The 72,089-nt window shown below is 32.0% G+C and overlaps 2 protein-coding genes across 2 annotated transcripts; both read left to right on the forward strand.

Annotated features, from left to right (window-relative positions):
* The first annotated feature begins 9,555 nt into the window (after nucleotides 1-9,555).
* Nucleotides 9,556-30,164, forward strand: LOC139481917 (perlucin-like protein). Its single transcript, XM_071265465.1, has 4 exons — nucleotides 9,556-10,180; nucleotides 10,795-10,880; nucleotides 12,298-12,394; nucleotides 29,719-30,164. Exons 1-4 carry the CDS (start codon nucleotides 9,859-9,861, stop codon nucleotides 29,931-29,933), a joined length of 720 nt encoding a protein of 239 aa, XP_071121566.1. The 5' UTR covers nucleotides 9,556-9,858; the 3' UTR covers nucleotides 29,934-30,164.
* Nucleotides 30,165-44,302: 14,138 nt separating this feature from the next.
* Nucleotides 44,303-67,322, forward strand: LOC139483270 (macrophage mannose receptor 1-like). Its single transcript, XM_071267300.1, has 8 exons — nucleotides 44,303-44,327; nucleotides 45,583-45,668; nucleotides 47,408-47,504; nucleotides 48,420-48,599; nucleotides 57,724-57,855; nucleotides 64,750-64,835; nucleotides 65,802-65,898; nucleotides 67,099-67,322. Exons 1-8 carry the CDS (start codon nucleotides 44,303-44,305, stop codon nucleotides 67,320-67,322), a joined length of 927 nt encoding a protein of 308 aa, XP_071123401.1.
* Nucleotides 67,323-72,089: the final 4,767 nt, after the last annotated feature.

The raw sequence follows: 72,089 nt of genomic DNA on the forward strand, positions 1-72,089 counted from the left end.
TACGTGATATATCTGTCATTTTCGGGATTTTTTACCGAAAGTGAACCGTTTCAGTATTTTATTTTTGTGTGGCCGTCCGTCTGTTATTCAGTATTCGTACGAGAACACATATGAAACTTTGCTTTCGACAATTTTGAATAAAACTTAACTATTCACATTTATTTAGGGGCTCCATTAAGCAGAGAAGTTCCCTTTGTATTGTGAATGTTTTATGATATTGGAAATTCGTTACCGGCTGAATCAGCTGTTGTGTCATTTTTTAACGTCTCCCGGCCGATCGTACGAGAACGTTATGGTCAATGCCATAGTAGTTAAACACTCCCATTCGTTGAAGCAGAGACTTTCTAAACTAAGTGTATACTAGTTTAGAAAGTTTTGGTTGTAGTTATATACATTTCTGTTCAGCTTTCAACAATATTAAAATTCAAGGTCCTCGACAAAAAAAATATCTTGCTTTCTATGATCTTGCTTTATATGTTTTTTTAACTTACCAGTTTGATTTCTAACAAAAATATCTTTAAATACAGATAATAATAGTTTGTATAAAAAATTGCTTCAAGGATCCAGCAATTACTGACTGAGGAAATCAAAGGAAAACGGGTGATTTTTAGCCATATTGAGAAAAAAATCCGCGGTCACAATGTATTTAATGTTAATAATTATAGGTCAAAGTACGGCCTTCAAAACGGAGCCTTGGCTTACCCCGGACAGCAATCTCAGTTTTTTTGCATAAAAATTGTTTCCAGGTTCAAGCAATACTGATGTTTTTTAGAGTAAGGAAATCGAAGGAAAACGGGTCATTTTTAGCCATTTTACTTGGAGAAAATAAAATCGGCGGGGGCTGCGCCCCCCAACCCCCTCTCTATCTTGGGGCCTCAATTGCCGGCCCCAAACCCCTGCCTCCCCTGAATTCGAACCCTTGTTACGGCCCTGAAAGCAATATCCATAATTTGTTTTGAAATATTCTGTGGCTGTTACAAAGTTCTTGCTCAGAACTGAAGGATCACCTGAATGTCACTACATAAGATAAACAACAACTGCAATTAACAAATTATATGCTTTATGATATGCAAATTTTGTATACATGTATGCTGCGTTTTAAAATGAAATTGAATACAAAAGAGGGACGAAAGATACCAAAGGGACAGTCAAACTCATAAATCTAAAACAAACTGACAACGCCATGGCTGAAAATGAAAAAGACAAACAAACAACAGCACACGCGACACAACATAGAAAACAAAAGAATAAACAACACGAACCCCACCAAAAAACTAGGGGTGATCTCAGGTGCTCCGGACCGGTAAGCAGATCCTGCTCCACATGCGGCACCCGTCGTGTTGCTTATGTGATAATACATCCGGTAAATAGTCTAATTCGGTAGGTCACATTCAGGAAAGGGAAGGGGATTGTAGTTACGACGTAAGGAACATATCCGATATCATTTGTGATACGGTTATTCCATAACGGTCAACCAACTCGTGATGGCGTCCGTAAAATTTACGAAGGGATGATTTCAACTTCACCATTTGGAACTCTTGGTTTAATACCTTCCTTGTGAGCAGCAACCCTCTATCAAGAAAATCATGATAGGAAATGCAAGCACGGGAATATCGTATCAATTGGGAGATATATACCCCGTATGCAGGTGCTGCTGGAATGTTGCTACTTAGAAATGGAAAGTTCACAATTGGAAAGCTGAAATCATCTCTTTTATTGTAAAGTTTTGTTTTCAACCGACCCTCATTGTCAATTTCTAGATGTAAGTCAAGACATGAGGCCGACTTAACTGTATCTGTAGTATCCTTGATCTCTATTTAGTGAAAGAACATCATCTATATAGCGAAAAGTAGAGTTAAAGGATAGTGCTAACTTCTTATCTTTCTTCCTAAGAAGTTCGTGCATGAAGTCAGCCTCATAATAATAAAGAAACAAGTCGGCAAGTAGAGGGGCACAGTATGTTCCCATTGGAATGCCGACAGTCTGTTGAAAAACACGTCCTCCGAACGTAACAAATATGTTGTCAATCAAGAAATCAAGCATCTTGATAATATCAGTTTCAGAGAATTTTTTGTTCGAATCAGAGTGATCCTAGAGTAGGATTTATCCCTCCCTAAGACAAGATACTTGTATCTACGTTGGCCATTCTTTCTTACGAAGCGAAGCAATACCAACTCTTTCAATTTGTCTTTTAGTTTGGAATGTGGAATACTAGTGTACAGAGTAGAAAAGTCAAATGTTTTAATACTGTTACAAGATGAAAGAGAGTTATATTGTATGTACTCTAAAAGATCTTTGGAATTTTTATGTATCCACATCTGATTCACGCCCCCTCTAGAATAGGCAGTTTCACAATAACTTTGAAGCCCGTCTTTGATTGCTGATAAAATAGATGTTAATAATTTAGAAAGAGGTTTCGTGGAGCACTTGGAAGACCCAGCTATATACCGTTGTTTGTAAGGACACTTATGTAGTTTAGGTATCCAATACAGTGATGGCAGATCCAGTTCTTCGTCTTTGGTTGAAATTCCAAAGGAACACAGAACAGACCTATGATTATCCAGGATTTCGTCTTTGGTAAGTGTCGTGAGGGTATATGTTGAGTGTCCAAGTGAATTGTCAATACCTAATTCGTTTATCAAGCAGTTAATGTAATGAGTTTTACATACAAAAACGATGTTGTTTGGGGCTTTTTCTGCGGGAACAACAACATATTTGTCATGGAGGTAGGATAGGTGTTTTGCAACATTTGGGTCTTTAAAGATTGACGTAGCATGGGCATTGATAGACCCATTCAGTTTCTTAATTCTGATTTGTATCAACGACCTCACTGCCTTAATCCATTCGGAAAGAGTGTCTACTTCTTGCTTCTCGCGCTTAGCCCATTGCCTGGCAAAACCTCAACTGAATCCATCAAAATTTTAAAGTTGAATTTCCAATTTATGGATTTAGGCTCACGATATTTCGGACCTTTCGATAACACATTTCGTAGAGAAGTGTTATTAACAATGTTGAGGTCACCGGTAATAACGTGGCCAGCGGGATTATATGAATTGTGTACTAGCACAAGTGCAATCGGGAGGTTTAGACTTGAAGTCGTCAATATCGAGATCCTGCAAAACGTGTTGGTAATTGAAAATGTTTGTTGCAATAGGTTTGGTATATGTATAAGAAATGATTGGTACAGACTGGTCTTTGAAATAAGGAGGTTTTTTCGATTGAACTAATTTATGATGAAGGATATTGCCTAAGTTGACGCCATCGATACCTTTGTTAAGGAAAGATCTTTTCTCTTTTTCATCTTTGCCAATGCGGACTGGCTTGAAAAGTCTGTGACTTGCAATATCCGAAATTATAGCTGTAATTTTGTATAGGTTGGAATGAGGGTTTGTAACAGTGGATTCCAAACATAAATTGAACAGAAAATGAAGTTTTGAAAGAGGTAATGAATAAAATTTCGTGCGAATGTGATGAATACCTAACGGCTTTTGTATAAATGGCAGCAAGTCATTAATAGATACATCATGCAGAGAAGGTGATGTATAATGACGATGACCATGACTGCGTCTACGTCGAGGAGTCGAGTTGAAAATATTCATCACATTCACCGAGTTACACGAAGGACTAGATAGAATACCTATACCATCAATTTTGTCATTGCAACCATAAGGTGTCGCAGTTCCCAATTGTCTAATCCAGTAGTCCTCTTTTTGTCTACGGAGAGTTGTTGAAAGATTAGGACTGTTAGAGCTATGGTATATCTTTTCGATAATGCGAACTGTCATGGAAACGATGGAATGATCGGGCTGATTGAAATGCTGGTATAGAATATCGTTAGCAAGTCTCTATACATATGACTATTTGTTGGCCGATAGAGTTGTCTTGTCTCATTGGCAATTATGACACTTCTTTTTAGTTTTATAATTACATGTACATTGCAACCTACCTAATCCAATTTCTTAGTATACCAACATCTTGCTTAAACCGACACTTTTTTTATGTTCCCAAATTATGCCTACCCTTGCAGAAAAAAAAATCCTGAGAATTCCGACAGCCTGTTTAATCCGATATTTTGTTCTGGTCCCCCAGTATGTCGGATAAGACTGGTTTAACTGTGCATCCATTAGTTGTGCATCAGTAAGTTGTATGCCTACTACATCACATCGATATCTATACGTCCGACATATATGAGTCACGTTTTAGAGTCAAAAGCTCGGACATAAACAAGTCGATTTTTATTGTTTCTGACTTTCAGAAGTCAAAAAATGAATTGATCTTTAAAAAAAAATGTTTTCATTTAAGACTTATTAAAGTCAGAAAATGACAGACTTGTTTAGGTAAATTTAGGTTTATGAATATATTTGATTTTAATTGGTGCCAAAGTACACCACCTATGATATTATAAATCGTTCCGATAGTTTCACAAGGACCTAAGCTATCTATATTTAATTATCTAATTGATCATTTTTTACTTAATATACATGTAAGACTAATGTCCTTATTTTGTTTGAGTAAATAAAGATTATTTAAATTCTTTAGGCTTGTATGCATATTTTCTTTAGATGACAAATACTTGTCTTCCAATGTTTCATGTAGATGCTTTACCATTTTATTGATATGCTTGGGTCTTGAAGTTAACCAATTTTGGTAACGTATTGACTTGTAGGAGTCAATATTTGCGTTTTAAAATGAAATTGAATACGAGTCTCTATACATATGACTATTTGTTGGCTGATAGAGTTGTCTCATTGGCAATTATAACACTTCGCGAAATAAATAGTCATATGTATAGAGACTTGTATTCAATTTCATTTTAAAACGCAAATATTGACTCCTATGCATATATAATATATCAGATTAAATCTTCAACATGCGAAAAGTAATAAATAAATAGAGCACGCATACTTCTGATCGAAGTTACTGTTAAAATTCTAACAAAATATTTCCCTTGTCCTTTTTTAATAATGTCTTCATTCAAGACAATAATTTGAATTCCTCATACACATGTTAATAAGGTGCACTACTTTTGAAATACAGATGTGCCTACTAGATGTGAAATGTACTACATTTAAAGTGCATGTATTATGTATAACTGTACTGTTTAGTAAATACTTTTCAAAATGTAAACTATGACTTGAATACTGCAATATCAATATCAGTAATGCAATAAAACCACAGCTAAGAAGTTTTATTTGGCAAGTTTAGAATACTATTGTAAAATATGTGTGTAAATCAATTGTATTGGTGGTACAGATACTTCAATCAATTCAAAAATTGTTGTGTGTATTTATTATTGCAGTTTTTGAAGGTACGGAATGTTAATTCTTAGAATACATGTAGTTTACAAATGTTAATTAGCACAAAAATAGCACACGATTTTTTACAATATGTTTTAATGTTGTTATTTTTTCATATATCGAAGGTTTTGAAAAAAGGACTTTTCAACAAAAGAGAAATTGCGATGAATATTGCATATCATAGTTAGACAAATGAACAGATACCTCATACAAACGAAACGCTTCAACATGAACAATTTACAAATATACAAAAAGTAGACTTCAAGAAATATGGGTTTTAGTTAAATGTAAAGACATATATCATCATATAAATTCGATCAGAATCCTACACATTCCTAGAGGAACAAAATCTTCTTAAAATAACTTTGCCCCACACAGCCGATGTCAAACTAACAACCTGTTCCTTATGCATTCTGAGTCAAAACTCACATATGTATGCTGCTATCGTATGACAATTACCATCGACTCATTCGAAATTAGAATTTGTAAATGCCATTAAACATCTTTCACTGTTTGGTTGATTCGGTTCATTGGGAAAAAAAATAAAATCCTTTAATTTGGTTTGCTGATCCATTCCAAATCACTGTCCTTGTTAAAGTTGTAACCTCCCAACCAGTATCCGAATACTTAAAATAATAAGAAAATAAAATGTATATTGAAATTGAAATTTCAAAGGTTCCGTATAATTGATTCAAAAGTTATTTTATTGAGGTACAAACTATAGATTAAACATATTCGTATGGAATATAAGTATGTTTGTGTCATTGAAATGTCGATTCATTTCCGTATACATTAACTGATACCGAGGAGGTTATATTAGAAGGAGAGTGAACACTCTGCTTGATATAAAATTAGCATCCCCAGGTTAGCAGTTCGATCAGAGAAAAATGATAAAATTATAAAGAAACCGACATGTTTATCACCCACTTACGGCGAGTAGTTCGGGCTATTAGATATATCGCATATGTCACGTGGTTGTAATCAGTGACTGGGTCATTAAAGTTCAGGTGTATTTTAAGTTACAGTGCAGTGCATAGGTGTTTATGATTTGGAAAAAGATGTGACGCGCATTTTCAAAATCAACCGTCTGTCTACGATGAAAAAAGATAACGAAATGACAAAGTTATGAGGGTTTAAAGGAAAGTTAGTGGGCGATTTTTATTCAACACTACATTGCTTTAAACAAAGCTTTTCGCTTTACCTGTCAATTTCTGCTTATGAAAGTTGGCAGGTAATAATCATAGAAAATATACGAATATGCAAAGTACTTTAGTTACGGTGACCGGTAACGACCAGAAGGAATATTTGCAATTGAAACATAAAGAAATTTATCGGGAACAACGTAAAAGTGACTTTCTGTTATGACTGTTGATATTAACATGACGGCAATGAGACGGATATTCGTTTTATTTCTACTGGTAATAAGTTTACTTTTAACATAAAAGTTTAATTTGTAATTACTTAATAAAAAATGTCACACAAAATCTAACCAAAAATCTGATTAACATGTCAATAATTGTATATTCGGTCAGTTTATGACACCTCGGGTGTTTCCGTTCTTACTCGGTTATGTAATAGGACAAAATCTCCCTCTGTGACAGAGTCGATCTCAACTAATTAACACCCACATACAGAAAAGTCGGTAACATGTTATGTGTAATTATCGTCTTTCGTCCTCTCTCCTTCTAATATAACCTCTTTGCTGATAATTAACATTCACAGATGGAGATAGTGACCATAGTTATCGCTGCGTTTGAATATTCTAATATTTTCACTGTACATACAACACTTTATTTGTATACAAATCATTATATGCAATCTGATTCAATATTTTTCGCCTTTCAATTATTGTTTCACAATATATATTCACGTTAGTCGTGTGAACTAGAGTACATATATTATAATTATAATATTCAATGTGACAATTTAAGTTAAATGTTGAAGTAAATACATTCTAAATATTGATTATCCAAGGTTTTCTCATAAGCATAACAAGTGACATATATGTGTATTTATTAAATTCAACAAGAAAACCTTATGTACAAAATGCCCACAAAAACTTTTAAATAAAATGTAGCTGCCCTAATGTGCTAAACGATATGTTAACATTTACTAGACATCAACATTTTAAACCAAATGTTTGATTGTGTGTGCATTTTATATTCCAACATCGTGTGACATTATCTACGAAATGACATAACCCAAACAAGAATCAAATAAACATGTATATACAATTACATAAAATTGAGAATGGAAATGGGGAATGTGTCATAGAGACAACAACCCGACCATAGAAAAAACAACAGCAGAAGGTCACCAACAGGTCTTCAATGTAGCGAGAAATTCCCGCACCCGGAGGCGTCCTTTAACTGGCCCCTAAACAAATATATACTAGTTCAGTGATAATGAACGCCATACTAATTTCCAAATTGTACACAAGAAACTAAAATTAAAATAATACAAGACTAACAAAGGCCAGAGGCTCCTGACTTGGGACAGGCGCAAAAATGCGGCGGGGTTAAACATGTTTGTGAGATCTCAACCCTCCCCCTATACCTCTAGCCAATGTAGAAAAGTAAACGCATAACAATACGCACATTAAAATTCAGTTCAAGAGAAGTCCGAGTCTGTTGTCAGAAGATGTAACCAAAGAAAATAAACAAAATGACAATAATACATAAATAACAACAGACTACTAGCAGTTAACTGACATGCCAGCTCCAGACTTCAATTAAACTGACTGAAAGATTATGATTTCATCATATGAACATCAGGCACAATCCTTCCCGTTAGGGGTTGTACAGTTCAAGGATAAACATTCCCCAAGTGTTTCTTGCAAATAGTTCATTAGTGATAAACTCGCCCTCAGCTTCAGTTTCTATTTCAGCCAAATTTCCTCTGAAGCATGTACAATTATTCTGAAATATAAGATCAAATAAACCCCATGTAAATTGTTATGAGTAAAATCTGTGTTAATGTATTTGAAAAAAAAACAAAACATTTGGCTATTATTTTCATTTCTTCATGTATCTTTTGGCTATTGTATGTAGTTTCAAACTTGTCGGTTTCAATTTATTCAGATGTAACCCGTCCAAACGTCAAAAAGGTTGAATGCATGACGTTTAGCTTTGATTGTTCAGTGGGACAGACATTTCGTAACATGACAATCATAAAGGGATTGATCGTCTGTTTACATTTAGAATGTCCTTCTATAATCATTATATATTTATAAATTGTGCAAACATTGTGTTTGCCAACGATAAACATTGTGTTTGCCAACGATATCATATAATTGATTAAAATTTAAAGAGAACATATACCAACAAAATACACATATAATTCAATAACTATGCATTCATCAGTTAAAAGAATCCAATACAATAACAAACAACATCTGCAAGTTTCCATCAAAATTGTACCATATAGCGTCATTACATGAATTGAAATATTTTGAAAGCAATTACAAAACACACATTGACGTAAAAGTCTGCATTTTATTTGTATAGGCGTCATCATAAACAATTAAAGAACACAAACATATACATTTTACCAAAATGTCATTCTTTACTGCAATAAAAGAAAGTTAAAAATAACGTCGATCAAAAAATAAAATGAAATATTTTGAAATATAGTTATAATGTAGAGCAGATAAATATTTTAGAGAATTCACACGAACAGTATAAAACGTAGAAAATATTCAATATTTTGTTTGTTTACACATTGAATTACATGAAAAACAAAAGGTATACATGATAGTAACATATGTTATTTATTTAGAAATACATGTTTTGATAATTCTGTAACATTGTTTTCGAAGCTGTCGGTCCTAGTTCTGATTTCGTTAAACCTGATCTGAGAATGATGCTTAACATTGGTGATAACGTGAATGATGTCGCTGTGGTTTTTCTGTAAACTATAAAAAAAAAAACTGTAAACAAGTGTTATTTGGTGGTTTGGTTAGAAATAAAACAAAAAGAAATCCCGTGTTTGTTCTATCAACACATATACATGTATGGCAGTTGTTTTTCGTTCGATTCGATTCTTAATAAAGTATCAAGTCCTATTTTGTCAGCTTTAACATGTGTTATTGACTTCCCCCTTTTTTGAATTTACATTTGTGACCAATACTAGTGTTGATATTTTTTTTATCGAGGAAATCGATAAACATTTCGATGTTAACTAACTCTTTTTTTCAATACGATACATGATATATTTTTATTGGTCCTCTCCGCGGTAGTGCATATGTTAACCTGTTCTATTATATGATTTTTGTTAGAAATCAAATTGATTGATTTACACTGGACTTGTATTTTCAAACATCGTTTTAGATATGACTATTTGGAAAGCATATACTCTAAAGATCTTGGGTATCCATTTAATTTTAATAGAATCGAACAAGTCAATGATATACATTACAACATTCCAACAACATGTAATAAGGAATTATGAATTATTCAAACTTCCGATAAATATTAAAGCAATTTGATTGGATCTTTTGACCTTTGCTGCATATTTAAATGTTGTTAAGCATTCAATTGCAACACTTCGACTACGTTTTAAAATGAAGATGCAAGGTTTCTTGTTAATGATTTCTATGATTATTTTATCTACACCACCAACTTACTGTGCCATGAGTGCTGTAAACCAGAAAACAAGTACTTTCACAGTCAAAAATGGAGAAAACATAATGTCGTCGTGTAACACAACAGATGTCTTTTCAAAATCCGAATCAGCGTGCGGAGCGAGGTGTGTATTACATGATGCATGTTGTGTGGCCAGTTTTTCTAAAGAATCTTTAATATGTCGTCTCGACATAAGTGAAAACTGTTGTGTAGCCACCAACACTGCCATCGGTTGGAGCGTTATGACAAGAAACCAGCACAGTAAGTTCAATGAAGTTTTAATAACTATAACTGATAATTCATATAATAAACCTCATCAACCAGTTCCCTCTTGTCTCTGTCTGTTTCTTAAGATTGTATAACATGACAATTTATTAGTCAACATTGTATGTATATTTCATGATATGTTCCTTACGTCGTAACTACAATTCCCTTCAAATAAGACTATTTACCGGACGACCAGTGCCACATGTGGAACATATTCTGCTTACCTTTCTGGAGCACCTGAGATCACCCCTAGTTTTTAAATGAGGTTCGTGTGGCATATTCTTTAGTTTTCTATGTTGTGTGTACTATTGTTTGTATGTTTGTCTTTTTCATTTTTAGCCATGTCGTTGTCAGTTTTATTTTCAATTTATGAGTTTGACTATCCCTTTGGTATCTTTCGTCCCGCTTTCATATATTTCATATCTTTAATACATGTACTTAGTTTATCAGCAATACGTATTCTTAAGTGAATTAACGTCTGGTAGATTTACAATGTAATAAGTGACTGTCGAGCTGACTTATAATTGCAAAATATTCAATTGTCTAAATAACACAAATTTATAATACAAAAACATTAACCCTACAATCTGATGTTTCTTTGTTTAAAGTTCCAGCGACATGTGCAGGATGTATCAGCTTTGGCAATTCCATGTATTCTATAATTGGAGATTTGACAGAATGGGAGAAAGCGAAAGTAAGTAAAAATAGTGTAGGCTTAGAGCATTGACGAGATACCCTTAGGTCATAACACTCTTTGCATATGTTTTTGAAATGAAAAAAAGGAATTTATGTATATGTTCTGATCATTTATTGATTTTAATGAAGTTATTAATAAATAGACATATATAAAATCATCTTAACAATGCTAAAAAATAATGGGCAACTTTATCATAAAATATCTTATTAACAGGCGTATTTCTTCGCTTAATGAAGACCCTTCTTACTAGAATATACAATAAGCTTGTTCTTCTCCTTTATACAGAATTGGGATTCACATATGCATGATATATAAATAAGACGATGTGGTATGAGTGCAACTCTTCATCAAAGTCTCAATTTGTAAAAGTAAACCAATATAAGCCAAAGAACGACCTTTAACACGAAGCTATAAAGGGTCTCAAACATGACAAGTGTAAAATTATTTGAGGGGGCTCGCGGGTCTAAATCAACTTTTTTTTTCTAATATAGGATTTTCCTATGTTTTTCTATGATTAAACTTTATCTTATACCTAATGGAAATATAAAATAAAAATATGGGGTCACCGTTCATTTAATCTCACAATCTGCCTCCTAAAGAAGCATACATATTGTAAATGTCCTTTTTTTTCTGTTGAACTTATAGGAGAAATATCGGTCATTTGTTGTTGGTAATATCGAAATAAAAAAAAAACTAAATTACAGAAATCGCAAACATTTTACAATTATTTAGTTTATGTATAGCTTGCTTGAAAACGATCATAAAAAAATATAGGTCACCGATGAATTAAAAAAGATATTCAAATTTAAACGTCAAAATATGACATTTTTGCACCAACGGGAGATAATTTGGAGCTTTTTCTATGATATGAACATTTTAAAAATCATCTGTGGCCAAACCAAATCGATTTTCCTTGGTGATTTTTGTACCATATTATAAAGTAATAACTAATTGTGTAATAAATACAATTTAAAATGAAAAAAACAAATGTTTAATTTTTTGTTGCTTTTTTTTTTATACCCGCGAGCCTCCTTCAACAGGAAAACCAACGGTCTACCCTTTATAAAGATCGAGAAACGAGAAGCATGTATGAACGACATCATCAATCAACATCCAGTGAACTTCAAGCTTCTGTGCAGCATGTTTAAACGTTTAAACAATAAAAAAAAAACACTGAGCGATGTTTACATAAATGAACACAGCGTGAAAGTCCAGCACCCAAATTGTACTTCTTTAAACATAGCTTGATATAATATAAGGAATGTTTTATTTACTCCTAAATATTTAATGTTGTGTTGTTGAAATCTTTAATTGTAAATATGAATACATTTACATGTGAACTATTATAGTTTTTTTAAACATTTAAAAAAATACTATATTTTAAATAGCTTTTTCTCTAATAAACACGATAAAGGTAAACTGTAAATGTATGGGAGGTAAACTTGTGGAAATGGAAACATCAGAAGAGAATGAGTTTATTAAGAATGAAGTGAGGACACTGAATACTGGAGGTAATTTTTTTATATTTAAGTGCACATACAGAAACGTATACGGTTGACTTCAATAAAATAGCACACCGACCCAAAAAGAGCTTAAACGTCAAGACCCAATATTCATGTATAAACAATCTCTATACAAAAACAAGTTTAAAACTTCAAGATTAACATTGTACCTTTTGTCGTTTTCATCAACCTATTAACCATATTAGACGAAGAGGAAAATGTTTTCATACTGACTATTAAATTCCAGTCTCAGATTCACTGTTCGAAATAAAAGATAAGACGACATTGTTCTGTTCTAAAAGGAATAAAATGACATATTACCAGTGTTTTGCAGTACAATTACTTGTGATGCCGCGCCCAAGCAACGACTAAATAATACCAAACTAGAGATTAATCAAAAGAGATTTGCGGTTTACATCAGCTGGACAGCAACAGCAAACATAATCAAAGCACCAATCGGCATACACCCTTTCAAAATTTTTTCGCTTACCGATCCTAATATGCAAATTGAAGAAAGACTATAACCACTGATTTTCTGAAATTGAAAGGGCAGTAACAAATTATAAAACAAAACACTAATTCCATGATGGGAATTGGAGAGACAAGTGCACGACCACGATAATAACTTGTATAACGGAGTACCATTTCTTTCAAAATGATATTTACAAAAATTGTGGATATCTAAGCGTGGCAGCATATATACGATACAATGGACATCAGCACGGTCTATAATACTAATTAGGGTTGTTAACGGGTTAAGCATCGGAAGGACCGAATACCAAAAATGCTAACCGGTTAACCGGACGTTTTTTTTTCAATTTTAGTAGATTTGAAAAAAAATGTGGATTGAAATCATTAATAAATTTATTTTATTTAGAAATTATTTGACAGCTCAATTATCCAGTATATTGATTGCTATGGGTAATTCATAAAACATAAAATTAATTAGAACTTAGGCAACTTGTCTATCAGCTCGGGGCTAAAACTTAAGTAAACCTAATTAGTATACAAGTCTTTTTAAACTGTAATTTGAAATCAGTTATTCTATATAGAATGTAAAATAATAGATCATTTTATTTTAAGTCGGGTTACATGAAAATTACAAACATAAGATCTGTAGAGACTTTTGCCGACACATTCCAAGTTTTCACGATCTCCTTCACAATTTTATTTTTTTATTTGATATTGCGCATACACCTACATCTGAATGTGCAACCTCCATATCGTTCAAGCTAGGCTTTGTCATATTTTAAACGAAATGCCAACTAAATAAATTGAGAAATGCAAAACAACGTGAATGTCATTAATGTCCTATACTTGATGGTTCGAGTTTTCAGACATTTTCAATTCGACGAGATCAAGATGGTTTTTTTTTTTTTCAATCTGAAGCTATTACAAACGCCATAGTAGTTGGATTATACAAAAGTCAACCTTCTTAAGGAAACCTCACAGACAAGCCTTATAATGCCAAAGGACAAACTTTAATTCATCGTAATATAAAATATATTTGAAGGCTGCAACAAATAAGGCCGTCACACATCATCTTAAACTACCGGTTAACCGGTTTATCGGTCGAACGATTATTCCAGTAACCGGTTAGGCAAAACTGTATGATGTATAATATTGTTTATAAGCAAATACGTTATTAGATTTACCTAATATGTATATCCAATAGACACTATACAGCTTAGTATAACATTTATACATATATTATACAAATTATTAAAAGAATGAAGCGGATTATGACACAAAGACCTATTCAACAAACAAATCCACTAGGATAAATAGGTCTTTCCGCTTTTCCGTAGAAAGACCTATTTGCTTTTTTCTGATTACTATTAGGTCCTTTAACCTTTCTGTGGAAAGACCTATTGCTTTTGTTCTGATTATTAGGTCTTTCTTTCTTTCCGTGGTTTTAATCTGACAATTTTTTTCTTCACCAAATTCCTTCGCTGTTTTGTTGTTTCGCAATATGTCGCTCAGATATTTGGAATTTGATAATGAACAGTTTATTCGCTGTTGAAACTGACACCGCGTAAAAAACAATTTTCCGTGTAGGAGGCACTACTGGACGAAAAAACGTCTGTCCATACCAGTAACAGTCGTTCTAAGACTGATAACGTTTGTTAAAGTTGTAACAGTTGTTAAATTTCACTGCTGCAGTTTTTTTGTAACTGTCCCAACTTTAAAAGTGTTTGTCTACAACATAAATCGACTGTAACAACGCAAGAAATAACTGTCACCGTTATTAAAGGACTGATACAACTATTTCAAAGTTGTAACAGTTGATTTACAACTGTCCCAACTCGAAAAACGTTGCAACAGTCATAAATAAACTGATTAAACGCCTAAAGAGTTGTCACAGTCGTAATAAAACTGATGCAACCATTTGAAAGTTGTAACAGTCATTTAAATACTGTACCAACACGGAAAACGTTGAAACAGTCATAAATAAACTGTTTAAACGCAGAAAAAGTTGTAACAGTTAAAATATGATAGCTACAACCATTGTATAGGCATAGCTAATTTATAGGCGTAGCAACTTCCAAACATTGATCTTCATGTACACTTTAAAGTCACGGATACAAAATGTCTAACAGTCAGGGATATAGGTTCAATTATTTGTAAAAAAAAAATTTACTGTGTGAAATATAAGGTTGTGACAAAGAGAAACAACTATCACTCCAATGTAATACATTAATTTTAGATAGATATTGATTTAAAAAAAAAAGTATTTTGAAATATTTGCCGCTGAACACATTTTTGTATTCCTCGGTTATTTAGTGAATGTGCTGAATTTATATATTTTTTAACACTTCCTCGCCCTTATCTCTTCGAACCAATAAAATCGGAACCAGCACTAGATATCTGCAATTTCACTAGATAAAAGATATATCTACTAACAGAAAAATCGAAAAACGTTACCCAATATATTTGTTACCAAATGTATCTTTATAACTGAATTAAAAGTTGACAATTTTTATATCATCTAAATAACAATTTAATTATTTTTCTATTAAATTAGTTAGGTGTAAAATCATGCATGCATACACGGTTGTTTTCAATACCCGTAGTTTTACGAATCACATCACTTCATAATAACGCTGAATATACATGATATACTCTAAACCTAGCGCGGAACTCCTAATACACGCACTTGTCAAACTTATCCCCACATAAAACTGCTTTATATTTTCTTGAGGGCTTATTTCACACACTAATTTTGGGGGGCTACATTTCTTGTAAAATTATAAATATTGCCGTATAATCATTTTGACTTCTATACATGTAAAAAAAAATCAGACATTTAACACATCTTTTGCAGCTATGGAAAACAAATCTTAAATCTATCTGAATTTAATTTATTTTATTTTACCGTATTTTATTTTTGAATAGGTCAATATTAACTCGACTTTGTATTGTACATTGTACTGAATGGTCTATTTGAAGTTCAATCGTATAATTGATACACGTGATACAGGTAAATAGCACGTCAGCATTCATGATTGAGGTAAAAAAAATATTATCACTCGCGAGAAAAATTCATATTTTCACCGGATTTTTCATTGTTTTTCGCAAAGAATTTACCATACATAATTTATGTAAATACTAGTAGATGGACGTACTGTTCAAGACCCGACAAAATAACTAGCGCAAGTGAAAGTTCAAATGTTCAAAACATTAAAACTCGCATTGTTTAAGACAGGGAAATCAAATCTTAATTCTTTTATTTTTTTCACATCACTTTTTAGAACTTGATGTATTCTTTAGACTCCGGTCTTATTAAATTCTAAAGACTGACATCGGATTCTCTTGTGTGGTTTCAGTTGATCAGATGTACTAACGTTTATTCAAAATATTTTCCCATTTCAATTGTTCAAATTCAAATTATTTAATCCCATAAATGCTTGTACAATAATGACATATTATTCAATCAGTAAAGAAAACTAACAATGTTACTAGATAGATAGATAGATAATTATGTACAGACAAAATTTTGGGTCCCTTTATATTTTTTTGTTCGGTGTGAGCCGAGGCTCCATGTTGAAGGCCAAGGAGCTGATCCAGCCATTTTAAAAAGGAGTTGTTACTAACCCAGGACAAAGGGGGGTTCCAATTACATGTACCCATTCAAATGCCTTGATCGTCCAAAAAAGGGGGGTTCAAACCCCTGGAACCCCCCCGCCCCCCCCTGGATCCGCGCCTGAGGCTATACATTGACCTATAATGGTTTAGTGCGTCATACATGTATGACTTTGTAATGCTTATTGTGTTTATGGAAAACAATGGGAAAATGTTGCTTAACATCTTGGGATATATATTAAGAAGGCATTTATTCAAAAGCAGATAGAATTGATTTGTAGAAAAACATGAATATTAAAGGGCAGATGATCAACTATTAAAGTACAAGTCTTTGATTAACCACAACAGACAATATTATATTTGTCATCACTGACGTATCAATGTTGCTTTTGTATACAATGTTTGTCTCTAATATTTAATTAACTTTGCATTTGTATTCAGATATCGCAGATCAAATTTATTCGTTCATTGTTTAATCATACGTTTTTTTGATTGAGTTAAGTCTGCCAATTGATATTTTATCGTATGTTTTTCTTTGTTGTGATGTTATGCTATTGTTTCAGAAAAAGGGAGAAGGTTTGGATCCATTAAAACGTTTAATCCCGCTGCAAATGTTTGCACCTGTCCTAAGTCAGGAATAGTTGTCGTTTGTTTATGTAATATACATGTATATGTGTTTCTCGTTTCTCGTTTTGTTTATATAGATTAGACCGTTGGTTTTCCCGTTTGAATGGTTTTACCCTAGTAATTTTGGGGCCCTTTATAGCTTGTTGCTCGGTGTGAGCCAAGGCTCCGTGTTGAAGGCCGTACTTTAACCTATAATGGTTTACTTTTTAAATTGTTATTTGTATGGAGAGTTGTCTCATTGGCACTCACACCACATCTTCCTATATCTATGGTATAAAAATCCAACTAGGGTTTCTCATCTGAACTTGTTTACACGGTGTTACATTATCTAATATAGCTAGGCCTGTTATAGGTTTTTCATTATCACACTTATGGGGAACTGATTTTGCTCATTGTTGAAGGATGTACAGTTACTAACAATTACATCACTTCACTTGAAGTTCCTCCATCGTTCAATTTTCATCCATGGAGATCCCCGTCTTGGTTTACAGTTGATGGTTGTCTTATTGAAATTCATACCACATCTCCTTATTCTGGTTATCATACAGTATACATGTTATACCAATGTCCCAGGTTAGTGGGAGGGTTGGGAACTCGCTAACATGTTTAACCCCGCCACATTATTTATGTATGTGCCTTTCCCAAGTCAGTAGCCTGTAATTCAGTGGTTGTCGTTTGTTTATGTGTTACATATTTGTTGTTCGTTCATTTTTTAAAATAAATAAGGCCGTTAGTTTTCTCGTTTGAATTGTTTTACATTGTCTTATCAGGGCCTTTTATAGCTGACTATGTGGTATGGGCTTTCCTCATTGTTGAAGGCCGTACGGTTACCTTAAATTGTTAATGTTTGTGTCATTTTGGTCTTTTGTGGATAGTTGTCTCATTGGCAATCATACCACATCTTCTTTTTTATATGTTATACAAGACTAAAATACCTAGTATTATCAAATGAATTATAACAATTGTTAATAGTTGTCAGACTTTTGTTATCAAAAAGCAGCTACTGTACATGTGTATAATCAAGATGTAGACATGATCACTGGTGTCAGATGTAAACAAGAGTGACTGTGCAAATGCTGAAATGTCATCTCTGCTTTGCCTACATGTATGAAGGTTTTACTACATGTACAAGTATCACATAAACTTTCAATTTTCATTAACCTTTGAAAATGAAGTTGCAATCAAATTAACCATGCCAGACAGATGATGTACACCCTACAAACTGACATTCCATACCCATGATACCCAAAATTTAGTGATTTATACTGTCTGTGAAATAGACTTAACATTCGTAACATCCAAACCATGAAAACTAACTTATGAATATCCAATAATATGCCAAAAATAGTGATCCTATACATGTAGTTTATACTGTAGCATCTGAGAAACATTTGGAAATAGATCAATCCACAAAAACTAAGCATTGTTCAATGAACCATGTAACTGAAGTAACCTTAATCACTGATCCATGAAATGAAGTCAGGATCAGGCCAACCCTGCCTGACAGACACTGAGACATGTACACCTTTCAAGATACCATAACAATTAATCCAGTAACTCAATTAATATACATACGTTATACATTTAAGACTTCAAGTGTATTTCACTGTGACTGTTCAAACAGTAATATTTTTTTGTAAACAGTTACATGTACATGTAGTGTACCATGAAACTAGGGGAAGTGCAATGAACAAATCAATAACAGAAACTTCATAACATAAGGAAGTATCCAGGCATTTCAGCTTCTAAAATGTATCTGGTGAAGCTTAAATACAAAACGGTACGCTGTAGCCACTGCCAGATCTAGATTGTAATACATATTTCTTGGCTTGCATGCATGTACTTCAACTTTTGTTGCAGGAGGGATAATAAAATTATACTTTAATGTACGTGCATGGTTTATTTGTTTCAAAAACCATGAACACTTGGCCACTAACATGACTAATCATGCTAATTAAGATTTTTATTTAATTCTAATTCAGACTTTAATAATTTAAGTACAGCAAGCAGTCATTTGACTCTAAACAATTGACACGGACTGCACGAGACCCTCATAGTTGGTTAAGATCTTTTTACACACCCTGGACATGCTGGCAGGAGTTAACAATTGCAATGCCAACATAAACTTCAGATGTACTGTTTTGTTAATTTCACTGAAACTAGAAATTCACATTATCCATATTGTTATTATATTAAAATGACTGATTATTCACTAATTAAAAGTATTCATGAATTCAGATATGATGCACTATTATTAGTAGTATTCACTGAAACTATGCATTTTCATTATTCCAAATTGCTATTTCAAATGAATAGTTATCCTGGGTATTCATGGAATTCAGAAATAATGTACATGTATGATTGCACTATTAATATTCACTGCAACTACGAAATTTTGTTATTCCAAATTCACAATTGATTATGATAATCCAAGGTAATTAGTCCTCCAGTAATGTGGTCCTCCTTTAATACAATTTGTAATTTTCCTATTTGCACAAGGCACAATTTTCTTCTTGTCCAATTTAATCAGAACATCACATTATCATCATGGAATAATGCTGCACGCCATATTCATAATTTCCAAACTTCCAAAGACAATAGATACCTAGCATTAAATAATGAATTAATCCATTGTTTCACAATTTGCAGCTATACAGCGACTCGGTGACATCTATATTTTCTATGCATCAAAGTGCACATGTACTAGCAGGTGTCATATTCTATTAAAGTGGGAATCATGGTCAAACCAATACATGTTCAGTATGATTCTACAAAATAAAATATACATTTAGACTCAAGTACAGTAAATGTTTAACTAATAATAAACATATAATACTACATGTATATACATTGTGCAATAATAAGAAAGTTAATTACAATAACTGTATTTACCTAGATAAAACTAGCACTTCTCATTTGATTGACCAAAAAATTCTAGCACTAATACAATTCTATAGTCAAGTCCCTATTAACAAGAAAAATAAATCTTTTAAGGGAGTCTAAATTCTATATAGTCAGGGATCTCCATGGCCTGTTTAACGATGGCGCCCCACCATCGTTCAAATGTCTTGCGCCATCGTCAAATGACCCGCGCCATCGTTAAATTGTCTTCCGCCATCGTTCAAAACTTCATCGTTTTTTGTAGCCCGTCGCCATTTTTTTTATCAATAATAATCAATTGCATATAATTGCATAACCCTTAGGCTTTTTATGTTATAATCCAATACAGTTCTAACGCCTGAGGGATATACGGATTAAGATCGCTAATCACTTGTACCTGAGCTTGTACAGGTAGATCAACAAACCAGACAGGAGAATACTATCTGAGGATAGACGATCCATTTGTCGAAATAATCAACTAAGTTTCAGCAAATGATTATGATAATTTAGATTAAATAAATAAATTAATAATCCAGTAACAAAGAAAACAGTTTAACAAGTCGAACACGTGCTTTATTTTGACTTACGCAATCAGTATCCCCCTTTTTTAAGAAGTACAAAATAAGACGCAAAACGGTAAATATTATTTCATCGCAAATAACTCGAGTACTGCTGTAACGATAATTTAGAATTACTTTAAAAGTTTAAAAGTAAAAACTTAAATATTTCCTGTAAAGAAGTATCGTATCGTAATTCCGAATTCCGAATTCATTTCGTATATTACAATCAAATTGATACATCCGCGTTTCCGGTTTCTATTCAGACTCGAAAGATGCATGTTGCACAGCATCGTCATTAATAACCTTTTTATTTGGCAATGTTTGCTTTACAAATTCCTTTATCCTTTTACATAACCCGTACGAATCGTTTTGTTGTTGCTGCAAATCAGCCATACCGGTAATGGGTTCTGAATATGACAGTGTCAATAAAAAATAAGCTCAACATCATATGATTTTCAACCCCCATAACAATTACCAAAAATACAAGAAATCTACATGGGGACCTTCATGACAGCTTTTGGTCATTCTCGACTAAGGGGGACCATGAAGACTTGGCATTTGAATGGTTAAAAACGGCAATAAATGAAAATATTGATACTTCTAATTCTATGACAATTCAAATAAATATAATTTAAATAAGCAATGAATTAGCATGTTCATCATTCCTTGTATGGAGGGATACAATACTTTCGATCGCGCCACACTGTACAGCGTAGACACGGTTTGTAATGGTGAAAGTTCCTCCACCGTTCAATTTTCATCCATGGAGATCCCTGATAGTAATGATAGTGTTGTCTTTTTTCCTGCATTAATGATTTGTTAAGTGTGATTGTGTACTTTCATTGAAGGGTTACTGTCTCATTGAGGCTCACACCATACTTTTTTTTATCAATTCTTTAAAGTCAGACATCATGGACATATTTATTTCTCTCTAAAACACAACAGGTTATTTCTTTTGTTTATTTTAATTATGTTTATGATTTAATATGAAATATATTGATACTACAAACATGACAAAGAAAAGTTTAAGGAACGAAAAAATAAAATAAATAAATGCCCTGGTACTATATACATGTAGATGATATTGACTTTACCTTTGTCCAGTGCATATAATGAATAAACCTTTGTGATGTAAAAATATTGTTCCAAGACTTAACCATCCCAGTTAATGTTTTAAATCCTTGAGTTTAATAATTTTTACATCTTTTGTGTTACCCTGAATTCTTTTTACTTATTCATTTGTTATAACAGCTTGCATTAAATAATGCTTTGCAGCTCACTTTTTTATTTAATTTAGTTATTTACCCAATTTTATTTTAATAAATCAATATTCAGATTACTTTTAAAATTTGCATTTTAATATCCAAAATAATATATATCCTGCTGTTTCATATTTTTCTTAAATTATAATTTGTTTTGAAAAAGTTTTCAAAATTTTGAAGAGGACAATTTTAATCATGATAATTTGTGAACATTAGGCCAATTAAAATTAATTGCTAGATTTTCATCCCCGCCCGCCCCTCTGAAATCGTCCCGCCCCGATTTTTTTTATTTAACAAAAATACGATTTCCGGATTTTATCATGTCCGTTACCGGGAACCATCGATAATTTCGTTTCATTCAACACTTCCTGTTTCAAATTTCGTTTTTGTATTTCTCCGAGTAATCTAATAACGATATGATTGAGTCGACATATTCTGCTTCTCTATTATGACAACATCCACCGAGAATAGAGATTGATAACGAGAAGGGCATGAAATATTCGAGTAACAAGTAAAACGCCTTGTCATTTAACGCAAATTGCGGTAGTCACAAGTGAATCAAAAACCGTGTTTTTTCTTTATTTATACGATGACTTTGTGTCAGGAAATTTGGACTGTAAATGATATCCAAAACGCAAGAATCGTAGAACAAATTGGTACAAAAAACATGACTGGATTAAAGAAATTGACACAAGCACGAATTTGTTTGATTTATGACCGTATATTGAGAAAAAAAAGTCGACAAACACGCATTTAAATTCGCTGTTGTTTTTGTTGACAAACAGCAAACACCCTCTGTAACTGTCCAAATACCCTCAATTTAGTCATTAAAAAACTACTTTTTGGTTAAGTTCATGTTTTACATCACATAATTACTTTCCACACTGAGTTTACATTTTATTTTGTACTCATAATACTTGTGTTGCATACAATTGTACCAATACATTTTATTGATTTTATGTGGACTACAAACCATTGCTTGGAAAGCAAAATAAATTTGGTGTAGGTCTAGTCCAACTGAAGAGAGCATTTCTCTTCCCAATGATGTATACTATAAATAGGTTTCTAAAGCGGCAATTACATGTATAACAGTGGTTGCCAATCAGGGATTTTTATTTAAGAGTTTAAAAAATAGTGTCAGATTCCTTATACAACATGTATATACATTATACAAGCTTGTTTTCCACTAGCATATACCCCGCGGTATGAAGAACTTGTGACAAGGGTTTCATATGAAATAAAATTTAAAAAATAAAATCCTCCCACCCGCCGCATGTTTTTCAAAAAATTGGATGAAAATCTACTAATTAATTTTAGTTGGCCTTATTATAAAATTGTATCATTATACCAATGACAGATTAAATATCATCCCCCAGGGCAATAAACTATTGTGTCTTAATTTGTATATTAGCTAGATCATGTATATAAGAATTTCTGATTATTACCTAGATCCCATATCCAGTGTTAACATCCTGATTATTACCTATTTTAATGTCACATTTGCATGGTCATATTCAGTAAATACAAATATTTCAATTGTTAATTTTGAATTTGAATTAAAAAAATTTGTTTTAGACTAAATTAGTAGATACAACACATACAATGCAGTTAACACAGTAAATTTTATGAGAACTTACTGGATAATACTATATCTATAAAAAATATTTTGAGCTTCATAAAATACTTTAAAAAAGTTTATACCATGTTAACATAAAAAAATATGCATACAGATAGATTTTTTTGTTATGTTTTCCTGACATATTGAATGTTTACATAAAATAATTATCATGATTATGTAAAAAATGCAAAAAATCTGCAGTCGTATGTGAATGCACATGATCAAAGGAGATGTGGGATATATCAATGATGCATCAACCCAACAGTTTAATAGGCAACAATAAAGTAACCAAAACACAATGGAATGCATATCGAAAAATATACATGACTTATGATTAGAAGGTCCTTAATCATTGCGGAATAAATATAATGACCATTGAATGTTGACTGCTGTACCCCTATTTTTGACATTTTTACCTATTATGTCTGTTTGTTTTGTTCACGCATCGGTGACTATATAATGGAATTTGATGCGACTGTCATACAAGTGAGAGGTTTAGCTAGCTATAAAACCAGGTTCAATCCACCATTTTCTACATTTGAAAATGCCTGTACCAAGTCAGGAATATGACAGTTCTTGTCCATTCGTTTTTGATGCGTTTTGTTATTTGATTTTGCCATGTGATTATGGACTTTCCGAATTGATTTTCCTCTGAGTTCAGTATTTTTGTGATTTTACTTTTTACTACTTGTAAGTTAGATACAGTACATGTATGGCACAAATGAATTTTGAAAAACAATGCTAACCATGCTAACAGGGCACAATTTATATAAAAATTTCACATGAAAATATATAGTTTGGGTTCAAAGTATTAACAAATTATAGTGATTTAATATAAATTCTATGTTAAATCTAAAAAGAATAAAATTATGATGCTAGCTTTGCTCTTTTAATATGTGTTTTTTAAACAATGTAGTACAATCATGATAAAACAATTACTAATTGAATTAGCACAATTTGTTTATGACTCTGTGCCTTGTTTCAGGAACATTAATTTAATAATATTGTTTTATTTTGATGATTAATGCTATTTTAAACCATTTTTAAAATGTTTATTCACTTTCAATGCCTGGCATATGCATGCTATTATCAAATATATTAATGTTTTGTTGTCCATGATTTGAAAATTATTTAAAATCTAAATGAAAATGGACACTTGCTAAATAAGTCACTATTTAATCTTAAAGTTAATAATTTTCTTAACATTTTATGATCAAATCATATGTGTTTGTACTATGCATGTTTTTTTTTATCGAAATCGTGACGTCACAATGCATTCTAAATAGAACAAAAACTATCAGCTGATAAAGCAAAACTAGGGAAATACTAGTAATCCAGCATAAGCATGATAAGAAACACATTTATATGGATACGTACATGTAAAGATCGGTTGGTTGTTGGTTATAAAATGTCCAGTGACAAGTATTTCATGCAAATTTATGACCCTAGTTAGCAATACATTAACATACAATATGTACACTACATGATGTATAGGTTAGCATGGTCAGTGGCAGATCCAGAACTTTTCATAAGGGACAGGGCCCCTGACTGCCCTTAGGGGCACGGATCCAGTCATGCTTGAGTGATTCCCTATATAATCGACAAAATTATTCCCACAAAAAAGGGGAAGATATAGAGTAACCTTTTATGTATTCCACTCAGGGTGATGTATGCAAAATAATTAAGGGAATAAATGACATACACATGATAATAGGGCGGGGGGGGGGGGGGACGGTGTGCTTCATGACTTTCAATGATTTATTATGAAGCACAACTTTAACATTGAAGCTTAAAGGTGGCTCAAAGCTTATATTTTCCCTGGAACATGCAACTATGCACGAGTGTGGTAATATAGAACGTCGATTCATAGCTATATATAGCCTATCGGAGTACGGTGCAGTCCGGTTTATCTCAATATAGATTCCGTAGTATCAGCTGATCAAGCCATTCTAAAAAGGGGGGGGGGGTCCAACCCAGAACGAAACAGGGGAGGGGGGGTCCAACTATATGTCCCCATTTAAATGCATTGGGCGGCCAAAACAAAGGAGGTTCGAACCCTTGGAACCCCAACCCCCCCTTTTGGATCCGCCAATGAGAACACATTGTAAGGTCTGTAAGCCGACAAATGTGCACATTTTCCCTTCAAAATTATGAATCCATGATTATTCGATAGACATGCTTTAAAATATTGATAATTTCTACTCACCGATTGTACTTTCCAGCTCAGATTATTGAACATGTGGTCTAACATCTGTAGTTACCTGTGTAAAAATATAGTTTGCCGACCTGAGGTCCCGGTTTTTTTGTTTTTTAGCCGACAAAAAATTAAAGTGGATAAATCGTTTACGGTGAAGAATTGTTTTCCGTTTTTAATGAAACTTGACAAATTTTACTAATTATTTTTTTAATCATCGGAAATGTCCCTCTTGGTGTAATTCGAATTAAAACGGGTTTATTATGCTGTACAATATTGGTAACTTAGTCATAATCTTTAAATTTATTTCAGGTACACCCTTGTACATTTTTCTATTGCGCAGAATTTATCAAATATGAATTTGAATGAATCCATTATCATCTTCTCATTCTTCTGCAATAATATTAAAACTCTATTTTAAACGAAAGCTTCTGGTTTTTAAAACCAGTTATGAACGAAAATGTTATAAAACAGATATTATAAAATAAAAAGTAAGGATATCAAAAGGATTATTTAAAGTCAAACGCACATGACTGTCAAAAATGAACGGACAATGCTACGGCAATAAATGGAAAGCGACAAAAGACAAACAACGATCGCAAAATAAGTGAATAAACAGCAAAACAAGTTTACAATCGCACGATAGACGATAATTGTATAAGTAATGGACTATTTCACAACAAAATCAAATCTTGAGAGCCGGGTGAGACGTGATTTTTTTTTACACTGATGGACTACCGTTACGCTAAAATATTTGTATTAAAACATTTACCGACTGTATCAACCTATGAAGTGTTTGTTTTAAACATTTAACGACTGTGTCAACCTTTTATAAGTTGTAATAAACATTTAATGACTGTGCCAACCTTTAGAAAGTTGTAACAAACATTTAACGACTGTCCCAACTCTAAAAACGTTGTGACAAACATTTTTTGACTGCATCAACGTCTGAAAAGTTGACACAAACAAATTTTACCTGTCCCAACTATTAAAAGGTTGGGACGGACATTATGCAACTGCCACAACTATTAGAAAGACTGTAATAAATAGATTTTGACTGTGACAACACCGTAAACCACTGCAACAGTTCTGAAATGACTGATGGTAGAATTTTTTGACTTTCACAACCCGTAGAAAAGTTGGGACAGACATAAATGAACTGTTGCAACGAAATATGACAGATTTGACAGTCATTACTTGTCTTTTACAGACTAAGACAGTCGTACAACGACTGTTACTGGTATGGACAGTTGTTTTTTCGTCCAGTAGTGAGGTATCTCCGAACACTGTTTTCCTTGTTATCGCTAAAACTTTCCAACCGTATAAAATTGCGACAAATCTTATTGACCAAATTGTTCGTAATATCCTCAGGATGTGCTAATTAATTTTGACGGAAGCTATCCGGAGACTCAATATGAGAGTTATTTTCCCTTATGCATTTGATACAAACGATATGCACATGAACTCATAAATCGTAAGGCGCATCAATCTATAGTTTGTTTATTTGAGGTCCTTGGGTACCGAACTTAAAAAATGAGATCAAGGTCAAAGGTCAAGGTCATGTTCTAAATTTTGACATTCACTTCAAACTGTTTTTACTCAGAAAAAATGTAGGGGTGAAATTTAAAAATAATGGGATCAAAATGTTTGTTGCGACACGATTAACTTGGAGATTTTGTGTCGTAATGTTATACGTCATTTTTTGGGGGTTCTGTGCCACAGAAATGGAAAAATGAACAAATTAGCTAATAATAGCTCCAAACTTTAAATCTATTATGATGCGTACTTGTAATTTATCCTTGTTAATCATTCAAGGCCCACACCTCTTGACCCCCTCCCTTTTTTTTTTGATTTTCCATTTCTGTTCTATTAAAAAAATACCAATCCTTCTTTTTTATGATCAAACATCTTTCTTGAAAACAAATCTATTCCTGCAAAAAAAAAATCTGCTTCAAATCATAATTTCTGAAAATTAATCGATAAACGTTTTGTTAAATTACTATTTAACCCGCATTATTTTTTGTGTGCATGCAATGAATGAGTAGACCAGTGGTCAGTGATTGGACAATAGTTTACCTGTACAATAAATCGCGAAAATATATTTTCTGTTAGCAGTATAAAGTACGTGCTGTCTGCTTGACGTTCCAATCTCAGGGAATCTGGATAGAGAAATTAAAATCAATGACGTAGAAATCCCTCCAAAGGTAGTAAAATCCTAGAATAAAATTTCTAGACATGCTTTTGAAAAGAAATATGTGTTCCCGTATATAAGTGTACTTAAAAAGCATACAGGATCCGACATCAATGACCTGTAAATGAAAGACAACTAAATCCGTTTGCACATTATTAATACATATAGGTGCGTTCAGGACGAAGTCTCTCTCTGCAAAGGAATTAATCTTTCTGTGTATATTGATCAGCTTCATGACGTCACAATCACACCAACCATTCGGTGCAGCGCCTGCTACCTCATTTAATATAGGGGTTTTCCACTTTTCGGAAAGAATCAAAATTTGAACAAAAGATCCATGCAGGTCAGGTCCGATTTCCTTTAAATACAAGTTTGAATACAATGCACACACAATTATATTAATAAGTAAATAAGTCACAAATTCCGGAAAGCACTATAAAAAAAGAACATTTATAAAGGAAGATGCAAGGCTATTTTTGGAGGCCTGTTTAAATCCTTGCAGGTTCCACTATGAATATAACTAAAATGCTGCACAGATCCGTTTTTTTGTGTGCTCCTAGAGGCTAGGTCTCAAGTGTTTGAACACGGGCACTAGGCTCTCAATGGCTTTTTAACGTGTTCTTGGAGCTAGGTCTCAAGTATTTAAACACGGGCACTATGCTTTCAATGCCCTTTTTACGTGGTCCTAGAGGCTAAGTCTGGAGTGTCAAAACACGGGCACTAGACTATCATTGCCTTTTTCACGAGCTCCATGAGGCTAGGTCCCATTGTTTAAACACGTGCACTAGGCAATGCCCTTTTCATGTGATCATAGAGGCTAAGTCTCGAGTGTTTAAACACGGCCAGTAGGCTCTCAATATTTTTTTCACGTGTTCCTAGGTGCTAGGTCTCAAGTGTTTAAACACGGGCACTAGGCTCTCAATATCTTTTTCACGTGTTCCTAGGGGCTAGATCGTAAGTGATTAAAGACTTTTTTACACAAGTTTTATTGGCCAATAACTTGTGTAGCCAAGACCAAAATTGTCTTATTACGTTTTATTCAACGTGTTTGAGCGTTTCAGTTTGTAATTTGAAAACACACTTTTAGTTTTGAATATTCCTCGGAGTTTGGTATTTTTTTTTTATATTAGTTGCTGTTTCATAAATATGAGTAAAGTTAAAGGAATATGCGTTGTACGTCAATATTTCTTAAGTACTACAATCTGCATGGTAATATTCTAGAGTTCACATAGCTAAGATCTCAATCTATAAACTGTATTAATACCAGTATTCTATTAATTGTATTCATTAATTTAAACTTCATATATCAATATAACCTGGATAATAATAGTCTTTTATTTCTGAAACTATTTGACATATTTCCCTTTTCTTTTTAAAGTTATTAATCAAATATATTTCAAACAATAAAAGAATTTGTTAAGAAAAATCAACGCTCATACATGTATACAAATTATATATTCTGTGTTCAACTCAGATAAAATTGCACACTGATTCATTCTATTTAATTTCTATTTTCAAAGCTGCAATGAAATGATTTGGAACCCAGTTTGTCTCATTCATGTCTGTTCTTGTTGTTGTCCAGATAACATAAGATGTTTCAAGGTCTATTTTTGGCCTAGGTAGGATTAACGTATGAAGGTCCTTTCGAACATTTGGAATGCCTAGCATAAGATACACAGAAAAAAATGGTCTGCACAAAATACTTGAAAGTGAAAACAATCAACCAGCTGATGCTAATCAAAAATTGCAAATGCATTCAACAGCGAACTGATACGATATGCACAAGACCTCACCCACAAAAATATTTTGTAATGATGAGCAGTACTGTAGCCTATTGTAGAAAAAATAGTTCCGTTTTTCCAAAACTCATTACGCATACATTATAAGGACCAAAATACAAATATTTCATTTTTTTCAGTCCAAGGATACTGGATCGGTGGTTATAATTTCAACAATGATAATGACTTGGAATGGATCAGTAAACCTTACCAAGTAATGGCATTTAGTGACATGAACGGAAGTCAACCCGACAAGCCACTGACCGAGCTATGCATGATGATTTGGAAAAGTTTTGATTTTCGCTGGGGTGATCATTCTTGTAACAGCCAGCTTTCATATATATGCGAATTTTAGAAGCAATAAAGTTAACAATTTTGAACATGTACTTGTAGATAGAAAATTACAATTGATGATATCAGTCATGTTTGTACGATGATAGACGAACACGTGATTCTATTTAAAGCAGTTAAACTTTTGATATTTGGTAAATTATTTCCTGGCATCTTATTCTGTATATCAAAGCATCTGCTATGCATGATTTGTTCGTTTATACAATTAATCATCTATTAGTTTAAATAGATGTGTTCGTACAAATGAATTCCTTCAATTTGTTTTCCTTTTGAAGTCACATTTGTTATGTATGGTAAGTGTTCAAGAGGTGGGATTTTAATATGACTTAAATATTTTCTTAGTTAAGCAGGTAGCACTTCTTGTAATACTTTGAATCGTTTAATGCTGACAAAATGTGTTTTAGCAATTTTGTTAAATAGAAGTTTCATATAACATCTAGACAACATGGATACATGTTTAATTGACGCTATATGATACATGTACAAATATCAATATATAATGTTTTATATTTTGTATTTTTGTCATGTTTGCATTTGTTTTTTGTTGATGTGCTTTGTCTATAATTCAATGATGAATGTTGTACCCCTATTTTGACATTTATACCTATCATGACTGTTTGTTTTGTCCACACATCGTTGTCAATATAATGGAATTGTATGCGACTGTCCTACAAGTGAGAGGTTAGATAGTTATTAAATCAAGGTTAATCCACTATTTTATGCATAAGAAAATGCCCGTACCAAGTCAGGAATATAACAGTAGTTATCTATTTGTTTGATGTATATGAGCTTTCGATTTTGCCTTTGATATGGGACTTCTGTTTCGAATTTTCTTCAGAAATTTTTAAAATTTTTTTTTTTTACTTGGTAACTGTTTGATAATCACATTTCGTAATTATTTTTCAGGTGATCGGTATATACATTTTGATTCTTAAAGTAAAATACACAACTGTTACAAAAATGGTCTAATGAGATGAGGTCTATACCATAATCCACGTGCAATTAATCATAGCTCATACGACTTAAATTTTCATGATTAAGATGCCGATTTCAAAGCAGATATATAGTTCGTTAAATATTGATAAAATTTTCTTATAATTCATAATTATTGTACAAATTGCCCATGACAACTAATCATGCATTAATTCTAAGTTGTCAAACGTAATTTGAGTGCATTCAAAATGCTTAAAGGCCGGTAGCTGATGCATTTGTTTGTTTGAAGATATCTGTTGATTAAAGATCGCAAGGATGTCATGTGAATACATTTATTGGGCTTCAAGAGCCACATTTGCAATAAAGCCTACAATGTCTCCGCTTTTCATAATAGAAAAAATAAGTTGCGTCATGAGGAGATAATGATGAAAAAAGTAAAATCTTGTCCGTATCATGCTCTTAAATCTGTTATTGCTATCAGACTTAATCATATTGCTTTATTTTGTTTTTCTGATACTTATTGCTAACCTTTTTTGATTAGTATTGGTATGCCTTGTAAGCCAGTTAAAAGTTGAAAAGACTTTAATGTACATTCTTGTTTTTGTAAACTATGCCGACGACTCTTAATAAAGATTATTTAGTGAATCATTTATTGTTCTGATATATTATATCAATGGATCACATACACGTCGTTAAAGTTTTGAACTGAGACTGTTTGCCCATTGTTGAGTTGATTGATTAGGAAGGCGTAGCTCATTGTCCTATATTACTATCATTAGATGCATCCAAACGAATTGAATGCAACTGAAGTAATTAAATTAATCGTATTCAGACAACATACGATTAGATTTGCATATATACTGGTAAACGCAGATTTGGTATGATTGCCAATGAGACAACTCTCCATCCAATCACAATTTGTAAAAATAAACCATTATATATCAAAGTACGGTCTTCAACACGGAACCCTGGCTAACACAGATCAGCAAGCTATCAACATGATAAAGGGCCCCACATATGATTATTGAAAAAACCGTTCAAACGGGAAAACCAACGGCCTGATGTATTGATGAACTACTGATCAATACGTATGCACTTTTCAAAGTTCTATTCATCAAATTAAACACTAAAAGAAAAGATATAAAGTAAAAATATGTATGTAACGGACATTCAATCAATGAAATAAACAAATTGAACGATTTTCTTAATAAGCCATGTTTATGTACAACACTTATTCCGTCATTTAATAAATGCATGTCGATCTGTCGTATCATTATAAGTTAATGTTGGAAATCTTGGTTCTATAGCTTCCTTGTCAGCAGCAACCCTCTATCAACCCTCTCCCCATACGGGGTATATATCTCCCAATTGATACGATATTCCCGTGCTTGTGTTTCCTTTTTTTATAATGAATTTTCTTTATTGTAACAAATAGACTAGCACAACATGTATGAACAAAGGTGTACAGAATGGGATTTTCACACAAATAAAGGCAACAGTAGTATACCGCTGTTCAAAACTCATAAATCAATGGACAAAAAACAAAATCGGGGTAACAAACCAAAACCGAGCTAAACGCATTAAATATAAGAGGAGAACAACGACACAACACCGAAACGCAACACACACAGAAACGGACCTAGCATCAGACAAAACACCACGAGAATAACAAATATAACATGAAAACCAAATACATGAATTTGGGATAGACAAGTACCGTGCCACGTCTTATCACAATATCTCAAAAATAAGAGGAAACACAAACGACTCAACGTTAAAATACAACACACAGAGAAACGAACAATAATATAACAATGACCATCTTCCTGACTTGGTACAGGACACTTTTAAAGGGGAACAAAAGTGGTGGGTTGAACCTGGTTTTATGGCATGCCAAACCTCGCACTTTAATGGCAAAGTTAAATATAACATTGAAATGACAACATAATATTACAGGACTACAATACAAATAAATAGGAGAACATATTAAACAAAGAAAAACATGATTAATAGATTAACAAAAAGCATAAGGTTTAAAATTCAATACGCCAAAAACGTGCCTTGTCCACACAAGACTCACCAGTGACGCTCAGATATAAAAGATCGAAAGTGAAAAAAGTACAAAGTTGTACAGCACTGAAGATCAAAAGTTGAAAAGGTTTCGCCAAATACGGCATTGTTTTATGCCCGGGATAAGAACATTCTTATTATATAGAACAATTCATGCTATTGCAAACAGTAAATTAGAAAAGAAGTATTAGATAATAAAACAACAATTGAATATATATGATGGTGCAATAGTAGCTTCAAAATAAATAAATATCTTATAACATTGAAGTCTTACTTGTTCTTGCGATATGCATAAGTGGTGTTTCAATCAAATTTTAACATTTATTATTTATTCTATGATAGGGGCCCAGGGACTCCAGTATTTGTTATATTCTCCTACAGAGAGGATTTTAAATGAAATGTATTTTTCTAAATTCAAGTGTTCCTTTAAATAGTTTTTTAAAGCATTTAAATTTGGCAAAACTTCTTGTAGTTTTGTTCGGTAAATGTAGTATTTTGAAAAAAGAATAATCCTATTTTTAACAAAATTCAATTTAACATTTTCTAAGATACCAAATAAAATAATCATAATATTCAAAGGCAGCTTAATATTTGTCATTTCAAAAATCGAAATGTTTAGTGCATGCCAGAGACTGGCGACCATCGGACAGCTCCAAAATAAATGTTCTATGGTCTCTGGTCCTTCTTTACAAAATGTACACATGTTGTTACTATTTATTTTCATCTTGTAACATGTGTAAAGTAGTAAATTAGTTCCCAAAATTCTATGGATAATTCTATATTGGAACCAGCTAAGCTTAGTGCTTTTACTATATTTTGTATACGAAGTGTGTATTTTTTCCAGTTAATACCAGTCATATTAAGATGGTTCTCCCATTTTTCCTTTGCAGCAAATGTAATATATTTTTCATTCAATATGTTGCACATGTCCTTTGAACCTTTTTTTGATTAAAAAAAGATACTTATGTTAAAAGGTAGTATTGCATGAATTTTTCTCTCGTTTACTTCAATATTTATCGTGTTTAACCACTCATTACGCGAGTGTGCTATTCCATAATAATGTAAAATATTTGGCCTAAATTGATATAATTGTTGGAAATTTTGAAATGACATAACTTTGCCCTGGTCATCTAACAAATCTTGCACTGTCCAAATTCCCGCATTTGCCCAGTATTTATAGTAGACTCTTGAACCACCAATTTTAAAGTTTTCTACCTCCCATAAAGAATAACATAGAATTTCATCAATACATCTTGGTTTTCTAATTTGATTAAGGGTTTTCCAAGCATCAAAAACTTCTTGCCAAAATTTATTTGATGACCTTTTAATAGGCCCAATATAACTTATTTCAATAAAATTTATTTGCACCACAATAGAGACTAATCTCACCCACTTTGAATTCGAATTATACAAACGTCTCACCCATGTAAGTTTTCGTCCCTGTATAAACGCTTTTAAATTTAGCATTTTTAAACCACCCTTATAATAATCTTGACATAAAAGATCTCGCTTGACCTTATCTGGTTTACTATCCCAGATAAAAGCATACATTTTATTTGTTAAATTAAGTAACATATTTTCATCTGGACTAGGGATAGATAGAAACAGATGATTTAATTTAGCTATGACCAAAGTTTTTAAAATGGTAATCTTTCCAAAGGAGGTGAGATACTGTTTTGACCATTTTTTTCAAAGTGTTGTCTATATTATCTAAAACTGGCCTATAATTTAAATTAATCATTCTATCTAGGTCGACTGAAAAAGTAATTCCAAGTAGTTTAAATGTACTGGAGCCCCATTTCAATTCCCACTTTACACAAATTGATCCTGACTATGTTTTTTGCTACCTATCCAAAAAACACTTGTTTTTTTCTATATTTATCTTAAGTCCCGAGATTTCAGCATACAATTGGAGAACACGAAGAGATGCATCTAGCGATTCTGGCGAGCCATCTAATATCAAGGATGTATCATCTGCATATTGAGAAAGTACAAACTCTGTATCATCTATAGTAATACCCTTTATCTCCTTACTATTTCTTACCAAAATGCCTAATATTTCTGCACATAGCAAGAAAATATAAGGCGATAAAGGATCTCCCTGTCTACAACCTCTCTCTATAGTGAAGAATTCTGACAGACAGCAATTTTGTGTCACCGCAGCTGTTATATTGTTAAAGAAGGTTTTAACCCAGGATATAACAGATTCACCAAAATTAAAATATCTTAATGTATCATAAAGAAATGACCAAGATATGGAATCGAATGCCTTCTCAAAATCAATCAGCAGGAGAATTCCTGGAATATTATTTTCTTCAGTAAAATGTAGAATATCATATATCAATCGACAATTTTCGCCTATATATCTACCTGGAACAAAACCAGTTTGATCCGAGCTTATTAATTTTGACAAAACAGATTTTATTCTCTCTGCTATACAGCTTTATGCCAATTTATATGTAGAATGTAGTAAAGTAATAGGTCTCCAATTTTTAAGAAATTGTTTTGATTTACCATCTTTTGGAATACATGTAATCACTCCCTGCCTCTGGGTGACAGACATTTGGCCCTTCCCATACCCAAAATTTACAGATCTAAGGACAAATTTACCAATATCGATCCAAAAAGATTAAAAAAATTCTGCAGTGTAACCATCAGATCCAGGACTTTTGTTATTTTCCATCCTCTTTAATGCTGCCGTTAATTCAGAAAAAATAATATTTCCCTCCAATAATTGCTTTTCATCCTCTCTAAGCTTTGGTATCTCGTCATAACAACATTCCCGTGTTAAATCAACCTTTTTTAAACAATATTGTTTCCTATAAAGATTTTCATAAAACACCTTTGTCTGATTTAAGATTTCTTTTTGTTCCTCCACTATAACACCATTTTCTAAAGTAAGTTTTTCAATAGTCTTATTAATATAATTTCTAGTCTCTAGATTGGTAGGTTTTTCCCCTTCTTCAATCCACTGACTTCTTGACCTAACATATTGTCCCTGAACCTTCTTTTGTCTATACATTTTAAGTTCTGCTTTTTTCTGATAAATCTCTTCAAGATTTTCTACTGTTAGAGCGTTTTCTTCTAATTGTTTTAATTTTGAAATAATTTCATTTTCAATTTTTATACCCGCCTTTTTTTTATAAGAGGCATATGAAATAGTTTTGCCACGTATTTCAGTGAATAGAGTTTCTAAAAATAACTGGTCATCAACAGTAAATTCAATTTCAGAGTTGTCAATATTTTGTAAATTTTCATCTCTATTAACTTGACGGCATTTTGTTCTTTTACTATACTTATGAGTTTTTTTTTATCTCTTTAACATAGTCAGTATCATGAAGAAGGGAATTATTAAACTTCCAAAGGCCTCTGCCTTTTATAAATTCATTAATCTTGAAAGAAAAGACCACAGGTGAATGATCAGACCTGTAACTATTATCAATTTTAACATCATTAACAAAGTGAAAAATATTATCAGAAATCAGAAAAAAAATTAAACGAGATTGTTTAAAGGTTTTTTTTTCCTCCAAGTAAATCTTTTCAGATTGGGATATAATTCTCTAAATGGATCAACTAGATTAAAGTCTTCCATTAGCTGTAATACTTTTTCTCTAGACTTTGGGTTGTTGATATTAACATAATTATGGGTATCAAGATTAAAACTTTGAATGAGGTTAAAATCTCCACAAAGAATACAAGATTGGTTATCAAATTCCTCAATAATGTCAGCCACCTTTTGATAAAAGCAAGGAATGTCTACATTTGGCCTATACATATTTACTAAAGTAATTCTTTGTTCTTCAATTGTAATGTCCAATCCAAGAAGATTTCCACCCTCATCTTTTTTAACCTTGTGAATTTAAAAATCAAAGTTTTCATTAAAAATGGCCACACCTCTCTGATTGGATGTAAATGAATTGAAAAGGCATTCTCCCTTCCACTGATTTTTAATATCTAATTCATCTTGTTCTGTAAAATGTGTGTCCTGAAGACAATATGCATTAAAATTCTTCGACTTTAAATAGTTCAAAATATCTCTCCGTTTCTCCTTTGTATACAGACCTTGACAATTATAAGAAATTATTTTAAGAATATCACCCTTCATGCATGCGTTTAGCTTTATCAATATTCATAACTCTAATGATGAGTGAATATACATAAATATACCATGAAATTTGTGAAATCAAGGGACTTTTAAAGTTCTTTTCCTTAAAAAATGTATAGTTTTTCCAGATCTGAAAAACCTTAAGACATATTTGTAATTTACAATAAATACATATATAAGAAAACATAAAATACAATAGCAGACAAAGTCCAACATTAAAATCAAATACTAAATTTGCACTCTGAGACATTCACTGTTGTTGTATAGGATAGTCACTCTAAATGGTCTATGGGAGATAACTCAGAAGAAATTTCAATAAATACATTGGATTCAGATGGAAATTTAATTTGAGCAAACCCAACAGTGAATATCTGTATAGTTCATGTTATGTACATATTTTGAAAGATTATGTCATTCCTATAATTTCATATTACATTTAATTTTCTTACTGTCATTCTTTCCAACACACAAAGATACTTTTCCATTATATGTGGTTATGGCAAAAAAGAAAAGATCACACAAGAAGCACAAGTATACAAATGTCCATTGTTCTGCCTCCAAATCTGATCCAGTCAGATTTGTCAATATTTTTATCATAAGATGTTGTCTTTATAACACGTTCATTCATTTTGAAAAAAACAGTTGTAGTTAAATGAACTATTAGATGCATTCTAAATAAGCCTATTATGTACAATATTTCAAGACTGTCAGAGTTGTTCAATTGACTACATGTAAATATTGGAATTTCTATGTTTGTCCTTTGTATTTATGTATTAAAACTCCCAAGTCAAATGCACAGATTTATATAATCCTATGTCTATTTAAGAAGGCAGAGATGTTTCATACTCAATATATCTCTGATACATTTGTACCATTAAAGATCAATATTCTTTATGATATTATGAGATGCAGTAGTAAATATATAAGATTTATCTAAATATTGATATTTCTTGCTTAAAAGAACAGTGCGTAGTTGAGAGATGATTTCAAAAAATAAAAAACTCTGACTGACTTAAAATGTAGTATCACTATATATATATATGTGCTTGTGTTTCCTATCATAATTTTCTTGATAGAGAGTTGCTACTCATAAGGAAGCTATTAAACCAAGAGTTAAAATCATTCCATCGTGAATTTACGGACGCCATCACGAGTTGGTTGATCGTTCACTAATGTGACCTACCGAATAAGACTTTTTACCGGACTCGTTATAACATCAGCAATATGACGCGTACCACATATGGAGCTGGATCTGCTCACTCTTCCTGAGCACCTGAGATAATCCCTAGTTTTTGGTGGGGTTCGTGTTGCTTATTCTTTAGTTTTATATGTTTTGTCATGTGTACTTTTGTTTGTCTGTTTGTCTTTTTTTTATTTTTATCCCTGGTGTTGTCAGTTTATTTTCAGTTAATGAAGTTGACTGTCCCTCTGGTATCTTTCGTCCCTTTATTAATGTCTTTGTTACTAATTTTCTAAAACAAGAGTCGGGTTTAACGTCATGATATACAGAAAATACTATAAAAACAGGGAAATACGATAATCCACATTACAAACACACCACCATTAACAGAAGCGTTAAACACAAATTTGTCTAGTATAATGATTACAGAAATATTCGTATATCATTGTAACAGAAAAGTTCTAAAATATCTAAACAATAAAAGTGTTTTAGTTTAATATTGTTAATACATATTTTACATCATACCGTATCTGTCGTATCGCTAGTTGCAGGGTAATTATAATTGAAATCTACAGTCTGATAGTACGCAATAATTACACTCATCAAACAGGACCCTTAAAATATGTACTACTTCTGGTATGTGCTTTCTGACCAGGCCCGAATAAGTTGTGTTACACAAACCTAAACATTAAACGAAAAATACTTTCTATTTTGCTGTACAATAATAAGTCCCATACACATACCCTGAACTCGTAGTGGAACGTTCTTTTAGGAGTAAGCAGTTGACTTATTGCTAGGCAAAACTTCTTTTTGGACTCGTGAAACACGAGAGGCATTTAAAGCCCGCGACCTCATGTAACATATTTAAACTAGGGATGTCAAAAGATCTGAAATTTAATACTCGGATACTCGGTCATGATATTCGAGTACTCGCGAGTACTCGGATAAATCTTAAACGTTTATTGAAAAGTTTAGATTTTAGGTAGGATGCAGTATTTTTGTTAATACCTATCATAAACATGTTAACGAAAGACAAACGTACTACAAACATAGCTTGATGCTCTGTTTTTTTGTGTATCTAAAAACAATGAATTACAGACCGCCGTTTCTATAAATAACCTATAATCGTTTGCCGGTGTACGTGTTCATGAACCTAATTTAAAAAAATCAAAAATATTGCAAATAAAGTCCAAAAAAGTAGACAATATACATGTATGTATCATCTGTTCCTTAGGAGTTCGTATTTTTTTTATAATACGACTTGTCCATTTATTGGCAACAACAATATTGGACTTCAGGTACTTGTGCTTATTCGTGTTGCTCAGTCTTACTTTTTCTGTGTTTTTTTTTTTTGCACTATCGTTTATCTGAACTTCTTTTTTTTAGCCATGCCGTTGTCAATTTATTTTCGACCTACTGGTTTGAATGTTGCTCTCGTCTATATCTTTAAATTGTAAATTAAACAATTATAGTTCAGTTTCAAATACAGAGTAATTAAATTAATTTAAATGTACATCTCATACCAATTACGTTTATGATTAACAAACAAAGATAAGTGTTTACGGCTTGTGATGAGTTTTAAAATTATTAATCCATGAAAGTGTTGATCCGTTTACAAACACTGTTACAAATATCTCTAATCAGTTCCGTGGGGTTCACCGCAGGTAACATTGATTTTGTTCTTGTTTAGAAACATGATAGGGTCAACAATTTCAGACGAAAGACTGTTTGACTTTCTATTTTTTGTTACAATTAATGCATATGAAAAAATTAGCTCGGAAGGAAAGGACGTTGCTGGTATTGCTATAACAAAACGTAGCCTCAAGATAAACATCTTATGTCGTCAATTGATTTTATTTAGTATTACGAATGGGGTGTTTCAAATGAACTAAAGTGAGTGGGAATGTTTAGAGAAATATCTCAAGATGTATAACAGTCAAACGAGTATCCGAGTACTAAAACTGTACTCGAGTACTCGGCCTTCCGATCGAGTACCCGAGTACTCGACTACTCGTTGCCATCCCTAATTTAAACAGTGTTGCAGTCCGGTAAAGTATTTTGGGCATTTAATATCAGTTTTCTAAAACAATGAAGAACATTATTTTGAGACAAACGATTGGAAGCAAAACATTATGTTGGTTCTAAAAGATAACAGAGGGATATTCAAACTCAACGATCGAAATGAACTGACAACGCAATGGGTAAAAAAGAATAAGACAAACAGACAAATAAATGTACATAAGTCACAATATAGAAAACAGCAGATTAAAGTTTAACTGTAACATAAATGTCCAAGTTTAGTGGAGAGCTGGGTGCAAATAAACCAGATTGACCCTGCCACATCATGTGCATGTATGTGACTGTCTGTAATTAAGTGGTAGTCGTTTGTTCCCATATTTTGACTATTTTATTAATTGTGACTGTTTATTTAACGCATCATGTAAATGTAGCGGAATTTGATGAGACTGTTATTAAAGTCAGAGGGTTAGCGCTATAGAACCAGATTTAATCCACCATTTTCTACATTTGAAAATGCCTGTACCAAGTCAGGAATATGACAGTTCTTGTCCATTCGTTTTTGATGCGTTTTGTTTTTTTGATTTTGCCATGTGATTATGGACTTTCCAAATTGATTTTCCTCTGAGTTCAGTATTTTTGTGATTTTACTTTTTTTTTGTTGTTGCTATAAGGAATATTTGTGTTTTGTTCAGTATTTTGTACATCAATTAGTTTTATTGTTTGAATTGATTTACATTTGTCATTTCATGGCTTTTTAACGATGATATGCGGTATAGGTTTGATTCATTGTTAAGCCGTATCGTGACCTATAGTTCATTGTTAATCTCTGTGTCTTTTGGTATCTTTTGCAGATGTGTTTCATTAGAATCATACAACCTCTTCTTAGTTTCATATAAAAGATTTATTGTGAATTACTAATGGTTCGTTTTGTGTTATCGTCTTTTTATGCAAAATTTAATTGTGGACGAATATCAGAAGAACAATATTACAGTTCTTTTTAAAAAGTTCAAGAAATGTCTATACTCATTAAGTGTTCATTTATTGAAATGTTGGAAATGATCAAGATATGTAGAGTTATAATAAAAAAGAAATTGACACGGTGGAAACACTGTGTTTATCAGAATAACTCCATCAGTAACATATTTAACTGACTAGCATTTTGATTATATTGAAATACGTTGAGTTGTTTAAGATTATTTGTAGTATATTAACTTGATTTATTAGACTCTCTTGTGTAAAAGTTCGAGTAAGATTTGAAATTTCGATCTTTTATTAAGGATTCGAATTAGAATCAGAACAGTCGTCAGTTTCTGACAAATTTCGGTATATAAGAACTCCGACATGTCCGTTCCCTTCGGAAAATTAACGGACATCACGAGTTGGTTGACCATTATGAAATAACCGTTTCACAGATGACATCGGATATGTTTCGTATATCGTAACTACAATAATACCCTTACCTTTTCACGTATGTGACCTACACAATTTAACTATTTAACTGATTTGTAATAACATAAGCAACACGACGGGTGCCACATGTTAGGCCGGATCTACTTACCCTTCCGAAGCACATGATATAACCTTAAGTTTATGATGGGGTCGTGTTGCTTAGTATCTCGTTTTTCTATGTTGTGTCTTCTGGACTGTTATTTGTCCGTTTGTCTGTATAGTTTTGGCTATGGCGTTGTCAGTTTTTTTTCCTATTAATGAGTTTGAATTTCCCTCTGGTATCTTTCGTTCCTCTTTCATATTTTTCGGTTGGCTTTTTTTGGGAACAATTAAAGGCATATTATTCCAAATGCTCCGGTTGTGCAAGAAAAGGCAGAATGTACTAAGAGAAGATTCATAATCAATATTTCGAAGCAAAACTGATTAAGCCGTGGCAAACCAAAAACACAACAAACACATTCAGCAACACAACACCCAATAAAATACAGCGGGATTTCAGGTATTTTGTAAGAGTAACCTGATAATGCTGTTCTAGTGTCACCGTTGTGTTGCTCATGTTAAGTTTAAATTCGGTAATATGTCTCATTCGGTTTAAATCGAGGAAAACAAAGACAAACTGTGGTAACGATAGTTAGAACATCACCGTAGCGATATGCGCCACCGATATCACATAACAGTAAACCTTTCCTGATGGTCTCCGTACAACTGTATATACATTATTGTTTCAGAAAAAGGGAGAAGGTTTGGATCCATTAAAACGTTTAATCCCGCTGCAAATGTTTGCACCTGTCCTAAGTCAGGAATCTGATGTACAGTAGTTGTCGTTTGTTTATGTAATGTATACGTGTTTCTCGTTTCTCGTTTTGTTTATATAGATTAGACCGTTGGTTTTCCCGTTTGAATGATTTTACACTAGTAATTTTGGGGCCCTTTATAGCTTGTTGTTCGGTGTGAGCCAAGGCTCCGTGTTGAAGGCCGTACTTTAACCTATAATGGTTTACTTTTTTCAAATTGTTATTTGGATGGAGAGTTGTCTCATTGGCACTCACACCACATCTTCCTATATCTATGTACGAGATTCTTGACTTTAACAAAATGAACCATCGTTAGATTCGCTGTAAACGTCAACCATCAAGGACATAATTATGGGACACAGATGCGGTGGAATGTCAACAAACGGAGGAAAAAACGTCATATTTAGGCGGTGCTGAAATGTTGCTACACAGAAAAAGAACGTGTAAATAGCATAATTATGCTAAAATCACATTGAAATTGAATAAAACTTTTATATTATTCTGACAACGTTCGTTTCTTTATTTCCTTTTATATTCTTTTTGTTTTAATCTTTATTAAAAAGGTAATATTTTCAATAATGTCATGATAATATCATTTGATATAACACAACACAAAGATATTGAGGACTGTTATGCATTGATATTTAATGTGACAATAAGGTTTCGATTGTCATTATCATACCATGTAAACAGCATTTCAAAAATTTAAAAGGAACCAAAGCGTTAGCTTCTTAATTTACCCCCAAATAAAGGAGATTACATCGACTTTAACACAATTGAATCAAATTATTTATCGTAAGTGGCTATCCAGTCATATAAATCATCATAGGAAACGCATGTGCTGGTATATCAACAAATGGAGAAATAAACCTCATATTAAGCTGGTGCCGAAATGTTGTTACACAGATACAGGAAAGTGTATAAATCGTATGCTGAAGTCACATTGAAATTTAATAGAAATATTTTTTTCACAACGTCAGTTTTTTCTGTTTCCTTTTCTTTATATCGGGTTTTGTTTTTTCTCGAACCGGTAAAACTTTCAATAATTTCATGGTAATCTCTGTTGATATAAAACAACACAGTCTTTCAAGACTATGATGCATTGCTATTTCAGGAATCACATTCATTTTAAGTGTTTCGATTGCAATACTTATGCCCTACTTTTTTGAAATGATAAAAGGAAACCGAATCAAAAACTTATTGACTTTCTCTAAAAAATGGAGAGTAGATCACTTTTGACTGAACTGCATTCTCAACATCCGTTTAATTGTTCCTAATATCGAAAACATTTTTTTCTTTCTTGATGATACAATTTACTGTTGTACTGTTTTGTTTATGCTTTAGTATCGTTTATATTCTATTGGATAAATGCAACAAATCAGACCAATGGATTCATTTCAGCCTTTATTTGTTTGTTTGTTACAAGGTTATACATGTTATATTAGGAAACCCTATTCAAGTTTTTTTGTCCATTAAAAAGACAGCATTTCAAACTGCAACACACAAGTTACATTGATGTTTATACTGAAATCAGTATGACAATTCCCTGTTTTCTGTTTTGTGCAGCTGTTTATGTCATTACAACATTCCTGTTATACGCCGTAAATGCTAAAGATGTCGAATCGTTTTATACAATGGGAAGCACGAGAGCTATAAGGAGCGTAAATACCTCAGATTTTGACTCTAAGTCAAAACTTGTATGTGCACAGAAATGTTTATCACATCGGCAATGCTGTGTTGCAATCTTTTCTAAGAATTCATCAACATGTCGTCTAGATATTTCCAAAAACTGTTGCATTGATATTGAAACCAAAGACGGATAGATGACTATTCGACGAAATAATTATCGTAAGTTGAAGTCCTTGCCTTGATAATGATCATGTCAATTTAACCTGTACAATGGTGGTCTGAACTACATTTTGGCTAAAGGTATTATAGACATAGTTGTACTTACCTTTGACATTAACCTTGTCAATTCAAATGCCATTGAACATTTTAACTGGTATCAATTTCAAGGTCTGGTGACCAAAAATAATTAAAAAAAAAATATTTCCACTTAACTAAAACTTAAAACTCATCAGAAACTCGAAACTAAATTGTATCTTTGATATCGTCAAATCTCTAAATTTCAAAGGAAGTAAACATTAGTTTTATTCTCTACTTGAAGAACACAACATTTCTTAACGAATGGTTGCATCATAAAGTTGTAAACAGACTGATTTAAAATATTTCGTTGATGTTCACTGATATGACGACTTGATTTAAACATGTTAAAGGTTGATATAAACCACTACAACACATGTAGACGATATTCATTCGCTCTAGACTTTTAGATGTGGAAATTAAAAAGGCCTCTCTCTACTGTCTGTAACTGTTTCAGTATGTACAAATCAGTCGTATATAATTTAAAACTGTATGTTTATTTGAAATTGACGATGTCTTGTTGGTCACCATGCATAACACTTTAAAAAGTGAAAAGTAAAATATGAAACATACCGAACATTCAAAACAGAAAGGTTGTCATAGAATGACGAAATTAAAAACCCAAAATTCACCACACGAATAGACAGTATATGTGATATCATTGAATTAGCACAGGTTTTTCTTGATGTGAACTATGGTGGGTTATGCCTAGTTTTATACCCAGCCAGCTTATATATAAACTATCACGTGTATGACTTTCGCATCAAATTCATTAGTATTGAAAACAAGCAATGGTGTGTATAATTAAAAAAAAGGGATATAGCAAAAAATGAGGCATATGTATGTCAAAGAGACAATAACCCAACCAAAGAAAATAAAGCAGTCAATTATATGTCATAGTTATAATTACTATAAAACCAAACAAGTATGTGAAAACAAGATATTGCTTGATAAAGCATGTTAGTTAAGATGAAAGACAAAAATACGAACATTTACAATAACACAATAATCAATGACTGGAAAATAATCACACAGTAAATTACGCTGTGATACAGGATTATTGTATTTAACAAGTGCTGTCATATACTTAATACATCTTGATAAAAAAAAAAAAAATTGATCGCACAAAGGTTTTATTTGTATTTCCTAAATTGTAAATCGACATATTTGTTGTTCACAGTTCCAATCACCTTTCCAGGAAGTATAACCTTTGGCAATTCCAAGTATTCTATCATCCCAGAGTATGAAGAATGGGAAAATGCAAAAGTAAGTTTACCATTTTATTTGTTTAGAATATGTCATTATCATTTTGTTTTAGAAAGATAACCTGACTGTTTGAAAGGGAATGATATTCAAAAATTCACTAACATTTGTAATGTTTAAATGTGCATGCAATTTGTTTTCATACACTCTACCAATTACATGTTTCCTTTCTGTTTTTTTCTGGATGAACAGAATAGTCTTTATGTCAGATTATAGAAAGAAAACTCTGCTACATAAGTTTCTTCAACTTACGGTATCATATTGAGATTAAAGTTACTCAGAGAGTAATATTTCATATATCATTAAATCCCCAAATCCCAAGGATTAAGGAAACACAAATCAAACCACAAATAAAAGTATTCAGAACTTCATCTATATAAAAATCATATAGAGTTTTACCTTGATGATTTTCTGGTATTCAATTATTCAATAGATTCTTTTTGTTGTCAAATTTATGTAACAAGTTAACAAAACAACACGTTTCTATTGACTAATTTGACTCATCTACTATACTAAAATTACGAGGTCCAATTTGTCAGCCGTCATCACGTAAAAACAACGAATCAAAGAATTCAACTTTATATATAACTAATATAGTACAAAGTTGTAGATTAAAAATTACACCACTCCAGGCCCTTTTGTTTTCCACGTAATTAATATTGCCAATAATTAAGAAGTTCCGGGTCAAGTCCGATACCGATACCAATAGTAAATTCACCTGTAAATTTGTCAGCCGTCATCACGTAAAAACAACGAATCGAAGAATTCAACTTTATATATAACTAATATAGTACAAAGGTGCAGATTAAAAATTACACCAATCCAGGCCCTTTAGTTTTCCACGTTATTAATATTGCCAATAATTAAGAAGTTCCGGGTCAAGTCCGATACCGATACCAATAGTATATTCACCTGTAACTGATTACCTTACCTGTACGTTCCGCATCTGACAGGCGCACCAGCAAACGGTGTATTCAGGATTAATATGCTTATTCAGGATTGATATGCTATGTACACAGGTCATAATCACAGGGTTGACACTACTAAATTGTCAAATTGTTACAGGTCTATTGTAGTATTTTAATCAGTAAGACTGTTTAAGATAAAAATAAGAATACTAACAATCTGGACTAAAGAATAAGGCGTATAGCTGTACAATTTTCAATTTGTTAGCGGGCATGACTTTAATAAAACAGTGAATCAAAGAATTCAACTTTATTTATAACTAATATAGGACAATGCTGTTGATTAAAAAATACTCCATTCCAGGACCTTTCGTTTTTCAAATAATTAATATTACCAATAATTGATAAGTTCCAGTTCGACGGGTTTAAGCAGAAAGATTTGAAAGCAGAGAAAACTGTGTATCTTACAATCGCCATGACTTTATCAGATGACAGTACTAATACTAAAATAAGGCTTGCGCATAGTTATATACTTTAATTCAGTCACGGACCCGAGATATCACGGGTGTGTTCTAGTTGATAACTATAAACATTGCACAAATTGACGAAGAAATTTTTCCTGCACGATCACATAGCACATAACTTATTCTTCATTATTGGTCAGTGGTTGTATCTGACAAAATGGTCAATTGCAAAGTAAGAATCGAGAATGAGGGAAATACATGCAAAGAATACAATGTCCCTTTTTTTTTCTTTTTATTAAGTATACAATTGTGTACATGAATTATATATGATGCGATAAATTTTGAGAAATCTAATTATATTGTTGTTGTGAAGGAAAACTGTAAATGTCTGGGAGGTAAGCTGGTGGAATTGGAAACATCTGAGGAGAATGAGTTTATAAAGGATGAAGTGAGGACTCTGAATACTGGAGGTACTTTTTTTTCTTATGTCCGAATACCCCAAAATATTAGTAATATGTCAATAAAACAAAAAATCAGCATACAACATTTCCGTTAGCAACGAGTTTGTATTACATGAAACATATATAGTACAGAACAAGTCATTGATCGTTGAGACAAGACACAGCTACCAGAAAGTCAAAACATAATGAAACCCGCCTATTATCGTTTGTCTTGACTTGGGTTTTGAAAATAAGAAGATAATCTTTCCATACTGTGTTTTCAATTCCTGTTTTGAAATTGTAAGGAATAACTTTTAGGAAAACATCGCTCTGTTACAAAAGGTTCCACCAACGTCTCGAAATACTCTGTATGCCGTTTGTTTCCCGTTGTAAATTTATTATCGACCGAACAAGTAATATGGATACAAGCGATGTTTTGGATAGGCTCAGTGCGATAGCAACTAAGCAAAACACGTCCAGACATCAATCGGTTATTAAATGGACCATTCGATACACTTTGTCAACGTTATTATTGTCCACGAGTTAAAAAGAGCAAGGAAATTAGCACTAATCCTATTTTAAAATAATATTACATAATGTAAGTTTAAGGTTGTTTCTGGGTTGCAACAGAGTTATGTTCAAGTTCATGAACATACCATGAATTAAGCGTTTTACTTTATACTGAAGAGTGACATCAAATCATCGTTACAAAGTTGTCAGTTTGATATATTTGAAAAGCTTCAAATCAACCAGCTGATGCTTATCACAAATTGCGAATGCATTCAACAGCGAACTGATACGATATGCACTAGACCTCACACCACAAAAGTATTTTGTAATGATAAGCAGTATTGTAGCCTATTGCAGGATACATAGTTCCGTTTTTCCCGAAACTGATCACGCATACATTGTAAAGACCAAATTTCAAATATTCTATCTTTTCAGTCGAGGGATTCTGGATCGGTGGTTATAATTTCAACCACGATGATGACATGGAATGGATAAGTAAACCTAACCAGGGTATTCCATTTAGTGACATGCACACAGGACAACCAAACCATCCAACGACCGAGCTATGCATGATGATATGGAGAAGTTTTGATTTTCGCTGGGGTGATCATTATTGTAACGACCAGATCTCATATATATGCGAATTTCAGTACCAATAGAGTTAACAACTTTGAACAAGTACTTGTAGATAGTACATTGCTGTTGATGATATCAGTTATGTTTGTAAGATGATAGACGACCACGTGATTTTCTATCTAAAGCAGTTAAACTTTTGATAGTTGGTAAATTATTTCCTTGCCTCTTGTTCTGTATATCAAATCATCTGTTATGCATACTTTGTTCGTTTATACAATTAATCATCCATTATTTGAAATAGACGTGTTCTAAAAATAAATTCGTTCAATTTGTTAACCTTTTGAAGTTACATTTGTTATGTATGGTAGTGTTCAAGAGGTGGGATTTTAATATGACTTTTAAATTTTCTTATTTAAAAAGATAGCACTTCTTGTAATACTTTGCATCGTTTAATGCTGAAAAAATGTTTTTTCTGAGCTATTTTGGTTGATAGAAGTTTATATACCATCTAGACAACATGGATACATGTTTAATCAAGTTCTCTTTTGTGTATTTAATATATAAATTTGATTGTTCATTCTACATACACAGTGAGTATAAGACGATTTATGATCGTTTATTCGTCACGGGGTTTCGCACGAGAATAACAGAAAGGGCATATCTAAATAACCCTAGTGTACTTACATTGTGCTGGATCAGCAATTTCCGATCGGAATTTTAATGTTAGTTTGTATGTATTACTAAAATCTGTACGTTATTACAGGAGTTGCGTTTCCTTGTCAATATAATGGATGTAATGCGACTATCATATTTTTAAATATTACTTTTATATTTTTGTGATATCCATTCGACAAATGTTTGACGTGGATCGGTACCTGTACATCCCGTAATTGTGCTATTGTGCAAGAGTAATGTTTTGCATTTTGTATTTTTGACTTGTTTGTATTTCATTTTTGCTTATGTGCTTTGTCTATAAGCCTTTTTGTGTTTCTTTCTTACATATTTGTTGTTTTATAGAGATTGGTAATATAATTAAATGTTGAGTGTTGTACCCCTATTTTGACATGTATACCTATAATGTCTGTTTGTTTTGTCCACATATCGTTATCAATTTTATGAAATTATATGCGACTGTCATACAAGTGAAAGGTTAAGATAGCTATTTTACCTTGGTTAATCCACCATTTACTGCATTAGAAAATGCCCGTACTGAGTCAGGAATATGACAGTTGTTATTCATTTGTTTATTGTATTTTTGGTTTTGATTTTGCTTTCATCATGTTTATATGGGACTCCTCTTTTGAATTTCCTTCGGAGTTTAGTATTGTTGTGATATTACTGTTTACTTGCTAAAAGTTCGATAACCACAATCAATCATTTCGTATAAATTTTTACAGGTGATCGGAACAACATTTTGATTCTTAAAGTAAAATACACAACTCTTACAAAAATGGTCTACAGAGAAAAAATCTATACCATAATCAACGTGCAATTAAATACCTCATATGACTGAAATTTTCATGGTGAATGTCGATTTCAAAGCAGATATAAAGTTTGTAAAATTTTGATGAAATTTCCTTAAAATCCTTAATGTTTGTATAACTTGCTCATGACAACTAATCATACATTAATTCTAAGTTGTCAATAGTAATTTGAGTGCATTCAAAAGTTTTTATAACCGGCAGATACATTTTTTTCTAATATAGCTGTTAAAGGATGTTCGCTTGTCATGTTTTGGAATTTCTGTCAGATTTTCGAAATCCTCTGCCTTTATCCAGTTCAATGCCTTAAACTATTTTGCCCATTAACCCCCATTTTTCTCTTTATAAATAATTTAAATGTATAATTATAAGCCATCTGTAAAAGTCTTATAAAATCCTTATTATTTTTTGATAGTTTTTGAGCACTTAACCTTGTCAATGATAAAGCTATGAAAAATCAAAAGAGAACATTTTCACGCCATAATTTCAATGGCTAATATCTCGAAAATAAGCACATTGACCTATCTTTTTTGGCTCTCTTGGTTCCTTTAATAAACCCCTATCAATATAAACTAGTGTTATGAATAGCTTGTTATTTCGAAACTGAGTAGCAAACATAAGGATCTAAATGATGCCTAGTGGATACATTTATTGGGCTTCGAGAGCTACATTAGCAATAAAGCTTACATTGGCTCCACTTTTCATGATGGAAAAATAAGTGACGTAATGAGGATATAATGATGACAGAGTAGAATATTGTCCGTATCATGCTCATAAATCTGTTATTTCTACCATACTTAATCATAGAGCTTCATTTTGTTTTTTGTGTAACTTATTTTATGCTTTTTTTTAATAGTATTGGTATGCCTTGTAAGCCAGTTAAAAGCTGAAACGATTTTAATGGATGTCCTTGTTTTGTATACCATGCTGACGACTCTTAATAACGATTATTTAGTTGATCATTAATTGTTCTGATAATATATATTTTTTTTATCAATGGATCACATACAAGTCATTTATCTTTTGAACTGAAATTTAACAAACTCTGTTTGCCCATCGTTGTGTTGATTAATTAGAAAGGCATATCTCATTGTCTTATATTACCATCATTAGATGCATTCATACAAATTGAATGCAACCGAAGTAATTAAATAAATTGTTTTCAGCCAACATGCGATACGATTTGCATATATATATTCTAGTATAAAAAGATGTGGTATATGCCAATGAGACAGCTCTTCATCTAGGTCACAATTTGTTAAAGTAAACCATAATAAATCAAAGTACGGTATTCAACCCTGATTTACGCCGAATTGCAAGCTATGAAGGGCCCCCAAAAAGGAATAGTTTATACCATTCATACTGAAAAAACAAAGGTCCAATGTATTGATGAACTACCTATCAATAAAGACGTTGAATTTTTCAAACTTCTATATATCAAATAATGCACTAACCAAAAGATTAGAGGCAAAAAACGTTTTTCTACAGACATATTCGTATATCATTATGGCAGAAAGGTTCCTTAATATATCTCTAACAGATTATTAATTAAAGATTCAATATAGATATTTTACATCATGCCGTATCTTTAGCATAACTTATTCCAGAAAAGTTAAAATTGAAATCTACAGTCTGATAGTACACAATAATAACGTATACGGTTATCAAACAGAACCCTTTAAAATGTACTTCTTTCTAGTATGTGCTTTCTGGCCGGACCAGAATAAGTGGCGTTACATCTAGAAATTTAAAAAGATTGACTTATTGCTAGGCAAAACTTCTTTTATGACTCTTCATATACGATAGGCATTTATAGCCCGCGACATCATGTAACATGTGTAAACGGTGTATCAGTATCGTTAAGGATTTGTGTCATTTAGTATAAGTTTTATAAAACATAAACAGGACACTTTTTTTGGAAGAACAGATGGCAAAGAAGGCACACTTGCTTTTTTGGAACAGTTAGTTTAGTGACAGCTTATCCGAAATACTTTAGTTAAGCAGGAAGTTTCATAATTCAAAAGTCGAAGCAAAAATGACAAAGTCGTTTCAAACCAAAAATAAAAAGAAAGCGACAAGAACAACCAGTGAAAAAAAACCGTCACAAAAACTAGATTCAGCAACACAAAACCAATAAAATACAGAGGAATGTTATGTGTCCCGGAAGAATAAGCAAATCATACCCACTAGTGTCATCGATCATTTTGTTCATTTTAACTATACAATTCGATAAGTCTCCTTCGGATTAGTTAGGATCAGGGAAATTGGACAAGATTGTACTTACGTTAATTGTAACATAGCTGTGGCCATATGTGACACAGATGTTACATAACAGTAAACCAGTCCTGTCAAACTGTATCAGAGAATACATCGACTATAACACATTTGGTTCATAGGATTCATTATAAGCAGCAACCCTGTCATATAAAGCATCCTAGTTAACGCTTGCGCTGGAATATCAACAAATGGAGGAAAACACTTGATAAGCAGGAGATGCTGAAATTGCATTACTTATAATTTCAAAGTGTTTAAATCATAGGCTAAAATCACCTCGAATTGAATATAAAAATTGTTCTCACAACTTGAACACCGTCCAGATTTCTATTGCCTTCTTTATATACCGTTTTTTCTATCTATCAAAAAGGTATTATTTTCAAAAATTGCATAATACTTGTCATTGATTTAATACAATACAAAGACATTTAAGACTGTGCTGTAATGCATAATTATTGAAGGAATCACATTTATATTCAATGTCTCAAACGCAATACTTATTTCCTGTTTACAGCTTTCTTAATGATCAAACGAAACTGGAATCAAAGCTTATTGACGTTTTCCCACATAATAGAGCGTTTTGACTTAATCACATTGGTAATATCCGGATTATTGTTGATGATATTGATATAAGAATTTTTGTTCTGATACAGTTCACTGTTGGTTTATTCTGTAGTATTGTTTATATTATATTGGATAGTTGCATTGAATCAGATCAATGCTTTAACTTTATCCTGTTTGTGTTTATTCACATTTTAATTATATACAAAACCCTATTGCAGACTTGTGTTCTCAAAATCCACGAAAGCATGCATCTTTCAACAAACTTTACACGCTGATCATATACTGAAATCAGTATGAAAATTCAATGCTTTCTGTTTTGTGCAGCTGTTTATTTCATTACAACCTGCTTGTTATACTCCGTAAACATACATGCTAAAGATATCATATCGTTTAAAACAAGGAGAAGCAATAGAGCTATAAGGAGCGTAAACACCTTCGATTTCGACTCGAAGTCAATTATTTTATGTGCACAGAAATGTTTTTCAAATCGGCAATGCTGTGTTGCAAGCTTTTCAAAGAAAACATTAACTTGTAGTATTGATACTTCCGAGAAATGTTGCATTGCTACTGAAACCATAAACGGATGGAGGACTATTCGACGGAACATATATCGTAAGTTTTAATGTTAAAAATGCTTGTCATATGGACACTGTAACACTGAGGTGATTTAAGTTTGTAATCAGTTATGTATAAGAGCATAATAGTATATTAATATTATTACTTTGGAAATATTACAACTACTGTAATTTACAGGAAAAAAAGCAGGAAAAAAGGTTAATGCAATACCAGTGTAAACTTGTGAAATTGTAACGTATGAATGACTAATTTGATCCAGGTAATCATCTGGTGATCCGTTTAGTTGGCAAAAACGGATCACCAGATGCAATGATACCTTAATGATTCATTTGATATGAAACTGAAAACGATATATACATCAATCCTGCATTCAATAATTTATGTCTTTCATCCGTATTGATCTGAACATATCGGAGAGACCATCATAGTTGTACATTCAAAATGAATATCATTTTTTTTGAAAACCTGGATCAAATTCATCATTCATACGTTACAATTTTGTTTAGTCGGTAAGTGCCATGGTAGTCAGCAGTGTATAAAACATTCGGTGTTCGACATGCTAGTGTACATATTTAACATTTTTTCAAAATAAACCTTTTTACTTTTTTGGTCTTTTTTTTGTTTTTGCTGAATTAAAACCCCTCGATCAAGCAATTTGGTTTGCACACACATATATGCACATTGCTGTTTTTATCCAGTGCAATCAAACGTTTGACCATTGTTTTCAATTAAGATGTTAATACATATATATATTTATATTTGTAATGCAACACCTAACATAAAAAATTTTGTAAGTATGACAAATATTGAAATATATTGTAATTAATCTTTTAAAAAATACGGTTTGGTTGGTTTTGGTTGTTGATAAACACAAATGGCTCATACTCATTTTATATTAGAATCGAAATTACACCCTTTTTGTTATCATTCTAGTGATACAATACATGGACAACCTATATCACTCGGCAACCTAGCCCTCTGTATGATTATAAATCGTTCAAATCGATTAGTGTGATAATCATAGTATATATTGGTAAACTGAAGACCAACATATATAACTCATTTACTGTTCGAGGCAGAATTAATGTTTACGTGCTCTTTGTCATCCGCGTTATATTATGTATTTCAATTCAACTTTCGGATCTACAAGAAAAATTAAAACAGTCAATCTCAATCAAGAACTACAAAGTATGAAAGAAAATTGAAAAATAAAATCTTTTATAGGTTGATTGCTGAAATTCAGATGAAAATCTTTGCAAACTTTTCTCTCTTCTGTCTCTGTCAGTGTCATAAGTTTGTACAGGACTATTATCATCCGACACTGTTTGTATATTTCATATTTAACATACATTGTATCTGTTTGATCAGAATAACAACACTACGCGGGAATTTATGATAGATTAAATATGTGATATGTACCTGTAAGATTGAATTTGTGCTGTAAATTTTGAATATGTCAAAATAAAGGCTATTATACATATGGAGCAGGATCTGCTTACCCTTCTGCAGCACCTGACATGACCCCTAGTTTTGATGGGGTTAGTCTTGCTAGTTCTTTAGTTGTCTATGTTGTGTCACGTGTGCTATTGTTTGTCTGTTTGTATATTACATTTTTGGCAATGGCGTTGTCAGTTTACTTTCGATTTATGAGTTTGACTGTCCTTCTGGTATCTTTTATTCCTCTTTTTTTAAAGAAGATGTAGATTAGACAATGTATAACGATCAATTGTAGATCTGCATATTTGTTTTTTGATAAAGTTCCAATAACCAGTACAAGATCCACCAGCTTTGGTAATTCTACTTATTCTATTATTGAAGAGCATGAAAAATGGGAGAAGGCGAACGTAAGTTAAAAATTTAATTCGTATAAAATATTCAGAGATGGTTTATTATATTTTTTAAGCTCTTTTGAAAACCTGTAATGTTTGAATATAGTTTTTGTTAAAAATGGGGATGATAGTCTGCATCTCTGCAGTGATTAAAATGATATACAAATTTGTCTTGAAATCTAATTCCAACATGCTTCTTTTTAATTTGACATGCGATGCATTCCATGTCTCCGTAGGGGTACTTAACTTTGTTAATCATCTTAAACACGTGACATTGAGTTCTTTTATTTGTATTTTAAATCATTAGATTTACATTTTAGTACATTTTTAGTAATATTCCAGTTGCTAATTACTCACACATCCCGTTATTATGTAATTGTAATATGGTAAATTTTGTCTATATTTCTTTTTTGTTTTCCTTTGTTAAGTATTTGTCTATTTTCGTAGTGATGAAGACAATATCATTTTTTTTTATTACTGTAACCTTATGTTTGACATTTTCACTTATTATTTCTGTTAGTTTGGTCACACATTTTCTTTTCAATGTAATTGAATTTGAAGCGACTGTCATACAAAATAAAGTTTTAGAAAGCTATAAAACCAGATATAGGCCAATGCTTTCCACATAACAAAATACATGCCAGGAATATGACAGGTGTTATCCATTTGTTTGATATGTTTATAATAATAATATGTATTCTTCATACAACTTATAGAATATAAATATTACAAATATTCAATTAAAAAATATATTAACAACTTTCCGTTTAAAATTTTCCTCAAAGTTCGGTATTTTTGTTTTGTTACTTTTTGGTTGTTTGTAAAACTGACAAAACAGAACTTGTGTTGTAAAACAATAAAATAGTTGTATGCTTTTAAACGATTCAATCATGCATAAAGATTAAATGAAATTACATATTAAATTGTTTACTGTTTTAATCAAGGAAAGCTGTAAATGCCTCGGAGGGAATCTGTTGGAATTGGAAACATCAGAGGAGAATGAGTTTATCAAGAATGACGTGAGGACTCTGAATACTGGAGGTAATTTCTTCCTATTAATAGTCTGAATAATTAATAGCATGATGTCAATTAAACAGGACAACGACATAAAATAACTTACTTGTTAAATATATACAAGTAGAAAAACTCAATATTAAATTCTCATCTCAAACAATACTTTTTGATATGCCATTTGTTCCAAGAAGCATTTTAAAATCAAAAGTAAGGGATATGAATCGAATGAGATTTGCAGTATACCTCAGCGTGACAGCAACAGAAAAAGAACCAATATTTTAATCAACACCGATAGGTATTGTAGATTGGTACACTTAGTCAATATCTGAATCATGCACTTATTTGAATCAATATGGGACATTGAATGCTAACACTAAGTTTTGAAAATTTTAGAAAAAATAAAACACAGTAAAATCGCCGAGAGAGTTCCTGCTTTGGAAATCACATATGAATACAAACATAACATTGATTTCAGAGTCTATCAATTTTGTTAATTCCTTTTTTTTTTGCTGGTTGACATAAACTTGATGTGCAGAATACATAAAAGTAGCAGCATACTAACGATACAATGTTCAAGCACATCAATATTTAAGGACGTTGAATTGGCAGCCTGACAAATTTTAAAAGCAGTTTATCCGCCCGTAAAAGAAAAATGTGAATAAATTCAAAATAAACTATAACAGCGACATCATCAGCAGTACATTTTACAAATTCCACAAATCAAATTCGGAACACGCTTAGATAACCCGTGATTCTGATTTTATCCCCAACATCTATCAGATATTTACAATATATATATATAAAGTTCATATTCAGAGTTATAATTGCAAAATTATAGAGAATTAATGTATTTAATGATAATAAATGTATAATGACAAATAATTTATAAACTAACAAAGTTATAAAAATACTACCTGAAGATACCATGGTCTTAAGGTACTAACAAACAGGGATCTCTACTGAAATAGCTGTACCAGTGAAGAAATCTGTTAACAGCATGTGATATATTGTTGTTGAATAAAAAAAAACATTTTACAATTAACAAATCAAAAATCAAAAACAAAAACAACAACAACAAAAAAACAACATCAGAATTTATCAAACATAACAAAGCAGCTGACAAGAGTTCTACTTTCGAATATAAACATAGCAATGAACACTTTATGTTATAGGTGGTAAATACCATTTTTATAATTTTAATCATAATTCATTTCGATGTAAATTCTACTTAATTACCTAAATTCATATGTCATTACATCATTTGTACATTTTTTCGTTTGCGATTTTTTTGTAGTGTAATAATATCAACATGATGATCAATATTAACACTTTTGATTCGTCACTAGCAGATATGAAGACTGTAAATCAAAAAAATAATTACGCGTATTGTGTATAGACGATATAACAAATACTCTTTCTTTTTAGTCGACGGATACTGGATCGGTGGTTATAATTTTAACCACGATGATGACATGGAATGGATAAGTAAACCCATCTTACCTATGCCATTTACTGATATGGATCCAGGACAACCAAATGGACCTGTGACCCAGCTATGTATGATGATTTGGAGAAATTTTAAATTTCTTTGGGGTGATCATCCCTGTGACACCCTGCTCTCATATATTTGTGAATTTGAGTTACAATAACCTTGACCAGATCATACACGTACTTTGAATCCATATGTTACCATTGATTGGAATTGTTCGGTTTGCTTTCTATTCATTTGAAAAACTTAATATGTTTTAAACACAATATAAGTGATTGTCTTATACTAGATTATTTGATATTGAATACGTTATTTCTTTGAATTTTGATCTGTTTCTAATAGCTTCAGTTCTCAGTAGTATATTTGTTTCCAGAATGGTTTATCCAATTAAAACAAAAGTAATTATACACACTTCATACTTTCAATGGAGTGATTGGTGATTTTATGTTATCTTTGTTTTGTTGTAACCATATATACGACAACATATTTTGCTAGTATTGTTACACATGCAAATATTTGTCTGAGTGTTTCGTAATTTATTTCATAACTGAATACTTATAAAAACAAACGATTTTTACTATGCTCTACTGCTTTATGACGGTTCATGATATATATTATTTTGTCAGGTGATTATAAACTATGAAAGGTAACATTGTTTTTCAAGGTTTTTGGTGTATGCTAAATTTTAAAAGGCGTGACAAGGAATAACGGATGACTAACATAAAAGTGTTTGTTTTCATACTTTTCATTGTATTTCAATTTGTGCCCAGGTGGAATCAGGCTCAGATGAATTAATGCAGAATGTCCATATACTTCATCAAATATAACAAAGAAGGCAACGACAGATCTGAAATATACAGATAATGACAAATACATACGAGTTTACATATAATGGCATATGAATATAAATAATGTACATTATGTTTAATTACACAATTGCAAATAAATAATAATGCAAAATACAGTTCAACAAGAATGTGTCCTCAGTACACGAATGCCCCACTCGCACTATCATTTTCTATGTTCATTGGACCGTGAAATTGGAGTGGAGTGAAATCTCCAAATTGGAAAGATCATATCAAAGGGAACATGTGTACCAAGTTTGAAGTCGATTGGACTTCAACTTCATCAAAAACTACCTCGACCAAAAACTTTAACCTGAAGTGGGACAGACGGACGAACGGACGGACGGACGGACGAACGGACGGACGAACGGACGCACAGACAAGAAAACATAATGCCCCTCTACTATCGTAGGTGGGGCATAAAAACTCTGAATGTAGACAATTTGATAATCAATGCTTATGAAAACTGTTCACTAAAGTAAGTTAGCCATACTACTATATAAAATATTATATAACATTGAAAATTAATAACAGGTAAATAAGAAAATATAAAGTTTGAAATACAACTAGCAAAGTTAATGAAACTAGATAAAATATTTAAGTCAAAAACTTTTGACCATTAATTAAGTTGAAAACAAACCTTCAATGTAAATACCTTATAATGCTTGCTACGGCTCTTGGTGTTGTTTCTGGTGTTACGTATTCTGCATTGACAATAAAGTTAAAATATACAGTATATATAGCCAAACTGTGTACTGTTAAACAAGACAGAATCATATTTAACATTATACAGAAAAGTAATTTGTACAATAAAAATAATGATGAACCTTGAAGAAATGTCTCGCTCTTTACGTCTTGATCCAACAACTTAACCACTATAACTTTTCCGCCAATATGGCCGTTTTTACACGTCAAATTCCACTCGGAGTACAGACAAACCTGTACATTTGAAAAAAATTAAGAGCATGACTGGAACTAGAAAAGTAAATTTTAAATGCATTTTAAGGTTCAGAATATTTGAAAACTTTACTAGATTTTGCTATTCTTTTTTTTTTGGTAACTGCAGAAGGACTACTAAATGTTACTGACAGACCAGGTCAAGACCTCAGTTGATCCAATTGAAAGATTATGTCTTCATCATATGAAAATGAATCACAATTCGTTAGTGGTTCAGTATCACTCAATCATAAAATATATGCCCAAACTAAAATGTTCCCTTCAATACGGGATCTTTCGAGGAAACATTAAAACGAATTGTTAAAACGCCAAAATATTGTTTCCCTTAAACAAATTAGAAAAAATTAACCCCGACACCGTTTATCTTTTATATTTACGTTAACATCACGCTAAAGTTTTCGGTAGAGCATTATTGAAATATGTATTTGATTCGTATCATCAATAACAAAGCAAAATGTTTAGTAGTTAAGTTAATTTCAGACATCATTTGGAAATGATAAAAACATGGTTTAATGAAGTGCAATATTATATGTAATTAAATTTTGCCTTTCAAAAGTTAATCTTTGAAACGGAAGTATTTGGACAATTCGTGAAAGTGCATATATTTTTTGAATATTGAACGTAAGGGAACAGTTTTTTTTTGACCAGATGAAAAAGTGTAAATACTATTGGAGTATTGAACGTCCATGATTAACTGCACATAGAATAAACAAACACATTGTTAGCATGAACAATCACAAGCTTACATAATCTTATCAGATAATGTACCATCTGGGTAAAAGAGTTGGAATATAAAAGAAAAAGTCGTATGAAACTACTAGTAACATGGAGTTACAATGCAGTTGAGGATATCTTATTGATGCAGTATAGAAAAGGTGTCAGGTAGCAAATATTTAATATCCTTTAAAATTGAATGTATGTAAGATTTAATAACTACTTTGAGTTTTACAATAACGGAAACAATAATAATCATAACAATGGGAGAATACAAATTAAAAAGCAAATTAAATATGATGGTTTCCTAACAAATAAAAAAAAATCCAAACGTAAATAACATTTTAATCTTAGCATCTGTGTTCCGTTTGTTTATAAACAAATAAATTGTACTTTTGTTAATAAAAATTATGTCCGAATCCAGTATGTTTATTTTCCTTTTTTTCGTGAATATACTGTTAGTTAATATTTGAGCTATTGTCACATTTTTTTTATCGGTGCGAAAAAAGAATATAATTAGGACGTCAAATGAGTTTTTTTCGTCTGATTTTGAATTCATGAAAAAAGGCAACCATGCGTGATGACGTCGCATACAAAGAACACACATTTCGGAGGTCTATAAAAAGGAAGGATACAAAACCATATAGTCGTTTAATAATGGTAAGAGTTTTATAAAATGTAAAATAATAGTTAAAAATAGAACAAAACATTTGTATTTGAGTAACACACATTATAGTTGTTATCAATGGACATGACGGAAACATTATCTTGCGATAATTGTTTTTTTTAAATTAATTTCAATACCTACCTATAATTATACCAAAAATAGGAACAAAAAAGCTCTGCAGTCATAAAGAATAAAAACCGATAGATTGATATGCGCTGTTTTTTTAAATTCTCACCATTGTTGTACAATTATAGATCGGATGATATTGTTTACACTTGAGTTGAAATTATTAGGTAAATAATTGAATAATAAATAGTAACGTAAACACCTGAATTTTCTTTGTGAATGTAACAATATAAACAAATGTCGAATTCACAAATATAATTTCATTGAAAATGTAAATCTTTCATACTATATTGAAAAATTCCAAATAGAACTCTGAAACGCAATATTTTGAAAGTTAATCAGAATGCATGAGAAATTAATATCTTCTAAATCAAAATAAGGTATTTAATGATAACAAAAAAGACACGTCTTTTAATTTATCTATTAAAACATATTTAAGAAATAACATTTTAAATTATCATTGAATGCATTTATTACAGATATATGAATTATATACATTTGAATGATGTTTAGAACTTTTTAATCTGCATTACGTAAGGGTACCTAAATTGCACCTATTCAGAAAAAATATCAACGGAAATCTTACAAAATTTCATAGAGACTGAACAATTTGTATCTTTATGATTTGATACTATGCACGTCTTTCAACATATGTAAACATATTTAAATATACACAAAACGTTCACAGTATTTATCAACAGATGGCTGTTAACTGAAAAAGCAAAATGCACGAAAACGTCACCATGCGACGACATCAAAACGTCATCTTTTTAAAATTAGCAAATACAATATATCATAAGTATCCATTTCGTAAAAAATAGAGCAAGCATGGCCTAATATCCAATTGTTCAAAATATTTGAAGAAATGTGACAGAAGGTCGGTTATAAGACTTTTGACGATGTGAATTTAAGCATGGATGCTATTTGGGTACTCCTTATTACAGAATCATGGATAGTTTGGAGGTTGATTCAAACCCATTTTTTTATGACTCAATGTAAATTAAAAATCAAACTGGTGTACATATACAATAAAGAAGGATAGGGCTACAAAATAAACACAATATGGCCATTGTTTTCTTGATCATAAAAAACGTAGGTGATAAAACAGTCAAAATAGAAGCAATTTGGGTACCGTCACGTTTCACACTGTGGTAATAGTTTTAATAAACATTATGCCTTTTCAGTATCCACTCCAAACACATTTTTGGGAGATATGTTGTCGCCATATCATTTTGTTGTTTGCACCTTAGTCAGATTTGTTTGTGTGCTTGTTCAAATTTCAGTCAGTTGTGTTGTATGTTTGATGTATGTTTGAATAGTTTTGAGAGTTTGAACACAGTTTTGTCACACTGACTAATTCTGATTGTTTTGGTTGCTCACCCAATTTTGTCAATATTGTATACTTATTGCCTGGGTATGAGTATAATAGTATTAGTCCTCGCTTGTCCTGAGGCATATCCGAGGGCAATATTTGTATCCGAGGGACAATAAACTTACTATTCTACGAATATCCAGTCAGTAAGTATTTTATTATATCGAAAAAGACAACAGACAATAAATGGCTATAAGAAATCAACTATCGAAATATTAAAAAGAAGAAACCAAACGATAACGTTTACTTCATAGATATGTTAAAATGCTAAGGCTACGTCTTGCACTGTTGTTCATTTTATACTAGATACAGTACGTAAAACACGACATCGTTACTCCCACGTTATTTTTAAAATCCTCCAATTCCGTAACTGCATTTACAATTCTTCGAAATTTAACGACGCTTGTGGTCAAATAGATTCAACCAGGTCCAATAGTTGAAAATATTTGACCGGTGCAATAGTTTAAAGCTTGTAATTTGCTAAATAGTGAAAATATTATGTACGTATTTTATATAGAAAATGATAACTGAGGTATAATTAAACAAACTATTAACAACTGCCGTACAAGTGGAAGGTTTGGAAAGTCACAAAACTAGGTTTAACTTACCACTGAACCTGAAAATGACTGTAATAAGTAAGGAATATGACATTTGTTTAACAGTTGTACCGTTGGGTATATAGTCTTAAGTTTTCCTTTTTCTGGATTTTTGAACTTTTTTTTAATTATGTAGAAATTCGGTATAATTTTTATCTGTATATATTTCAAGATTGTTGATACTTCATGGTTTTGTTCAGTATTTTTTTTAAAGATATTTTTGTTAGAGTGGAATATGTTATTAATGATTGACCTGTTTAATTGTCATATTGACTTAAACAGCGTTAAACCAAACAGGTCAATGGTATCTATTGAAACTCTCTAACAACGTGTACTTATGTATAATTTAAAATACCGATATATATATTAAGACATTTTTATTGTAGTACCATTTCTATTTTATTGGCTAGTTGCAACAAATCAGATCAATGCTTTAACTTAACCCTTTTGATGTTTGATAACGATCTTGTTATATTAGGAAACCATATTTAAGATTGTGTTATTTTACAAAATATCTTTTCTACTCCTGGAGTCAATTCTACAACCACCTATATACGCTGCTGTTTATATTGAAATCAGTATAATGACAGTTTTATGTTTTCCTTATATTACAACTGTTTGTTTAATTACACTTTGTATGTTAAACTTAGTAAACACAAACGCAATGGAGGCTAAATCATATCAAACGACGAGCAGCACTAGAGCTCTGTGGAGTAAAAACACCATCGATGATGACTCGACGTCAATGATTGAATGTGCACTCTTATGCCTTTCAAATCAGCAATGCTGTTTGACAAGCTTTTGTACAGAAACATCAACATGCCGTATTGATACTTCAGAGACATGTTGCATTGATACCGAAAACGTAGACGGATGGAGGACTTTTCGACGGAACATCTATCGTAAGTTTTAATTTTCAAAATGCTTGTCATAGTTACAAAGTAACACTGAGGTGTTTCTTGTTTCAAACTAATTATTCTAATATGACGACCTATTATCGTCAACCAGTATAATCACAATATATCTACCTTTAGCGCAGACGCAGTAATACGCAAAACTAGGCGGTTCCGCCTTACGACCAACTTGTTTATATTGCCATATATACCCTATTTGCGACACCAAACATGTCAAAAGCCCCTATTTACGAAGGCCAAAATTCAGAAACAATATATTTATCTCTATTTTACATCAAAATAAACAAATAAGTCTATTCTAATTTATTTTATATAGTAAAATTCCATAAAACGATAATTCCGCGAAATAATGTTTTGTCTTCGCATGGCATGAAACAATGTGACGTCACAAGTATGTTTCCGTAAATAAATCAAATGTAAATAGCGGGCGTTTTATAGTTTCGTGTACGCCTCAGAACGAATAAATTACATTGAAAGACAATATTTAGGCGAAAAATGCGATTAAACAGAAATCATTGAATTATATATAACTAATATCAAAAATGAGAAACAGTATGAAAATAATTCTGTTATAGGTTGAAATACAGAAGAATCTATATGCAAAACTGTATCTCTTCTGTTTTTGCCAGTGTCAAATGTTTGGACAGGCTTATTTTACATGTTACATATCACCGACATTCTTTTATTATTTCATATTTAACATATTTTGCTGATCAGAATAAAATTACCATGTCGGAATGTATGATATATACATCATATATCTTTTTAAAGTGCCAATAACCAGTACAAGATCCATTAGCTTTGGGAATTCCAAGTATTCTATTATTGAAGAGAGTGCAATATGGCAGAAGGCGAACGTAAGTTAAAGATTATAATACTATAACGTGTTATTGTATACCTCAGTATACGTATTAAAAGTTTTAAATCTCTTTTGAAGAGCCAAAACGTTCGAATATAATTTTTGACTGTTTGTTGAAAATGTAGATTTTTGCTTTGCATCTCTACAGTGATAAAAGTGTATATACCAATTTGTCTCGAAATTTAATTCCAACCAACATGCTTTCGAATTTCACATACGAAGCATTTGCATGTCTTAGTACGATCAAACATAACCTTACTTTGTTAATCATCCTAGTTACATGTTCATGTTCATTTGGTGTTCTTGTGGTCTTTGATTTGTCTATAACATTCTTTAATTTACTGTATAGTAAATGTTTGGTAATATCTAATTGACCTGGCTCGATACTCATACATTCTGTTATTATGTTATTGTGAAATGGTTAATTTGTGTAAATTTCATTTGTGTTTTTCTTTGCTAAGGTGTTTGCCTCTTTCTATAGTGATTATGAATATATTAAGATATTTACTGTAGCACCCCTATTTTTGATATTAGCACCACTTATGTCTGTCGGGTTTTTTCATACATTTTTTCTCTATAATTGATTTTTTTCGACTGTTATACAAGCTAAAGGTTAAACTAAATATACAGCCAGATGTTATACAATGTTTTCTACATAGGAAAATGCATGTACCAAACCAGGAGTATGACAGTGGTTATCCATTGATGTGTTTAAATTTTTGTGTCCAAGTAATTACTTGTTTAAAATTTTCCTCATAATTCTGTATATTTTTTTCTAACTTTTTGTCATAAGCCGTTGTTTGTAACTGACAAACAAATTAACTGTGTTGTGACAAAATGAAAAAGCAGAATGCTTTCACATAAGACAAATTTGCATGAAGATTGATTAAAAATGCGCGTTAGATTTTTTCGATTTTAAAGAATGAAAAACAAACATTTTTGTAATAGCTTTGTTTCGATTAAGGAAAGCTGTAAATGCTTTGGAGGAAAGCTGTTGGAATTGGAAACCTCAGAGGAGAATGAGTTTATAAAGAATGAAGTGAGGACTCTGAATACTGGAGGTGAGTTTCTTCTACTGTTAGTTCAAATATATAACAGCATGATGTCAATTAAACAGGACACCAACATAAAATAAATTAAAAGGTCAACTCACACACTTCACCACAGTCACATGTGTATACTTTATGCATAACTATGGATCTTTGATTTTCTTTAGTTACATCTTCTGACATCTTACTCGGACTACTCTTGAACTGAATTATAATGTGCGTATTGTTATGCGTTTACTTTTCTGCATTAGCTAGTAGTATAGGGGGAGGGTTGAGATCTCACAAACATGTTTAACCCAGCCGCATTTTTGCGCCTGTCCCAAGTCAGGAGCCTCTGGCCTTTGTTAGTCTTGTACTATTTTTAATTTTAGTTTCTTGTGTACAATTTGGAGTTTAGTATGGCGTTCATTATCACTGAACTAGTATATTTGTTTAGGACCCAGCTGAAGGGCGCCTCCGGGTGCAGACCTGTTGATGACTTTCTGCTATTGTATGTTCTGTGGTAGAGTTGTTGTCTCTTTGGCACATTCCCCATTTCCATTCCCAATTTTATCATCTAAATAAACATGATAAACTTGATAAACGAAATTTGCGTAAGGTAAAACACTTGCTTGTCAACCAAATACAAGAAGAATATTTGGCCATACTCAGTATAACATTATTTGATGATAGTATTTATGCAATTTATTCGATGAAACAACTCATATATCAAAAGAGATGTGCAGTATACAGCTGTGTGACAGCGAACAAAAAGTTAAATAATCTAAAATCGACAATTACAGCGATGCGATCATTAATACATTTGAAAAATAACAAACCACAAATCACAAAAAAAAAAAAAAAAAATAAAAAAAAAATAAAAAACATTAGAACTTTTCGATTTTAACAATTCAGGTAAGTAAATTTCTGCGTTCGAATATTTACATGTCAATGGACACTTTCATGTTTCAAGGCAACACAAGGATAATTCCAGGAATGAAACTTCCTTTTTATTATGTCGACATGAAAATGATCATACTTTATTTCGATGTTAATTCATTTAATAAATATGGCATTGCTTCATTTTCAAATTTTGTCGTTTGTGAATTTCGCAGTGTTAAAATATCAATATTCACACTTATGTTCCTCACTAGATGATACGAAAACCGTTCATCTGAAAAAGATAACACGTACATTGTATAGACGATAAAAAATATATTTCTCTCATTTCAGTCGAAGGATACTGGGTCGGTGGTTACAACTTTAACCATGATCATGATATGGAATGGCTAAGTAAACCAAACCAAGTGATGCCATTTAGTAACATGGAGTCGGGAGAACCAAATTACCCTGCTTTCCAGCCATGCATGATGATTTTCAGAGATTTTGATTTTCGTTGGGGTGATCATTATTGTAGCAGCCAGCTGTCATATATTTGTGAATTTCAGAACCAATAAACTTGACAGGGCCATACATAAAACCAGTACCCTATTAATGATGAGAGTTGCTATTTTTCATGATGATGCTTAAACACTGACTATAATTTAACATGTTTAGACAAGCTACCTTTAAGAGTCTCATATTGCTATTTACTGTTTGGCTGTTTCCTTTAAATTTTATCTGTAACAAATAACTTCTGTGATTCATAATATTTACTGAAACAAAATATTATTCATCACTTATATAAATGTGTTCACACAATCATTATACGTTCGAATTGTTTAATTGTTGAATCAAAAAGTCACATTTAACAAGCTCAATTTTTTAGTGATTTTAATAGTCTTACATTCGAATTTCTTGGTTTAGAAGGGAAGATATCTTATTATCCCCGGCTTAGTATATATCTAGGATTTTGATTGGTTAACGCACGTCGTTAAAAAAAACCTAGCCCCTGGGTGTTGATAACCCGTATCCCCGGGGAACTTCACGCAAGTTTTCCTTAGTTCCATGATTGCTTCTTGTGAAATATTGAATTCTGTAGATTATCCATGATGTTTGTAATTAAATATATTTAATTCATTAACGAACGTTTTTATCCTATTATGTTGTTCCTTTCAACTCATTTCATTAAACATGTTGCATGCATCACTTGACTGTCACATTTTCAAGGCATGGGACTACTGACCCATGCAAATGACCAACATTGACGTCACACCATATTTGACGTAACTCTCACAACATTGAGCACCAAATTTGACTCAATCCAGTTTCTCTGTCTCTGTATTAAAAACGTCTTACATTTGACTACCTGTAGGGTTCTACCAAAGGTAGTACTCTACACCCCGTTAAAAAATATGCAAAATTTCAAAATTTTAATAAAACTTTTTTAGCGAATGAAAAAAACGTTGTTTTCACGTTACACCTCGTACCCGAATTTCCATAAAACTAGCCCGATTCGGACTAAGACCGGGGATAAATTCGTTATCTACGTTCATATCCGTAGATATGGATATTTTAACACCCTTCAGTACCATGTATACCATTTGGATACGCCTCATGGTGTACTTCGGGGTGTTAAAATATCAATATCTACGGATATGAACGTAGATAACTTATAATCTGATATGCTTGATTTATGCTTAGAATATTTTTCTGCTAGAGATTGTGCTTTGTAAGAAACATATTGAATTGCTGAACTTGTGAAGACAAATAAATTAAAAGCCAGCACTAAATGATTGAGGTAAAAGAATCAGCAAGACACAAAAGATGCAAGTGTTTACGCAGTTGCTCACAACGAAGCTATTAAACCAAGAGTTCCAAATGATTAAGTTGAAATCATCTCTTCGTAAATTTTACGGACGCTTTCACGAGTTGGTTGACCGTTATGGAATACAAATGATATCGGAATTGATCCTTCCCTTTCATAAATGTGACCTACCGAATTATACTATTTACTGTATTGTTTTTATTTCATAAACAACACGACGGGTACCACATGTGGAACAGGTTCTGCTTACCCTTCCAGGGCACCTGAGATCAACCCTAGTTTTTGGTGGGGTTCGTGATGTTTATTCTTTAGTTTTCTATGGTGTGTCATGTGTACTATTGTTTGTCTGTTTGTCCTTATAATGTGTAGCCATTGTGTTGTCAGTTTATTTTCGATTTATGAGTTTGACTGTCCCTCTGGTATCTTTCGTCCCTCTTTTACACATCAAATGGAAATTTCATCGTATAACTGATTTATGTATTTTATTGCATATTTCACGAAATGTATGCAAGTGACGACTACATTTTGCATGCAGTTCCTTAAGACAAACATGGGATTATCACTTGCATTTAATTCGTACTAGTTTAAAGATAAGTAACTTATATCAAAAGATCATCAAAAATTGAGAGGTATATGTGATTGACATTTTAAATCTTAAATTAAAATCATGTAATGAGATGACATCTCTACCTGAATTCATTTTCGATCACTTATAAGTAATACACTACATTTTTAAGGTAAATATGTCAATTTCCAAGCAGTTATATCAGTAGTTAAATATCTATCATATATGTTTTTCGGCGGATAATAACGTACATCTAACAAAAAAGAACACAATAGGTTTTTAAGTTGAGAACTTCCCGGTAGGTACATTAACATATGTTTTATAGTTATTAAATACAATGGTTATGTAAAGATAGTAATAAAGACATGTGGATACATTATCGTTTATTATGGAGCCAAATCGGAAGCGCGTAGCAATGAGAAGGCATTCTGTGTTTTATATAGAAAACGCATTTAAAATAAAATGTGATGAATAAGGAATATGAATAAGGAAAACAAAATTCTGACTGTTTCATGCTTTTAAATCTGATAAAAACAGCTATGCTTTTAATTATTCCATTTACAACAAACTGTCAGACAAATTTTTTCAAGAGTTATTTCCCATTAACTGATGATTTTTAATATTACTTTAAATAGCAGAAACAAATAATGTGTGTGTTTTATGGTATTATGTTATATATTCATGTAGTTTATGTAAAGATGTTTGTTTTTGTATTGTATTGTTATGTCGGTTAAAATATATCGATTTTATATCATGTCCATTTCACATATACGGAATATTATTCCTGCTTGCAAAAATTCACGGATCCGTTCAATGTTTTAACTTTCAGAACCAGTGAATATGAGACGAAATCCAATGATTTGTTATGCTTTTGAACGAATATCTAAGAGCAATGTACGGGCATTCTACCAGCTTTCTGATTACTACGAGTAAATGAGGGACTTTTGTACGACTACTTACGCGTTGGTAAAATATTTTCGCATAGCAACCAGTGATACAATGCTTTTCCGTAATCGTGAACACGGAAAGTACACGTTTGTATTCGTAAAGTTCTTGCCACCTGACGTGATATGCCTGAATTGCACTGTTTTAAATCGTAACAAGAACCATTTAAAATCATTACCAACATGCCAGCACTTATATTAATACGTAATTGATTTGTTTATAAATCGTAAACTTACTGTACCAAATCGTCAAAAATGATTTTTGAGTCATTTACGAAGTTTTGCGAGAGATAGACTACATTTGTACGAACGAGAATTCGTAAGAAAACTCCACGTAAATGAAAGGAGCAATATGGATTTGTTTTATAGAGTATGACGATTCTTATTAAATACAGTGCACTTTTTATATATTTATACAAATAAGTGGTAGATAAGATTTTCAATAAAGATAAGTATTTTTTTTCAATTGCGATTTGTAAAATAGTAATTGCCCAAAGTGCACAAACATTTTAGGAAACTCGTCTCGATATATTGGTGGGCAGAGCTAACTTTTGCAAATTATAACATGACGTCCTTCAAACATATTGAGTACATACCTTTGGTAAAATATGAATATATTGTTTGGGCTAATCAGATCGTACTCCCACGTCATATGCTTTTTATGAATAAGCTATCCAGCATCATAGAATGATGACATCAAAATATACGCATTTTATGGGAAAATAAACGTCTGTGAAACCAAAAATCATTAAAACAAGGAAACGTAGACACAAGATGCTAAAGTGTTATATAAGCCTTTTTTGTATACATATAAGACATATAAGTACACTTATCATTTAGATTCATCAAAACCTATCTAAATATGTTATTGTAAATGGTTTTAGCATGTCACTTATTCAGTTTGCCCCGTTTGTTTACGTCAATTTAAAAGTGCGTTTATTTATTGAAACGACAAATACTGTCTTCACCTAGATCGTCTCGATTCAAAAAAATTGCCGTATTTGTCCTATTCGAATCGAAATAATGCATGGGGGATTGAATATATCATGATTTTACTACGAGTTGTACCTTTATGCCGATATTTTACCCCTCGCTATCGTTCAGGGTAAAACATTTTTCGTAGAGAACGCCAAACTCTGATAAAATCACGATGTATCCAAGACCACCCGGAATTATTTTTAGTTGCATCCCAAGGTAGAATAACTGATTTGCAGCTAATTTTTTTTTATCAGTTTTTACTTGAAATTAAAAAAAAAATCAATGTAAATTAAGACATTCAGCTTGGTTCATTTTTTATCAATCAGATTATAAACATCATAGAAAAAAAAGGTATAAAATACACATATTTGCATTCAACGGACATTTTTTCAAAGTAATAAATTAAACCTCCGGTTCTCTTAATAAGCCATGCGCAAGCTGCATTTTCTCGATGCGTTGAAGACCCATCGGTGACTGTTATCTGCTCTTCCCCATTTTCATTGTTATTATCTATAACAATCTTCAATCTTTTCAAAAATTTTTAAACAAAAACGCATCTTTAATCAATATGTCCAGTACAATTTCTAAAATAATTTTATTCTAATAAAACAGAAAAGTTATTAATACTGAAGGATTAAAAAGAAAACAAAATCGTGAATAACTGTTATTTGAACTGTTAACATTTACAACAAAAAGGCGAATCGACTTTTTTCAATGTAAGATGACATGTAAATATTTGTGAATATATGAATATTGTGCACTATTTGAATCCATCAGTTAAATTCAAATATCTAAAACATTGAACGAGTTGATAGTGTATTACTTAAATAAAGTATGTAATGCCTGCATATACTATAATATATATTAGCGGACGTCCGATCAACCTTATAACATTGATTGATATCTTGTTTGGATTGCATGACGATTATTTTACTTGATAACATTCTGAACTTGTTTTGTTCTGGAACACCAACACGTTAATATCAAGACAATAACAATCAAACCAAGGAGTAAACAAAGACTCACAAAA

This window comes from Mytilus edulis, chromosome 7 (genome assembly GCF_963676685.1).
Source record: "Mytilus edulis chromosome 7, xbMytEdul2.2, whole genome shotgun sequence".
Lineage (NCBI taxonomy): Eukaryota > Metazoa > Mollusca > Bivalvia > Mytilida > Mytilidae > Mytilus > Mytilus edulis.

What these genes read in the sequence shown, in the direction of transcription:
- LOC139483270 (XM_071267300.1), top strand. Translation starts at nt 44,303, where the DNA reads ATGACTATTCGACGAAATAATTATC. An exon ending in AAGAATGGGAAAATGCAAAA is followed by an intron (nt 45,669 to 47,407) that starts GTAAGTTTACCA and finishes GTTGTTGTGAAG; the next exon opens with GAAAACTGTAAATGTCTGGG. An exon ending in GAGGACTCTGAATACTGGAG is followed by an intron (nt 47,505 to 48,419) that starts GTACTTTTTTTT and finishes CTATCTTTTCAG; the next exon opens with TCGAGGGATTCTGGATCGGT.
- LOC139481917 (XM_071265465.1), top strand. Translation starts at nt 9,859, where the DNA reads ATGAAGATGCAAGGTTTCTTGTTAATGATTTCTATGATTATTTTATCT. An exon ending in TATGACAAGAAACCAGCACA is followed by an intron (nt 10,181 to 10,794) that starts GTAAGTTCAATG and finishes CTTTGTTTAAAG; the next exon opens with TTCCAGCGACATGTGCAGGA. An exon ending in GAGGACACTGAATACTGGAG is followed by an intron (nt 12,395 to 29,718) that starts GTAATTTTTTTA and finishes CATTTTTTTCAG; the next exon opens with TCCAAGGATACTGGATCGGT.